At 45.8% G+C, this 72,089-nt stretch overlaps 1 protein-coding gene across 2 annotated transcripts; it reads right to left on the bottom strand.

The window, feature by feature from the left end:
• Positions 1–23,476: 23,476 nt before the first annotated feature.
• Positions 23,477–50,104, bottom strand: ISL1 (ISL LIM homeobox 1). 2 transcript variants are annotated; one of them, XM_066617273.1, is made up of 6 exons: positions 50,077–50,104; positions 48,433–48,622; positions 43,037–43,296; positions 37,379–37,665; positions 33,106–33,273; positions 23,477–23,593 (listed from the first exon to the last, which is right to left on the bottom strand). In XM_066617273.1, exons 1-6 carry the CDS (start codon positions 50,102–50,104, stop codon positions 23,477–23,479), a joined length of 1,050 nt encoding a protein of 349 aa, XP_066473370.1. The 2 variants fall into 2 exon arrangements, with proteins under 2 accessions (XP_066473370.1, XP_066473371.1); XM_066617274.1 differs by having other exon boundaries at positions 37,379–37,662.
• Positions 50,105–72,089: the final 21,985 nt, after the last annotated feature.

The raw sequence follows: 72,089 nt of genomic DNA, 5'->3' as shown, positions 1-72,089 counted from the left end.
CAAAACAACCCCGCATGACATGACTGCATCCAGGAAAACTTTAAATGGCTAATTCCTCCAGCCCTAATACCCAAAATGATGATTAAGTTCTATATTAAGAAAGAAGTCAGAAATGTGGTGTAGTCTGTTAGTGGTGTAACTTATTAATTGCTGTTGGAAAGGTCATCATTTCTTATAGACATCTTTTTTTAAACTGAAATCAATGCCCAGGCTTTGTTCAGAACTGGGCCTTACTATTCCCAAACGATATAGACACAACTTGGAGATGTATCTCACCCACAAATGATTAAATTTTCTGCGTAACACTGTTTCTAAAAGTCATCTTGCTGGATGCATCCAATTGGCCCCAATCCATTTTACCATGGCTTACTTGGTTGTTTTCTTATCTACATACTGAAGGACTAATGAGATGCCCATTAAATGGTGGGGATGTTTATGGAGATATGGCCATCAAGGTAGACTGCTGGCAGGCCATGAATTAGTACTAGCTCTAGTCTTGACTTGCTGATCTGAACTGACATTGTCAGAAGGTTGAGTTGTGGGAAGGGAGACAGCAGAAGATAAGGATTGATCTACTGGTGGCTGATGTCATACAACAGTCTTTAACTCCACAATGAGAATGAAAAAGTTTTTCCATTGTTCTTGGGGAATGGAGCTTTGGGAAGTGTCTCTTGCAATCACAGACTCTCCAGAAACTTGTCTTTCTTCCCCCATCAGCTTTCTGACAGAACCTTCCTTTGCACAGCACATGCCTGATCGTGTCTGATCTTGGAAGCTAAGCAGGGTCAGGCCTGGTTAGTACTTGGATGGGAGACCAGCTGGGAATACCGGGTGCTGTAGGCTTATACCATAGTCTTTCGAGACTGAAGGTAGCCAACCATTTATTAAAATATGGGGAGATTCAAGGGGGAGGGGGTCCTCAGGCAAAATGCACTTGATGAGGTCTCCTCCTCATTCACTATCATTGCTTTGCCACAATTGGTCACTCATCCAGCAAGCCAGTAGGCCCAGATGTATGCAGGTGATGGCAAGAAGGGGAGGCAGGCACCATGTCTGCCTTGTTCACTGTACAGCACAAGACTGAATCCAGCAGGCCTAATCCTCATCATGGCCTAATCCTCGACATGATTTACAAGGGTTGGATGTATGTGCGTGTGTGTGAGAGGGTGAAAAAACAAGAAAAATGTGTCCAGATTTATAGACTTGTATCCCCCTAATGCTGGGGTGTGTTAAATTTTGTGATGTTGCCCAAATGAAATTGTTAGTAAATCCTTTCCCAAACCATTGTAGGACATTTTCAAACTTTCTGCCGAAGAAAGGAAGACTCTTGTAACAAGACAGACCAAGCGTCCCTGTGGCTGGTACCAAATTCCTGGTACTCCCTTTGTGTGAAGTTGCAGCATTAAAGGCAAGGCTATTTTAAAAAGAGGAGATGCCATGCATATAGAACATCTGTCCTTGGGAGGCTTGCCAAGCCCCCATGCCCCATTGTAGGTGTACTGAAATCTTCTCTTTCTCATAGACATGGCAAGCCCAGAGACAGCTGACCTTGTCAGGAAATGAACCAGGCAGTAGATTCCAGAAGGGGGTGCCTTTTTCCTTCCTACCACCTCCTTTTTCTGTTTCTAAAAAAGACTAGGGATGGAGGACCATTTTGATCTTGTGGTTTGAAAATGCCTACAGGATAGATTCTAGAAGAGGAACCAAGTGTAGCCTGTTGCAACAAAATCAACCAAGGCTGCCAATCTTATCCACACTTACTTGGGAGTAAGACCTATTGATGATCCTGGGACTTACTTCTGAGTAGACACACATAGGACTGGGCTCCAAGTGTCTTCTGATACCTTAAAAAGAGTGTCCCTTCTACATGAGCTTTCCTAGGTAACAGCCAATTCAATTGATGCATCAGGTGAAGATGATTAGCACACAAGTTCAAGGATTTGAGCGGATAATTCTTATGTGAGTGGTTTTTCTTTTTAATGTCAGTAAACAACTACGTATCATACACAGGTTGGACATTTTTGCCTGTTGACCCAATTCTTTGCTCCTTTATGGCACAAACTGAAGATCTCAATGGACAGCATGCATTGAAAGTATCTGTTTTCACAAATTTCTATTAGATTCTTCCAACTGAACAGCCATATTTCTTGAGACTCAAATATTTAAAATGGCTGCTTCCTACATGTTAGATCCACATCTCTGCATCAGATTCTAGATACCTGGCCACAGGCCTTGGTCAGATGATACTTAGGGGCGCAATCTTATGGCCACCCTGCTCTGCCAGAACTCCAGTGCAAGGCAATGCAGGGCATTCTCTAGTAGTGCAAAGCTGGGCAGCAGACACATGCTTCCAGGCTACTATCATAAATAGTGAATGCTGCCCTGGGACGGAAAGCAGAGAGATAGCTGGGGCTGGGACGTTGTCTGGCTTTGCCCCAATTGCAATGTCACTCCTCACAGCACCCGTCTGCATGTGATTTTAAATAGGGAAAAAAAAAAACTTCAATTTTGGAAGAAAGCCAATGAAAGATTTCTATCTCTTTGAAATAGTGCACCAGGGAGGGGATAAGGAGGAGCAAAGCTGCAGAGAGAGCAAAGCCCTAAAGCACCAACCCCCATCCCTGCTGCAGTTCTGCTCCCTTTTGTGATCCTCAGGTTGCTATTTAAGAAACCCACATTCCCCCCCACACTGCTCCCCCCACATCACATTGCCTGCTTGGAGGTGTGACTGACCAGGCCCTAAGCACTGTAAATGAGGACCCCTTGCATGCTGCGATGAGGCTCCCTGCAAAACTTGGTGCTTTGCATCCCCTCTAGCTATGCCACTGCACCCAGAATACCAATGCAGCACACAGTGATATTGTCTGCATGCAATACAAGCCTTCTGTGCACACCCTACCCATCCTAATAACAGGCATTTTGCTACTTCGCTATATTCATCAGTCTAAAAAAAATGCATGCGAAGCAGAAAGTTGTTCTTTGCATCAATCGTGAAAGTGCCCACAAGACTGGCCCATAAATTGACTTTAATCCAAGTACTTCAACTTGAATTGTTTTTTTGGACTGGGCTGACCCTGAAATTTAAATTAAAGTGCCCAGGCGCCCATGGTGTTTGATCAGAGTCTCTTTGTTTATTTAACTTAAGAATGATTTTCAACTTCCCTCTAAATCAGTATGCAGGCAACTTGCATAAACGGCACTGATTTATAAGTTGCTTGTGGTGTGCCAATTTATGCAATTGCCTCTGTTGGGAGAGTTACAAACCAGAAGGCCAGTGGTTGTTTTGTTCCTCAGCACTTCGATCCTTTGGCAGATTGGCTCATGTTTCTAATTACTTTCCCCAAACAAATTGCCCTTTAGTAATGCAGTGATTGGCTGACAAGGTTTGATGACATGCAATGTTTATCTACAGGCGGTATAAACTTGGCATACATTTTTATGCAAATTTAAGGGAACAAATTTGTCTAAGAGGATCAAGAAGCCTGTTTTGCAACCTAATAGCAGGATCTGGGACAGAACAAAAGCCAGGGTTTATTAATTTGTTCACTGATTTACTTACACATCTAGCCCAGCCTGCCCAAGTGACTCACAATGGGTTGAAATAAAAGGTAGATAGGTAGATTAAGTATGTACATAGGCTTTCAAATACTGCCTTCACACATATTAATGTGCAATGAAAGTTTAAGCATATTTATTCAGAAGTAAATCCCACTGAGTTCAACGGGACTTACTCCCAGATAAGTGGGCATAGGATTAAGACTTTATATCCTGGGCATAGGATTTGGAGATAAGCAATTACTATACTGCTGGAGCCAAGTATGTTCTCATACAGAGGGAAGCTGGGTCAGGCTACTTGCTCACGGTCATCTAGCTATGTATAAGGGCTTTGTAGAAACAGGACATGGGAGCATTGGTGGAGAATTAATAAGTCTACTTTCTGTAAGATACTTCAAGATAATTCTGGAGTAGTCTTTTGCTTCTCCACCATGCACAAGATTGAAACTTCTATCATTGTAGATATGCTTTCGGAATACTGTGAATGGATCCATCACTCTGGTTAGACAAAAGAACATTAATGTCTCTTTAGGGCTGTAGATGCTTCCTGGAAGGGCAAGCAGAGTTGGGTTATAGTGCTTGGCAGATGGCATGTAAAGAGACAGAGGTACAGAAGGCCAGACAGAACCAGAAACAAAGTTTTGGGTCTGCTGGTGCTGCAGGTTCTCTCTCTCTCTCTCTCTCTCTCTCTCTCTCTCTCTCTCTCTCTCTTTGGGCACCTGATGCAGTGAATCTACAGTTTACTGCATGCAGTGAACATACAGTTGCATACAGTGAATGCATACACTGCATACAGTTCACCTGATGCAGTGAATCTACAGTGAATGCAGTGAATCTACAGTTTCGTAGCCATGACTACTGTTTGCCTCCACAGAACTGCTACTGGTGTCTTTGTAAAAACAAGTACACGTGCTTAGTCTCCAGTGCTCTCTCATCTGCTGGAAAGCAAGTCCCTGGTAGTGCTTTCATAATTACTTCTTACTATTTAGGAAAGAAGAGAATACACAATAAAAGATACAGATGGAGATGCAGATGTACCCTTTCTTTTACTTGCAAGTAAAAACTGTGAGTACATTTTTTACCCACCTTGGTTAAAACGTAGCTGCGTGTAAGTGCTTTAGGGGGCTGGATCTGACCAGTGTGCTGCCATATTGGGATGCCTGAATGATTCCTATTTCCAACAACCTGAATGTTCCAACCATGTTAGCCTGAAATAACAGTTGGAGTTCTGGAAGCACAGAGAGATTGGCTTATCTGAACCAAGCTGAGATTTGAACTGAGGATCTCCAGGTCATTGCTCACCCTCTTAACCACAAGCAACAGATGCCCAGATTAGAGGTAAGAAAGCCGAGAGAGGAAAAAAGGACTGCTAAAAACAATGAGAGTTGCTTAAAAAAAAGACTTAACCTCACCCAAACCAATATGAATATTCAGCAATGACACATGGTAAATCCCACGTCACCTTAGATATGTAAACCTGTATACATGGGTTCATCAATTTGAGTTCTTCCCCACCCCACAAGTGGAAAGCTAGCAACTCATGAAAACAGCTCAGCTAGAAGACTTTTTCCCAACATTCTAACTTTGCACATTCTAACATTCTAAAGCGGTATATAAATACTGTTGATTGATTGATTGATTGTTTGCACATGCTGCCCCAAAACCATACCACAAGCATACATAAATAACTGCATCAATCTATTCTAACCCAATAAAACAGAAAGACGTTCAGGCAATAACCAGTCTCCAGAAAAGGCCACTTCCTTAGAAGTAGGCAGCCACCAAAAATGTGTGCCTGCAAAAATCACATGGCAAAAATGTGTATGAGAACATCAAAGGACACAATGGAGAAAGCAGTCTGTTAATCTAAGCAGTTTGTATAAATCTAAACCTAGCTTTGGGTGATGGCTATGCTCAGTTTAGTGTAGGTCTGCGCTGAGCTGTTCAGTTCTTTCTAAGTAAAAAAATAAAGTGTTGAATTGAACCAAGAGTACAATAGGAAGCATATCTACTCAGTACTATTTTGTTCAATGAAGCTTAGGAAAGTGTGTATAGAATCAGTAGCATTCTCCAAGCTCTCTTTCAGCTGGTCTTCTTGCTGAGGTCCTTTCTCCAAAGAATCCAGAGTTGCCCTAAGTATTTAAAAACTACTGGCATGTCACATTTAACATTTTGCAATAGCAAGCATGCAATTTTAACATTAAATAGTATTGACAGTAGACATGTAATGGAACTTTTTAAAATCTTACATGGCTTGATCAATAATATGCAGCGATAAACAGAGGTTGACAGCTTATGCAATTTCATAGTCAAACTTGTCCAAATCAAAAGATGCCAATAAAGCATTCTAACGCATTCCAGTTTTGACTAAAAATTTTCACATTCAGCCTGCAAATTCAAGTTTGGCTTTGAAGTTCCCTGTTCAAAATATTAAACAGTGAAAACAAAACACATACCAAATTTCCAACTTCTGTTTCAATGCTACTACTAAAGCATGAATGATGGTCACCAGGTCAGGTTCTGCTAAACAAGCTATCAGTGTTAGCACCTGGTGGAACAAGTGGAACAATTTATGGCCATAAATTGGATTTCAATGACTGGCTGCAAACTTCAGTTACCAAAGGAGATAGTAGCACTGGCCAGTGATGCCCATTGGTTGTATCTCTTCCCCCAAGTCTGAAGGCTTGCTGGTCATCATTATTTCAATCTAGGCTGGTTTCAGTTTCAGTTGAACCAACTGTAGTCAGCTGAACTAGGTGATAAGCAGATAATCAATCTAGGCATCAGAGAAAAGCTTCGAATAGGGGAGAGGGGCACAATTTGCTTCAGATAAGTGGCATTTAACTCTTCTCCTACCCACTACTTGCCCACTTCAACATTACCCTCCTCCCCAACAGCTTTCTCTCAAAGGGGATTCTGGTTGCATACTTGCCACACTGTAGGGGAAATAATGTTTGAGAGGCGGAGGTTGCAGGTACGTGGTGCATGGAAATCTTGCACTAACTCTTGGGTTGGTACTTTGTTCCTGAGCTAGCATAAGATGTTTTGGTGCCCTAGGCAGGAAAAGATGGTAGTGGTATGTAGAAAGGTAAATCGCATCCCTGCGCAAACTGGGTCTGTGCTTCCAGGATCATCTCTATATTGGGCATTTTAGAGCACAATCCAATCTACCCCCCTCCCCGCTACACTGATGCAGTGGTGCCAAAATAGGTACCACTGCATCCTGTGGGGGGAGGGAGGCAGTTGTGGAACAATTGTTCCCTTGCTGGGGTGTAAGCATCCACAGCGTGGAGAATCTACTCAACCCTGCACTAGCTAAATAGCTGGTGTAGGTCCATATGGATCCACACTGAGGGATAGGATTTGGGAAGGGGTTTAGAATTTGGCGGCTGCCATGACTGCCGCAGCTGCCAAACTCACCCCCTTCCTGGACCTGATTTGTCATCCTCTGTCCCCATCACTTGACCCATCACAGCTCCATCACCATGTGATTTCTCCCTCCCCTGCCCCTTTTTCACCAGCCCCACCCCTCCCACCTCCCCATCACCTTACCTTTGGTGGAGGGTGGCTCTGGTTCTGCAAGTGCTAGAAGAAAGTCTCCAACCTCTTCACCAATATTCCTGGCAACATGCTTAGTAGCGTACTGCTGGAGCTCCTTTTACAATAGGCACTGACTATTTTATGGCAGTCAACACTAGTGGAAGAGGCACAGTGATGACAGCTAGCCCAGGTAGAATTGGGCCATTAGTTTTTAAGAAGAAAGAGGTTATATAAATCCTTCAAATAAGTAATGTAAGCAATGGCGGAGCTAGAGGGGGTGCAAAGCACTCAGTTTTGCTGAGTCTCACTGCAGTGTGCATGGGTTCTCTCCCCTTCCCCTTTGGAACCATTCTGTGCAGTGGGAGTGAAACAGAGGTGTACACCTTTAGCTATGCCATTAAATATAAGAAAAGAATTATGGGCTCCTCAGTTCACCAAGAGAAGAGACATTCATATTGTCTTTGGTATGGCAATCACCCCTTGAATTGGGACATCTTAGGTTGCTGCCGATATGGTCTGATGGTATGGGCCAGTCATTCTCAAAGTCATCCAAATAAGTCAGTGAATGCCTTGAAATTATTTGTACAGCAACATCCACCCTCTGTGAGAATGGGTAGTCCTGTTTGAGTTTCAGATTGAAACATTTCAAATCAATGTTTGGCCTCCAAATATGGGTTTATTTTTAAAGTGTCATCTTAATTATAAACTGCATCCTCTATTTACAGTGTCTTTAACTGATGGGCTACAGACGAGAAGAAGAGGGGGGAACTCCATAGTTTCAGGTTAATTCCCACCATATCTTACTCTTTATCGTGCCCAATGACCCGTCTCACATTATCTGTATGGGCCTGCTAAGTTTAACACTTTTCAAACAACACCTAGTATTTGTGACAAATCAAAATAAACAGCAAGTTTTACCCATGAGAAAAAGGGAAAAAAAGTGGGACTGGAGGTACTGTTAAAGCAACTTTATTTGGGGAAAGGAAAAGAAAAGGGGGGAAAAAAGATACTCTCTGTCTCCTTAAATCCCTCGGAAAATTTGAAGGAGAAAGGATTTTGTCTCTTTAGGTTTTAAAAGTATTTCATTTTACAGTGGCTATAAAGAAAAGCTCCAAATTGTAACCAGAATTGCTATAAATACTGTATATTGTATAAAAGAAAAGATGACATCAGGCAATACACACAGTACTGCAGAATCTAGAGGAACCAGGCCATAATCTCACATAGAATTCATTCTTTCATGTTAGCAAGAGTAAAGAAGTAGTTGGAATTGACTGGGAATACTCAGCAGCAAATGTAGCATGAATTTATGTATGCCTCACTTTTAAAGCTTCAATTCCTTGTTTTGCCATATAGCTACATATTTTGGAGGGGGGTGTCTCGCACACACAGATCTACCTACAGATCTCCCTACCTGTTCCAAATTTATTTATGTCCAGTGTCCAAGATGTGGGGGGAGAATCTCATTGTAATTATTCAGCACTCAGTGGAGAAAGACACCCTGCCCATGCTCAAAAATACTATCCTATCTTCCAGGAATTAGCATTAAAAATATGCTGAAAGGTTAGGTTATGTGCTGAAATTAGGTGCTGAAATTAAACCTCCTAAATTGGGAAAAAATAATGTCTGGTGTTCAAATGTCTCTCTCTCTCTCTCTCTCTCTCTCTCTCTCTCTCTCTCTATGCTCGCATGTGCACATCCATGCGTGCATTACAGGCAGTTAAGAAGTACATAAATTTCAAAAGATAAACGAAAAAGATGTCCTCCTTCTCTGATAGCCTCTCCTTGCTCAACCCTGCATGGTTGTGTACTAATTCTGGGTCCCATTGGTAGAATGCCATCAAACAGAAACTGGCCACCTGATGTCCAATCCAATTAAGCTCAAGCCCATGAGACCAGGTGTGCCATTTCTGATTTCAGAGAGGAGAGCAGGATTTCAGGTGGACAAGGTTTGCAGTTTGGAAATATGCAAATTGCAGACAGAAAAAGTACCCAGTAGCCACTGGCACTTTAAAAAAAATGGCCCTGACATCTAATTGCAGGGCAACTACAGAGGTTACCAAAAAAATCTCACTGGTTCCTAGTTATGCAACACTTTTGCCAAAAGTCACAAGGAGAGAGTTGGTCATATGTGTGTGTCACTCATATGTAACACACACCTGATAAAGGAGATAAGATCTTCAGAATATAAGGACCATAAGTAGAATTCTGATGAATGAAACCAGAAGTCTGTCTGGGCCAATCTTTGGGAAAATCATCCACAAAGAGATCCCGGCTAAGATCATCTTTGAGGAAGAGAAGGTGGGCAGGCAGAGGTGGCCTGGACTGTGCAGAAGGGCAATGAATGCACCTTATATTCACTTCAGAATGAGTCCTGCAGACCTGAACTAAAGGTTCATGCAGGCCACCTTTCTAGTCTTATCAGCAGTCAGCCAAGTTTCTTTGGAAAGCCCCAAATAGGTGTCAGCACTCCTTTGTTTCTTGCTCTGTACCTTCTGGCACTCTGAGATATACTGTGCTTGAACCTGGAGGCTCTATTTAGTTATCAAGGTAATTTCTAAAAGCTATGTTAAGGTGGAGTGGAACATTCTAGATGCTCTACATAGAAAGTGGCACATGGCATGCTGCAGGTTGGCCACCTCAGCACTTCTACTGATGTCATTGTTGCTGCTTTAACCTTTGCTGTGTGTTGCTTTAACTCCATCAGTTTTCATGTTGCTTTACATTGACTTTTGTGGGCTGCCTTGAGGAATTTTTACCTGGTAAGGCAGGCTAGAAGCAGATGAAGGTTACAACTCTTATGCACACTTTCCTGAGAGTAAGCCCCACTGAAGATAATGGTACTTACTTCTGAGTAGACATGGATAGATTTTGCTTTAAATGATCAAAGGCCTGACCATTTTCAACCATACAGGGTAGCAGGGGTGAGCCAAATATTTTGGTACCTGAAGTGGAGAAAATGGAGACCCTCCCCCAATACACCACCAAGAGATGGTAAATACTTTGCAGTTGCCACCCTTCCAAATACCATTGTGTGGTACCCAAACCTTGCCCCTCCCTTCCAGAAACAGAGCTTCCTATACTTGCCCCCTTACAAACAGGCAACTGAAGGTTGGATAACCTTATACCTCTTTTCTATTTGTCAAAAGGCTGTGCTGCAACTGAAATAAGGGGGGAAAATGTGTTTGAGGGTAAATACAACCAAAAAAATGTTGTTATCGATCTCCTGTGCCTTCAGCCCACTCAGCAGCCTGCCGTCTCCTCCAGCTCAGGATAAAGAGGTTCATCGAGAGAAAGGCCATTTCCAGTTACCAGACAAGATCTTTCCTGGTCTACCCGGACTTCCTCTCTCTTAATTGAATTGTTTCGATCGCCACTCCAAATGATGCCAGCGGAGGCTCTGGCGTTCCTTGCCCTCAGCAAAAACTTGAAGCGAATCAACCACCGAGGACAGACCAGACGGGAGAGATAAAAGGCCCGGAGTCTGCCTTGGATGAGAGAGGAAGCAGGATCAGTTCTTGTCCACTTCCTCCCGGACGAATTGAAATGAAATCAGGAGCAAAGCGGACCCAGGAATCGTCATAATGACGTCTATCATCATCAACAGCAACTATTACTACTAGTAGTACTATTGTCGTCGTCGTCAACAATTATCATCATCATCATCATCACCCAAACAACAACATCACCAAACGTCTTAGAGCCCAATCCTATGCATGTCTGCTCAGAAGAATATCCCATTATAGTCAGTGGGGACTTACTCCCAGGAAAGTATGGGTAGGATTGCAGTTTCAGGTAGATCTATCATGATGGTGATATTTTCGCAGTCAGGTAGATGTTATTGAGTGGTTGGTCTATCATCATCATCATCATCATCATCATCACTCAAACAGTGCGATCCACAAACAACTTAGGCAGATCTATGGTGATGATGATGATGATGATATTTTCGCGCAGTCAGGTAGACGGTATTGACCAGTTTGTCTATTATTATTATGATTGACCTGTACTGTTTGGGTGATCACCTCTGCCTTCCTGGACGCCTCCCCTCACCCTCCGATCTGGCGGAGGACAGGGGGAGGCAGAGAGAAGCCTTCCACAACAGGGGGAGGGGAGCAAGACAAGGGAGGAGGCGGAGGCACTGCTTTGAAACTCCCCTCCCCCTCGACCGGCCTTCAAGCCTCCAGGTGGTGGCTTGTTGTCCTGTCTGCGAGGTGTGGCGGCGGCTCCTTGGCCTGGGAGATCCGAGAGCTGCTGGGTGGGGGGGCTGGGAAGAAAGTCTCTCGCAGAGCCGATCCCAGGGAGAGATAAGGAGCCGCCCAGCCACCGGCTCTGTCTAGACTGCGGACCTCACACAAGTCAAACCGGAGCTGTTTAGATTAGCCTCGAGATCCACCAACCTGAGCCTGCCCCTCCCATGGCCTCTTCTTCCTCGGGCATCCCCAGGTCTAGGGCAGTGAGCGCCTGGCTTGGAAACCCCCCGCCCTGGCCTGCGCCCTTCGGGATAGGCTGAGCACCTTCGCATTGAAATGGCCCATCTTGGCAGCGCGGGCGGGAAGAAAACCCTGACACTGACACGCGAGAAGGGATCGGCTGGCCTGGTTCTGCAGTGGGATATGGTGGGGGTGATGGCTTGAACGAGTGGGTCTTGCCGGAGGGAGAAAGGAAGACCCGGAGACGACAGACAGCCCAACCCCACCCACACTTTCCTGGGAGTAAGCCCCATTGACTCTAATGGGACTTACTTCTGAGTAGATATGCATATGATTGGACTGAGAATCGCTTCTGCGAGGACCGCCTCCCAAGCGGGGATGGTCTTCCAAAATACTCAGTGTGTCGGGGGGGGGGGGGCTAAGCGTTTGTGTTCAGAACTGAAAACTTCCATACAGTGTCAGGATTTGGAGTGATCGTTTTATTAATAGAATAAAATATCTCTAGCTTTAATGTGGGAGGAGAAAGTTGAAAAAAATTAAGTGTTCAGATTCCCCCCCCCCCCCCAATTCTAACTACGTGGAGGACAAGCATAGGACTGTGATTTTCGATGAGGCGAATGTGGAAGACTCCAGTCATATGCTGGAAACTTACAGCCCACTCCTATGCATGTCTACTCAGAAGTAAGTCCCATTAGAGTCAATGGGGCTTACTCCCAGGAAAGTGTGGATAGGATTGGGCTGTCACGGCCCCATCCTGTGCATGTCTACTCAGAAGTAAGTCGCATTGTGTTCCGTGGGGCTTACTCCCAAGAAAAGAGTGTATAGGATTGTGGCCTTACAACCTCTTCGGAAGTCTAAAGGCAGACAACTCCAGGCCCAGCTAGTCTCTCCTTCGCCTGCGAGGTGGGCTGCGGGGGTGACTTCCAAACCCAGATTCCGGGGGTCTCAATCCCAGGAGCCGCTTGTAAACCCCAAACCACTGAGAACCCCAGTCATAAAACGTGAATGCGTGTCCAGCTGCAGAACGTCCACACGAATCCTCATCCCTGCAAAACGAAGGGACCTAAAGCAGCACACATGTTCGAATTGTGATGGGGGAGGGGGAGGGAGAAGGGTCTTCTTTCAAACCGAACGAGGCTTGCACAAAACAGAACACGTGTCTTCTCTTTCGCATTCACCGAGATCATCTCCGTGAAACTGACCAAGCAGCAGGGGGATCATCTTGATTCCTTTTATTGCCCTATTTTCTTTCTCTCTCTCTCTCTCTCTCTCCCCCCCCCCCCCCGTCTCCTGTGAGCCTCCTTGTGTCTGCACTCCTCAAATCCCTGGAAGAAGGTGAAGAGAGAGATCCTCCATCAGCGACTGGGACATCGAGAAGGTTGAGGCTGATGCTTGTGGCGCCTGAACTCAAACACCCCATTCAGGGGCTGGCTTTGTGTTATCAAGAAGACAACAAGCAAGCAAACAACACAATCGCTAAACCAGATCTCCTTCTAGCACCCCTAAGTTGGAGCCCAGCCCCAGAACACACCCAACAGACCGGGGGGGGGGGCGCTTCACAGTATCACTCCAGGCTTAAAAGTACGTGACTTCCCACGGTGATTGACCCAGGCACGCATTTTGATCCGCTGACGGCTGCACTTGTCAAAAGGAAGTAAGACCCATTGAATTCTATGGGGCTTCCTTCCGAGTAAACACGCTGGGACTCACGTTACTGCCGATCGCGTTTCCAGCCCTACTTTTCTGCTCTTGCAAAGTCTGTGAAGCCTGAAAAATAATAATCCTTGTTCCCATATGAAAGCAAAGAAGATCAGACACCATCGTTGTTTCCGAGATCTTCATCCAAACCGATGCTCACAAGAAGCCACCAGAGCAAGCACTTATTTTGAGACACTGAACTTGCTTGATGCTTGTAACCAACAACACCTCCAAATACATCTGAGTTTCTTGCCAAAATAGCCCTTGTTTTGTTTAGGAGTAAGAAATCCGAGTCTACTCTACCAGCGTAGTGGAAGTACAACACGCGTTTGAACCAGTGGCGTAGCTAGAGGGGGTGCCAAGCACTCAGTTTTTGCAGGGAGCCTCACCGCAGCGTGCGAGGGGCCCCTCCACCCTTCCCTTCGGAGCCCTTCCAGGCGTGGGGAGCAAAACCGGGGAGGGGGCCCCTCGCACGCTGCGGTGAGGCTCCCTGCAAAAACTGAGTGCTTGGCACCCCCTCTAGCTACGCCACTGGTTTGAACCTGATCACGCCTTACGACACAGGGCACGACCTAGCCAGAGTTAAGCTCCAGTCAAGCACTCTCCAAAAAGGAACTCCGGTCTTTCCCAGGTACAATAGAAAACGTGGGTCGTTAAGTAAAGACCAAAATACAAATAGATATAAGAGGCAAAAATGAACTAAAGGGGGGGCGCTTTCTCAGCAGAATTCATGCCTACCCTGTTAAGGCACCTGAGTTTTGACTCGATTTGTGCGGTGTTTATAGATACTTCCAGAGAATATCAGTGGAGAAAGGAGTCAAATTATAGCACAATCCTACACATATTTACTCAGGAGTAAGTCCCACTGTACTCAGTGGGGCTTACTCACGTGTGATTGCAGCCCGGGTGACTTACAGCCCAATCTTATACGTGTCTACTCAGAAGTAAGTCAATGGGGCTTGCTTCCAGGAAAGCATGGATAGGACTGCAGACTTACAAGGGTAGGGGGAGCCCCACTAATGTCCTATGGAATCCCCCCGGGGGGGGGGGAATAAAAAAATCTAAACTCGTAAGAAAGAAACTGACAAATCCCAAGCACCTTGGCGTACATTTGATGATGAATCCATGAACATATGAGGCTGCTTTACACCGATGTAAGCCGGTGGCTCATCTTAACTCAGCCTTATGTTGCCTGACCGGTAGCAGCTCTCAATAGCCCACCCCCCACCCTTGGGCTGCAACCCTTTGTCCAGTTAACAAAATGCAACTTGCTTCCGAGTAAACGTCTTTAGGGTCACACGGTTGAACTGGAGATGCTGGCTGTCGAACGGGAGAACTTTTTGTTCGCAGAACCCGAGTTTTCCCACTGACCTGTAGGGCAGCGTTGTCATTCTGACGATCCTTGAATACGGATTTGCAAACGCGATCTGACCTCTCCTTTGCAAAGGAAGGACCGAACCCTCATCTTATTCCCAAGGAGTCGCCTTGGACCTTGGTCGCCTGGGCTTCCCACCCAGATCAAATGATATCTTCGGAGCCCCCTCCCCCCCCAATACTAGCGAGGAGGTAGTGCCCAGGTGGCCCTGGACAAATCAAGAATGCAATTCTGATTGAACCTTTTTCGGGTTTGATTCTTAACACGTCTACTCGGGAGTAAATGGCTTCGAGCCCAGTCTTTCTCGAAAAAAGCCAGGTGTGGGATAAAGAAAGAGCGAGAGAAAAATGAAGAGCGAGGTAAGAACATATATACAAATAATCCAATCGGATTCGGATTAATTACCCCGGGATTGCCACGGATTGATTCACGGAGACGGTTCACCCCACCCAGAAAACCAGTCCTGTGCTACATTTCAGCTACCTCGCAGTGGCGTAGCTAGTGGGGGTGCAAAGCACTAAGTTTTGCAGGGAGCCTCACCGCAGTTTGCAAGGGGCCCCTTCCCCTTCGGAGCCATTCTAGGCGGGGGGGGGAGCAGTTCGACTCGGTTTTGCTCTCCCCCACTTGGAGGGGCCCCTTTCAGGCTCCCTGCAAAACTTAGTGCTTTGCACTCCCACTAGCTACGCCACTTGATTCTACCTTGATTCTGAATTAACAAAAGATGGTTTAAGCTTTAATAAGGAGCAATTAATTTGCAGACTAGCTACGATCCGAGGTCTACTGTCTGTGTGGAGTAGGTCCCATTGAACCCCGTCGCATGAACGGTCACAGTAACGATGGGGGAGGTGGAACTTTAAATAACTTCAGGATCATGGCCAGTCTAATAAGACTGATGATCTGTTTTCTGGGAAAGTATCAGCAGAAAACGGAGGACAAGAAGGACCATCACGAGCTGAATGATTCACAGGCTTTAGAGTAAATCAATTACCTCTTAACGAGTCTCTGCTGAGTCCCAGGAAACTGACAAGAAAGTAATTTTCTTTTTTTTCAATTCAGGCTTAAAAATTCCGTGATAAAGTCAGATTAATTTTGGAGACGGGACACTGAATAATCCTTGTCAGAACTGAATGAAACTCTTTGGAAAGGAAATGGAAATTCAAGCGTCCCTAGAAGGGCGTCTCAGGGAGTCTTCAAGGTGACCAACTTCCTACACAGTCAAGACAAGCTTCCTTTGGGGATCCCTCCAGAGAAGTGATGACCTGATCTCATGGCTGTTTCGACGCCAAACGAGATCATACCTCCCAAGATTTAAAAACAAAAAAAATCAGTTATTAACAAGGAATTGCTTTACAAACAGAAAGTTTACAAGAAAAACTGAGCGATTAATTTGAATGTGGAGTTGGGGGGGGGGCGTGTTGACTCGTCTCCTAACATCTATGAAATGGGTGATATCCCTGAGGTCATAAGAAAAGAGCGACTAGGAAACATTTATACTGGGCACTACTAGTCCAGTCTGAAACCGTTTTCAAACCGGATTCACTTCTGGGAAACCTGGAGATTGTAATGTCTTCGCCTGTAAGCGAAGATTCCTTCCGCAGCGCTATTCTAAGTATGTTTACAGTCCAATCCTAGCCATATCTACTCAGAAGTAAATCCCTTTATCGTCAGTAGAGCTTACTGCAAAGTCAGTGTGGATAAGATTGTAGCCTTAGGCTTCCTGGGAAAGCCTGAGCGTCAAATCCTGTGCATGTCTACTCAGAAGTAAGTCTTACCGAGTCCAGTGGGACTTACACCTAGGTCAGTGCGCATATCCACAATTTCTTGGGAGTAAGTCCCATTCACTATAATTAGATTTACTTACTTACTTACTTGAAGTAAGTCCAATTATAGTCAATTGGACTTACTCCCAGGAAAGTGTGAATATGCACACTGACCTAGGTGTAAGTCCCACTGGACTCGGTAAGACTTACTTCTGAGTAGACATGCATAGGACTGGGTTGTTGCTCTGAAGTCGGTACCACGGCAGTCTTTTTTTGCTTAGCAAGGCTACAATCCTGTCCAAGCTGACCTGAAAGTAAGCCCCACTGACTTCAATGGGGTTTACTTCCGAGTAGACACACATAGGCTTGTGCCCTAAGTGAACTTGAATTTTCGACCTCGCAGCCCGATCCTATGCATTTTGGTTCACAATTAAACTTCCCTCCCCCCCCCCCCATTGGGTTCAATGGGTCTTCTTCGAACCGTTTCCCGAAATGGTCGTTCGGCGTCTGACAGATCCCTGAACATCTTTCTCACGAGTAGGGACGTGATTTCAACCACATTCTAGGGGAAAAGTAGTTGGGGAGAGCGGATTGGAGGGCTGGGAAGACCCCTCCGCCTCCACTCTTCAGTCCAAATATTCCGGCTTAACTGGTCTGAGGATCGAGGTGCTGTGCAAAGTGGAGTTCTGATGGACTGGAATGCGGTCCACTGTAAGGTTAAGGGGGGAAAAGTTTCAGTTAGGTGAGGGCTAAGCCGGATTTTGTGCACTACACCGGAGTTGCACGACAGTATTATTGAGAGTTTGAATGGGAAATGAAGCCGGCTACTCTAACGTCAGCCAGGGATCCTGCCAGCCCAGTAACCAGTGGCGTAGCTAGAGGGGGCAAAGCCCTAGCCGCTTGCTCTCTGGGGTGAGGCTCCCTGCAAAACTTAGTTCTTTGCACCCCCTCTAGCTACGCCGCAGGGGGGTTGATTTTCCATTGTCGAGGAACTCGACTGAGCCGAGTGACTCCCTGCTGGCCAACTTTCCTCGCAAGTAACAAGGAAAGACATTGGTCCCTGCAGATTCACAGCAACGTAAATGCGTTGCATGGACATCTACGGGGCCCGATCCTGGACCTCTTTGCTCAGAGAGTCGAGAATTAAATTCTATGGTCGCATTTCTGGCGAGAACGTGGCCAGGATCGGGACCAAATGGAGCCCTTTCAACAAGCACACGCAGGATCGCAGCCTTTTTTCCACCATGGGCCAAGATCAAGCCCATGGTGAGGCTGCGATCCCATGCACAAGTCTACCCTGAGAGTAGAGCCCCCAATGATTTGAGTGGGACTTACTTCCGAGTAAGGATATAGGCGCGTCCTATTCCGGAGCAAAAAGGTGTTCTCTCGTGATTGATGCTGCACTCCTAGCCACACTTACCTGGGAGCAAGTCCATTGAACCCAGTGGGGCTTACTTCTGAGTAGACGTGTATAGGATTGTGCTGTAATTTTCCACATATATCGAAAGGACGTGGAGCCCGAGCCTAGTCATGCTTCTTTTGGATCCTCCCCAACATAACTGTACACCGGTTTGCACTTTTAAAACGGCTTAACTTGGGCGGGATGGATCGTGCCCGCTGTTAACTTGGGAGCTACACAGTCCACAGGCTTTGGGAGCGAAAGGAAACAGCAGTAAAACAGTTCAGGGTCCCTGATACCTGCGATGCTGATGACTTGCACAGATATTTATTTTAGATACTACTCATCCCTCCTCCCGTCACACACACGAAAACATACACACACACACCATGCTACTAGTCTTAGGAACGGGCACCGATATGGAAAGATAAGCGTGAGGCTGGCAACACCCTTTTTTAATGTCGAGTTTCATGTTTATTAAATCACTTTTCCAAAGAATACACTTGGCCATACAAAAAAGGGGACCCACCTCCTATGCAGAGGGAGAGCAGATACTCCGAGAATGACTGGCCTTGTGCGGCGTAATTCTAGCCATGGTTACTCGGGAGTAAATCCCGCTATGTTCAATGGGACTTACTCCCAGTTGCAGGTTTGCCACCTTAATCTTGATTACTTTTTTTTCTTTTTAACCCTCGTTCTGTGCATGATTACTTTAAAGCCACTGAGGTCCAAGGAGACTTACTCCCAGGTAAACGTGAGTAGGGACGATTCCAAACCTCTTGTCAAGACGGGACTTCTTCCTAACTTGCTTGGGTGGGAGGGAGGGAGACCTCTGGGGAGGTGCAGGGGCTGCCTGAGAGGAACTGTCAAGAAAATCTCCTCTTAGTTAGGATGATCTATTTTTACCCCTTCTCACCCCGCCTCCAGGGGGGGAACCTTGCAGTGCGATCCATAATTCACTTGCATTGGAAGATCTACACTGACAAGCCGGCGAGCCGCCCCCCCCATCCCGAAGGAGACGGTGGGACAATCACAAATACTGTGGACCCTCGGCTCCATTTAAAGTGACTTTAGACAGAAGTAAGAAGCTCTCTTCAAACTACATCATCGTGCTTCAGAATTCTTCCTCCCCCCTTTCGGATGATGATGAAGATGATGACGATAGCATATACGATCATTATCAGCTACGTTGTCATTTTGATGTTAATAATAATAATCAGATGATCATCATTAGATGATTAGAATGATCATCATTAGATGATATCATTATCATATAACAACAACACAGGCCTAACAAAATTGAGGTTCAGAAAAGTTTTCCCCAAACTTTATGGTGGTTGGATATGAATTTTGGGTGCTGATTCCAAAAATGGCATCTGTTTTGCCCTATCGCGTCTAGTTTGGAGATATAGGATAGCCTCATTAGTGAATGGTTCAAGCAGCTTCCTCATGAGGAAGCCATGGTGTAGGCTTCCTCATGAGGAAGCTGCTTGAACCAGTCACTAAAGAGGCTATGCTGTGTCTCCAAAACTAGACGTGACAGGGCAAAACGGATGCCATTTTTGGAATCAGTACCCCAAATATACCCAGGAATTGGTGAAGCAAAATGTGTGTTGGCCTGTGTAATTTGTGTTCCTCCCTGGGCAGCCTGGACAGACCCGACCCACACCCTACTTAGGAAGGACAGGAAAGGCCCCATAGAAGAGACTAAGAGCTCCTCCATCCCATTTTAAAATGAAGAAAGCAGAGAGAGAACAAGCAAGGTCGACGTGAATCAATCTTGCATCAATCTTCTCTGTAGTTTCTTCTTCCTGCTTTTGGGGGGGGGGGCAGGGGCGATCTTGAGAGCATAGAGGTCTCAGTGGTGTAGCTAGAGGGGGGGAAACACTAAGTCTTGCAGGTAATGCTTCAGTCTCTCCCCCGCCGGGAAGGGGAGGGGGAAAGACCTCTTGCACGCTGCGGGGAGGCTCCCTGCGAGTGCTTTGCACCCCCCTCTAGCTACGCCACTGAGAGATCTAGAGACTTCCCACGTGCTAGGGAGATAAGCACCTGTGAAGATGCATCATCATCATCATCATCCCTATTACATTAATTTCACAAAACAACCGTTTTAAGATCCAATATTTGGGTTTCAAACGCCTTGGCCTCACCGGCTCCTTTCTGAATGCCCAAGAGTTCGGGACGACTGGGAGACAGCCGAGAGACTCGCAGAACTCTTCCCTGCTGGTTTACTTCGAAGTAAGTCCCACTGTGCTAAGCGGGCTTTACTCCCAGGAAAGTGCCCGGGATTCAGCCTGAAGCAGCCGAGTGGGACTGACTGGCTCCATAAGTACCCAGTACTCAGCGATCGCTTCGCCCAAAGCGGCGAGGAGAGCTGTGGCTTAACTGCCTTGAGGATCCCAGCGCCGGGCCCATCCGCGGAGCCCACTCTGGGAGTCCCAAGGACGGGTTTCCAACTTCAGGACCCTTGCACTGAATTTTGGTGCTCTTTTTATCATTAGGTGCACCTCGCCTGAACCGTGGCCCGAGGTTAAGTACTTCGGTTGAAAAAGGCATGAATCGGGTCCTCGCCCCCGGTGGTCGGTCGGTCGGGCGCGATCCTAAGCGCGTTTACCAGGAGGAAAGTCTCCTTCCAAGTAAGCGGGCGCACTACAGCTCAGAAACCACCAGAGCAACCAGCCAGCCGAGGAGGACTCCACCTTAAACGGTATGTGGATCAGTGGCGTAGCTAGGGGGGGCAAAGCACTAAGTTTTGCTGGGAGCCAGTGTGGGGGCCTCTCCCTTTCGGAACCATTCCCCTTCGTACGCATCCCATTTTGCTCCCCCCACTCGGAATGGCTCCGAAGGAGAGAGGCCCCCCACACTGAGCAAATTTCCCAGCAAAACTTAGTGCTTTGCCCCCCTCTAGCTATGCCACTATCTGGATTGCACCTTTGTTCTCCTGATGCGGCTATTTCCCCCCTCCCGCTCCCCCCCTCCTTTCCAGCTTTCACCACTGCCTGGCATCCTCCCCCCTCCCTCTCCAAAAACCTCCAGGAAAACGGAAGTCGCAAGAAAAACAACAAACACGGATCTGAGAAATCCCCTCCGGCCTGATCTCCCCCTGCAGCATTTTGACAACAGACACTGATGAATAACAGTCACCCTTCACTTGCGAAGCAAAATTCAGCCCCCTTTTTCTTCCTTTCCCCCTCCCCACCAAATGAAAACAGAGATCACTTAAAACAACCAGAGCGATAAGACTTTGGTATATAGCAGAGAGAGAGAGAGAGAGAGAAAGAAAATTGGAGATATATATATATATATATATATATATATATATATATATATATATATATAATTTTTAAAACTTCAACATTCTTTCGGAGTTCGTTGGGTGAGGGGACATATTGACTCGGATCCTCAACACATTTCCGGGGGGGGGGGCATTTCACACGTTATGCGATAGGAAACCTGGGTTTGCCACCTAGTATACGCCGGCCCTCTGTTTGCCATATTCACATTCGGGGGGGGGGGGGGGGGCGAACGTCTATATATAACGTACAATGTAAAGCGGTTCAAGGAGGCTGAAATTTCCCAGGCAACTTGCTTCTGGAAATTCGGAACACTTACTCGGAAGTAAGCCCCGTAGGAACGAGTTGCTTTCCAAGCAAATGTGTCCACTTAGTCGGAGCCACCAGTATTTTTAAGGGGAAGGGGCGGATCAGAAGATTATCAGTGGAAACCTCGAAGATGGGCATTTACAAGCCGGTCTCTACTAGGTGGAGTAAAATACCACACCTTTACTCCACCAAGGTGAGCTTGATAATCACGTCATATTTCATTTCAAGTACTCAGCAGGTAACTTGTAAATATGCCTGGAATATATAGTTACGTATGTATGTATGTATACATATATATATATAAATAATATTTCTCTATATATTATATTATATATATAAAAGAGGGCGCTTTCATCATTCTTAATTATTTTATTGGTTCTCTATACCAAACGTTTATTTCTTGAAATAGTTCTGAAGGTATAATCGTTTTCTACATACGGCGCTTTCATTTCACATAATACTTAAGGAAAAGGAAAAAAAAAATAAATAGACCGATCAAAAAAATAATAATAAAAAAAATAATAAAAGCCCCACATAGAGTCCGACATAAAAAATTTCAATGGTCACAATCCTTCTCCACCGCCCTTCTTCATTCTTTCTTTCTCTGTGGCTCAACCCACCGAGAAGTTCTCCTGCGCAGCAAAATAAAAAATGAATTTTAGAAGGGGGGTGGGTGGCTTGCGCAGGAGAAGGTCCCGAGGAGGATCGGGCCCTGTCATCGTCATCGTTATTATTCTTTTCAAACAAAACAAAACAAAAAATAAAAATAAAGAACCTTCGGCAAAGGAAAATGAAAACACAACTTAAAACCAAGTAACGACAACAGCAAGGACGACAACAAAAGAGAAACCAGGGCATGAAAAAGTGGCAAGTCTTCGGATAATAAATAATAAATTACTTTTTATAATTTTTGCAAGGCGAGAGCAAACAAAAAGGATCTCCTCCTCTTTATTTCCAGAGAGAGAGAGAGAGAGAGAGAGAGAGAGAGAGAGAGAGAGAGAGCCCAGTCCATGAAAAGGGGGGGGGGTGTAAGAAATTAAATCCAGAACTATACACATCTTTGGGGGAAGGAGCGGGAGTGTTATTGACCTGACCCCCCCCCCCAAGTCCAGAACACAACCCCGAGAGACGCGGTTGAGTGGCCCACAAGAGAGGTATACCTTGTTGCAAATTTTAAATTGGGATATTTTTTTTTTAAAAAAAGGAAAGCCCATATCCTCCTTGAAAAGAAAGGAAAAAAAAAAAAAAAGCCCCCTCCCCTCCAGAGTCACTGGAGACTTCAGGAGAAAAGATGGACCTCAGCCAAACCCCAAACAACCACCCCCCCACCCAAAAAAAAAAAAAAGGAAGGGGGGGAAGAAGCTACAGTACATGCGATTGGAGAGGGGACCCAGGTCATGGAACCACAGCCTTTGGAAGAGTCAACCGAGAAAGAGAAATGGCCAACCAGCTCGCAGGTCCTCCTTCTTGCCAGGGCTCCTTCTGGGTCTCCAAGGGGGCGAGAGATTGTCCTTCCTTGCTCTGGGCATCGCGGCCCATCCCCACTTCCTTCTCTGTCCAGGGCTCTCACGATTGTTATTTTATCTGGAATTTTCTCTCTTTTTTTGCAAGAGGGAGAGGCCAGTGTAGGAAGAGCACCATTCGGGTGGAGGATGGAGGCGAGCTGATTTCTCTCCTGCTGCAGTCACTGAAGGATGGACAAGGTGGGAAATCCTCGGGTCCAAAACGATCCTCTGCGTTCCGCCAACGTCTTTGTCTGGATTCTCCTGCGATCCTTTTGCTCGTTCTGCCCGTGTTTTCGTTGGGGGGAAAAAAGCGTTTTCATTGGCTCTCCATGAGCAATTCGTTCATATAAGATCCCATGATTGTCTTCACAGTGTTGCTACCTTATCATTGCGAAAGAAAACAAACAAACAAACAAAGCGAGAAGTTCCCCAGGCAGTTCATGGAGTTTTCTTTGCTTAGGTTCATGGACAAGGTTGTGTTAAATACTTTTTTCTTTCTTTCTTTGCTCAACATTTCTCTCCAGTCCCCCAAAAGTGACAGCTTTCCCACTCTCTCCAGCAGGGGGCGAAAAGATTCAAGGACCACCACATCGGAGTAGGGAATGTTCCTCATGCCTCAATAGGACTGGCTACCATGCTGTTAGGTGTGTCCGGGAGTTGAGAGGACATAGATGCTACCTCACTTCCGGTGGAATTGGAACCTGGGCCTCCTTCTGAAAAATTAACCTGCCAAACATTTTTTTATTAAAAAAGAGAGAGAGAGAGAGAAACGTTGACAAGAAAGAAGAGGCTTTCCAGAGTTAATTGCATTCATTGTAAGCTCCTGTGGGCAGAGACCAAAGCCCCATGATGGCACCATGAGAACAGTACTCATACAAATTCAAATTCTACCTGTCTTGCCAGTAATAAGTGATCCTCCATTACTTTGACATTCTGCCTATTGAGATATTCCTCTTTTATTGCACCACATTGCGGTAGTGGTGTAGCTATAGGGGGTGCAAAGCACTATGTTTTGCAGAGAGCCTCACTACAGCCTACAAGGGGCCTTCAGAGCCAGGCGTACACCTCCATTTTGCTCCCACCACCTGGAATGGTGGGGGAAGGAGGCCTTGCATGCTGCAGTGAGTCTCCCTGAAAAACTTAGTGCTTTGCACCCCCTCTAGCTATGCCACTGCATTGTGAAATTATGAAATTGAAGCAAGTATGCATGCATTGAAGTAGGGCTTTGTCATTTTTTTTTTTACATCTTTTTGTGAATACTATCTATCTGTCTATCTCTCTGTCTATCTCTGAGTAGGTTTGTGAACATTCAAAATACTCGTAGGATGTTATTCATTGGGGGAAAGACACATAGCCAATAAATTAATCCTTTGTGGGGGTGGAGATTCCAAGTCTCATGGACACTGTGTCCACAAAATCAAGAACTTAAGTGAGTTCTCAAAACAACCTTGGGATTTGATTAAATGTTCAATCATCAGAACTATCAATCAGCATTCCGTGTACTTCACATTCATTATCTCAGCAAACCTGTAAACACCTTGTAAAGTAGGCCCATATTACTATATGCCCATTTTTCAAATAGGGACTGAGGCAGAAAGAATAAGATCCTGGGAGAAAAGACCACTGATTTGGAACCATTGAACTCAATGACTAAGGTTTGGTTTTGGAAGGGTAAATATTGCAGGGCAGTCTTTCTCTGTAATTGTTCCAGTTCAGGTTTGAAGCTTACAATTGTATTTGGCTAGTCCTGGAATGTAGGCTTAGGTCACAATGAAGAAGCCAGTCATTTGAAAGTAATCCCCTTGGAAGGCATTCACCCTAATCCAATGAGAATGATTCATGCACAGAAGCAGATTTCTCCATTAAGAAACACTTGCCTTGAAAAAATCCAGCCCAATCCAGTAAGAGGCCTGTGTTTTCATAATAAAACAGATGAGGGGGAAGAGTTGGCAAACTCCCCATTTCATCAATGATATGTATAATCATAAAAGCTTCCTTATTCACATACCTGGAATTAAAAATTAAAGGATCTCAGGCAGCATGGCATGGAAGGATCTTATGCCTGAGATCTTGGGGAGTGACGGCTGGATGGACTGGTCAGTATGGGTGATACCAACCAAATGCTTGTCTTAGTAAAAGGGAACTTCATATTCATATGTTCAGTGCCATAAGGGATCTCTGAATGAAGCTGTTGGCAACAGCGCTGATCATTAATCAGAGCAATTGCAGAGGGTGCTTGAGGGTGTCACTCCGCAAATAGATCGCCATTGTGATCAGAAGGTCACCTCATAACACTAATCTAATATGGGGAAGAGAACCATCAGACTAGGCCCACATTTACTCTTATGCCTGCTCAAACTCTTACTAGGAGATGACTAGAGGTAAGAAACTCCAGAACAGTGATTGGTCTTCTGATCCACCAGCAGTAAGCATCCTGCACTCGCTGTTCTCTACACCCAACTGAGGGACAGTGAAAATTGCCCAAAGACCACAAACAATTGCAATACAACCTGGAGTATAGGAACCGAACTGAACTGGAATATAGGAGACCCCAGGCCTGACCAAAGGTGCCTGAGGGGGGACATGATTGAGACATACAAAATTATGCATGGGAAGGATAATGTGGATAGAGAGATGCCCTTTACACTCTAACATAACACCAAAACCAGGGGACATCCACTAAAATTGAGTATTGGGAGAGTTAGGACAGACAAAAGAAAGTATTTCTTTACTCAGCGTGTGGTTGGTCTGTGGAACTCATTGCCTCAGGATGTGGTGATAGCATCTGGCCTGGATGCCTTTAAAAGGGGATTGGACAAATTTCTGGAGGAAAAATTCATTACGGGTTACAAGCATGATGTGTATGTGCAACCTCCTGATTTTAGAAATGGGCTATGTCAGAATGCCAGATGCAAGGGAGGGCACTAGAATGAGGTCTCTTGTTAGCTGGTGTGCTCCCTGGGGCATTTGGTGGGCCGCTATGAGATACAGGAAGCTGGACTAGATGGGCCTATGGCCTGATCCAGTGGAGCTGTTCTTATGCCTGGGATAACTCAATTCTGCTGCCAGTTGTGCATTGCTTGCTGCCTCCTCCTCCTCCTCATTGGTTGTGGGCAAGGATGACATAATGGAGCAATCAGGAAACTTGTAGCTGTGGCACCTGGAGCTCCAGCACCACCTCATTGCTCAACCCCCATCCAGTTTCAAGTAATTCAGATGTGCTGAGTATGGTGGGAACCTCTAGGTTGAGCATGAAGCTCCATGTAATGGACCTGGGTTCCACATCACTGGCACCTTCCCCTCTTTGCTTTTCCAAAGCAGTTGGCTGTGGATGAAGAGGTGGTGGACCTTTGGCCCTTTTTCCTCCAGTGGTGGTGGAAGAAGAGGTGGGCTGCCACTAACCTGAATCTTTTCCCGCTCACTCTCAACAAGTGGGAAGAGATTGGAGAGTCAACTAAAGAGACTCATGGGTGGTAAGCTGGAGGGGGGTAGCAGGCTGATGAAGGTGCCCCTCACTGGTTTGTCACTCCCCACCACAACTCAGAGCTCAATGTATTTGAATCAGTGTCATTGATGAGCCCTTAGAAGTGGACCTTGGTGATAAACCATGCATATACTTTGCATATAAAAGGTTCCAGGTTCAATCCCTGGTATCTCCAGTGAAAAAAGGAATTGAGGAAGCAAGTTCAAGGAAAGAACCTTTCGATACCAGAGAGATGCTACCAGATAGAGGAGACCATTTCTGAGCGGGACCAATGGGCTGATTCAATGCAAGGCCTTGGCCTTCCTTCTGAGTAAACATGATGAGCACCGGTTGCCTGGCTGTTTTTACAAGAACGTTTGTTAATCTGGAATGTGTCACTTGATGATGCTGTTGACAGCATGCGGAAGCTGACTGTTTTTCAATCAAATGTATGTTCTACACACTGTGTGCCTTTTCTAAATGCCTTTCCTTGAACTCCATGAAGAAGGGCAGAATACAAGGATAACAAATATATCCAAGAAGTCATAAATCAAGGACCACTTCATGGGTCCTGGTTTTTCTGCATAGAATTTGCTTCTGTGCAGGAAAAGTATATATACATAATTTTCATGTACCTTTGGTAGAAAGGGAAGCTATAGCATGTCTTATCATTCCAGCACACACAGCAAATTACATGAATGTAGAATTGTTACGTGGGATGATGCAGTGTGAACACTGAACTGTAAACCAGGAATTTCCCAATTTCAAGTATGGTTTCTGATATGAACCCACAGAGGCTGCAATCCTAACTACACTTTCCTGAGAGTAAACCCCATTGAACAAAATAGGACTTCTGAGCAGACCTGGTTCGGCTTGTGCCCTAAATCGCCTTAAGACTCACCCTGAGCCTATCATTTTAAAAAAATGGGAGTAATAATACTGACCTACCTCACTGAGTTGCTATAAGGATTACTGAGATAATGTATGCAAAGTGCTTTGAACACTGTGAACAGTAATACGGAAATGCTCAATGTTATTACAGGCACCACCTATTTTCTAACACAAAACTTATTTTTGGAAAGGAAAATCACAGCATGTGAACTGATCCTACAGGGAGATTGTCATGACCTGTTCTGTTCTTGTACCCAAGTACAAAACAGCAGGTGACGCACCAGACGGATAAAGGGCACGTGTGTCCTAGGCACTGTTTGTGGCATTAAAATACATGGAAGACATAACTTGGAAAGGACCAGCTTCATCACAACCTGTGCTGGAATGGTTATATTCTGCAATTCAGGACCTAGCCAAAGGCCCGAGAGTCACGGAGATATTGCAGTTATATTTTCACAAGTATATCATGATTACATCAAGCATAATAGCAATGACAACAAGATGATGATGATGATGATGATGATGATGATGATGAATATTGATAACTGACTCAAGAGTTGTGCATATTATATTCTGGCATTTGCACTCAGAGAAATATCAAGTAAGAAACCAACAGCCTACACATACTTTATTAAATGAGTAAGAATAAATTGGAAATGGAGTGCCATTTGGATCAATAGAATTTCGTATTTCTGAGTCAGCAGTGCTGGATCAGCCTGTATGTCTCCTTGCTTTCACCTCGACTTTTCTTAATGCCCTGATCCTAAATGCATTGTTTGAATTCAATTCTATTGCCATCAGTTACATTTACTACCAAGCAGCACAATTTAAAATGGTAGATAATGATTGTAATCCTATGCATTCTTATCTTGGAGAATGCCCCATTAGACTCCATGACTACCTGTTCGCTAACTAGATAGAGCAGTGGTTCTCAAACTTTTAGTGTTGGGACCCACTTTTCAGAATGAGAATCTGTCAGGACCCACTGGAAGTGATGCCATGACCAGAAGTGACATCATCAAGGAGGAAAATTTTTAGCAATCCTAGGCTGGAATTCTACCCATACTCAACCAGGAGTAAGTCCCATTGACTATCATTGTTAAAAGCATATACATAGTAGCCTGTTAAAATTACAGATCTGTAACATTTCCCCAAAAGCCGTCACATACCAGTCTAATATATTAAAAATAAAATATTGAAATGAATGGGGACCCACCTGAAATTGGCTCACAGCCCACTTAGTGGGTCCCGACCCACAGTTTGAGAAACACTAGGATAGAGGATGGGACTTAGCTGGACTGTTAATGATCAGAGAATTATAAATCTTCTATGATTTACAACTTGCCTCAAATTGAAAGTCATCTGGAACCACTAAAATCAATCTGAGCTTTGCCATAGGCTTCCGGAATATTCCTTAATATTCAATTGGAGTTTTCCTAACCATTTCTAGTGCGGTGCAGATGATTTCAGATAACTTTTCATATGGATGGTAAGCACATTCTTTGGATGTAAATCCAGTGGTTAAAAATTGATTCACTTTCACATAATTCTCCTGATCCAGTGTAAGGTCCACTCAGGCCAAATTCCTGTTTGAATGGGCTTCAATGGAAGACAATGTTCCATTCATCCTCCCCTTGTATATGTCTAAGTATCCTGTCTATTTAATTATACTGAATGATTCTTATAGATGAAGGAGCTCTGTGTGGCTAATTCTATAGCCAGGGAGAATTCTTGGTCATGGGACAATAGATCAATGGTTCTGAAGACAGTTTAAAGTGACTGGAGAGAAAGATCCAGTATCCAGTGTGGGATACCTAAGCATATTCATTTGGATCCATCATTAACCTAGGTCAAGTAAAGCAAAAACCTGTTCATGAAAGGCAGGATGAGGACGAGTTTACACTTTCAATCTGCCTTCAGCTCTCATGAAAAAAAGCTATAATCTATTGCCAAACAAAATTAGGCAGGCCCATGTTCCCATGGGAATTAAGGTGACTGTGTTTCAATGGGACTCGTGTATCATGGTCAACTGATGGTATTTCCCTAATCTAAGCAGCTGCATCATGAGATCTAAAAGGTGTATTTTCCCCCTAGAACCCCTGCTGATCACTTCATGACCCCCATACTACAACCTGATAGGCTAGTTTTCTGACAACATGTGTGTTTAGGACCTCTAATAATATTATTGCCCCAGCAACTTCTTGGACAGCCTAATTTGGTTTGCTTACAGCCAGATCGTATACACACTTAAAAACAGACCAATTGTGTTCAACGGGGCACAAGACTGAAGCCTACATTTTCTTTTTAAAATGCTCAAAATGGATAAGCCTCTCTGGATATAGACCCTCTGCCTGAGGCCCAGCACAGGGACACCAAATGCCTATTGACTTTAGTTCAATGAACTTTCCTTAGCAGAAGGCCACCATGACTGCTTCCAAATAAATCTTCCCATCCTAGCCTTTCACCCATCTTTCCAATGCTGACGTACATCATTCACACCATATCATGTCCCCTCTTCCATTATATCTCCCCAGACTCATCTCCTCCCACAAAGTCTATCCATCTTATCATTAAAAGCTGCATGAAAAGGCCACAAGTATGATGATTTGGAGTACATGCAGCACATGGAATAAAAATAGGAAAGCAAAAGAGCTCCATACAGGGCCTGGCCTATCATGAGACAAGATGAGGCAGATAGTAGATTATGGCAGTGGCATAGCTAATGAACGCGTAGCCTGGCGCCAAGCTCAAAATTATGCCTCAGAAGTGTTGTCAAGCCCGAGTTTTTATAAAAGTGAAAATGGGCAAAAATCTGCCTCCTCCCCCCCCCCCACCCCGTAGCTTGCCAACTGCTTGCTCTGGCACCTCCCCCCTAGCTCCCCCACCATATTTACCTTATCGGTTCCCTGCAGTATCATAATAACACCTAATTGACTCTCTGAACAATCAGTCTCATTGGTCAGTTTTCAGTTAAGAAAATCCCATTTTTGTTAAATAATACAGTTGTGTTTTTATATTCTAGTTATTTGGCTATAATTTTTTATTGAGTAGAGATATTTTTATGTGGTTTGTTTCATTGCATTCTGCCTTAAATTCTGCATCAAATGGTACATAACATGATGGTATTACTCAAAAATACCAAGGTATTCACAATTTTGGCCACTAGTGTCAAGCTCAGTTTGTTGCCCCAATAAAGCTTCTTGCCTGGTGCAATTGCTACCCCCTGTAACCCCTTAGCTACATCACTGGATTATGGTAGATTTTGGATCACAATTTCAGGACTGCAATATCTATTCTTGAGTTTATTATACTTTGACTACCATGGAGGGTGCCAGCTGAATTTCTGCTTCAGGCAGCAAAACATTGACATTTGTCTAAAATCCATTTACTCAGAAATACACTTTTTCAATGGGAATTTACTTGCACTATTTTTCCCATCAAAATAAAATCTCTCTCCTACAGTTCTAGAAACATTTATCCACCCAATCATGAGATAATCTGTCATTACTATTATGAATTTTAATAACTAAAAAACCATTCATAACATACCTTAATATTTTTAAGATCTGGTTTTAACACACTTAGGCCAGGAAATTGAGTTAAGCTTGAACTTCTGTCCTTAAATCACCTGGTTGGGCCTAAGTATTGCAGATGATATGGTCCAATATGAGCTGCCAAATGATGTAGGCATAAGGAAGTGAGTTAAGAACAGAATTGGTTGGTAAAATCTTGCCAGCTTTTTGGTCAAAGCCAGACTATTAATATTATGCCATTGTTTCATTGTTCTCTTACTACAATTTTTTCTTTTCTTTAAAAAAAAGCAACAATCTAGCATTAGAAATATATGATTAAAAGGTACATAAGAACAAAGATGAAGCAACTCATCTGCGCTAGACCACTGGTTCCCAACCTGTGGTCCATGGAGACCACAGGTGGTTCATGAGATCCTGAGAAGTGGTCCGCAAGGTCTCAGGGGAAAAAAAATAAAACAACCCTTGATCACTTCCAGTGTCTCACTGAGCAAACAATCTCCTATGGACCACCAAATAGGTCAGAGAACAGACCAGCCATGGCCGCAGTCACTGACATGTCAGCTGTGGCTGTGGCAGTTCTCTCTGACAGTCTGTGGGGGAGTGCTTGGGAGATGGACCACCAGAGAGGGTGGAGACCAGACCCCTCCCCACAGTCGCATGTGGTCCACAACGATTCCAATTTTTGCCTCAGTGGTCAGTGGGCTTTTGAAGTTTGGGAACCACTGTGCTAGACAATTGAACAAACCATGCTAAAGGCTAACATTACAATATACCAGAATAATCTATATTTAAGAAATACATTAACAGGATGCAAAATAGAAGGTGAACTTTGTGTTGAAAGTATATTGTGTATTTAAGGATGCACTTTTTTAACATAATTTTTTCTTTCTTTCTGAACAGATACCAATATTATTTTTAAATCTCACCAGCATGTGAACTTCGTTGTATGGACCAGATTCACAACTTGGGCTGTGCAAGCCACATGCCATTATTAGTACATTGTCAGAACAAAGTAGTCTTTGTGTTGTGTTGAAAACTAAGCCAACTAAACCTGTCTCTCACAGTTGCTGAAGAGACAAAAGTTGGATCAACCTTACAGAAACACTTTGTAGCTAGTAAGAAAAGAAAGGGACTGCAATCCTCCACACAGCTAGGCTCCTAACATCCCCTTGACTTCAGTGGAACAGAAGCAGCTCAGCTGGGTACAGGATGGCAGCCAAGAACAATAAGGAACTTTAACCTCTGACCAAACTGTACTAACAAGAATAACAAGGGCTGTAACCCTGTCCAAGAAATCTTAAGCATTTAATTATATAAGTATCCTCAGAATCAATCATCGGCCTAAACACGTGTATGAATAAAACAATATTTTTAAAGAAAGAAAAATACTGTTCTTTTAAGGCCCAAATCCTAACCGACTTTCCAGCACTGACATAGCTGTGCCAATGGGGTATGTACTGAATCCTGTACTTGGATGGCAGACACAGAGGCCTCCTCAAGGTAAGGAAATCTTTGTTCTCTTACCTCGGAGCTTCACTGCCCTTTTCTCGGTGCTGGAAAGTTGGTTAGGATTGCGCCCTAAATGTCACATCCTGCACCATCCAAAAAGAGGTATTCTCTCCTATAAGAGAGGCAGAAGGGGAAGTTCCTCTTCTGTGATGCCTGCCACCAGCAATTTCTGTAAATACTTTCATTAAAATTATTCTTTCAGTCTTGTACTCAATAAATTGGAGAAACCTTTTTGCATATTTTTAATTATTCTAATCAACCGAATATTGTAGTTGCAGCCAATATTGGACATTGTACCCCCCCCCCAAATAATACATAAAATATTGCACCAGTTTCTGCTCCCAATGGACTAAATCGAGACTAGATGGTGGGAACTTACAGCCCAATCTTATCTACACTTTCCTGGGAGTAAGCCCCATTAATGGGGCGCTAATGGGACTTACTTCCGAGTAGACATGCACAGGACTGGGCTGTTAAATAGGTAGGCACACCAGATCCCTACATGGAAATCCACTCTGTGTGAAACTGACTCTGAAACTGACCTGCAGTTTGCCACCCTAGGGCAGCCCTACAGAGTTGCAAGGGTTTGCTTGTGCTTCCCACTGTGCTTCCGGGAGGGGGCACTCACAGGGGTGCGCAAGATCTTTCACAGGCGGCCCTCTGCGGGCATGTAGCTGTGTTCGTTCCAACACAGAAGCAGAAGTGGATTTCCACTGGTTGGAGAGATCTGGGTGCTTCGCAAGGTCAGCCTTGCAAAGAGGTTTCTGCAGTGACAGAGGGGAGCCAGGCTGGCCTTTGGAGTCAGGCTGGCCCGTGCACTGTGGCCAGGAACTGACACTTACCAGTTGCTGAAAGGCCGGTTGATCTATGTCACTCTGCAAGGCGAAGTCGCTGAGGACTTTCCAAGGCGGCTGGTAACTCTGCACCTCCACCGGGTTCGCCTGCAAGCCCCCGTCGTGTCTCTCCGGACTCGCCGCCACCATCGGAGTGCCAGTCATGCCCTGGATGTTCTGCAAACAAACCGGCGCAGGCTGTGAATGGCCTCGTTCGCTCGCAGAAACCGCGATTGTCTCGGAGTCAATAAACTCCTTTGCTGGGCTTATCAAGCGCCTGACTTTATTGACTCTGTTAATCTGCTGCCTTTCGTGGAACGGTGGGTGACTTTTCCCTTTGACTCCCTCTGTGGGACTGGGAGGGAATCCCACACACACATTCCCCGCCTGATGAGACTGAGCACATTGACTTCAATGGCAACTCCCCTAGACCTCAGTGGGGATCACTTCTGAGCAGGGCTGTAGCTGGGGGGGGGGGCAGCAGTTTGCCCACCCTCGCATTTATGGATCTTTGATGTTTCTCCATGCTTTCATTTTGCACACCAGTATATGTACCCAACATAGGGCACAATCCTAACCAGGTCTACTCAGAAGCAAGTCCTATTTTGTTCAATGGGGCTTTCTCTCAGGAAAGTGTGGTTAGGATTGCAGCCATAATTGCCCACCCTGAAAAAAGAGTCACCCACCCACCTCTAGAATTCTGACTATGGGCCTGATTCTGAGTAACGCTACTTATGTTTGGGACAGTCTTGTCCGTGCTGTCGACCCCAGTTTCAATGAGCTCAGTACCATACCGACGCGGAGCAATCCACGCTGAACTCAGCGTGACTTACAGCCCAATCCTATGCATACCTACTCAGATGTAAGTCCCATTGTGTTCAACTGGGCTTACTCTCAGGGAAGTGTGCATCGGATCGCAGCCTTAGAACCCAATTCGATGCCTTGGAAGTAAGTCCCATGATAGTCAATGGAGCTTACTCCCAGAAAAGCGTGGACAGGATTGCAGCCTTACTTGGGAGTAAATGTGCTTCCTATCGCACCCTTGTTGTCTGCTAGGAAACCAGTCGGGCTGAACTCAGTGGGGCTATCACGGCTAAGCGTCTCTGCGCACTTACTCGGGAGTAAGCCATATTGTACTCAATTGGACTTACTTCTGCGTAAACAGAGCTCGACTCTGGCTACAGATTCCAGCTATCAGAATTCGCCATCATGCACACATCGAGCCTCAAGGCCAGTTCAGACAAGCGCTTGAACCGAAGCGAATCCAGTTCGTTCCATTGGCTGCCCTGCGTGCACCCGGTTTACGCATTTCACCGGATTGGGGCTAGTCTAGATGGCTGTGTCAGGCTCATTCCCCGCTTCCCCCCCTCCTCATATCCCTGACATCTCTGGGATTCCCGTCCACCCAGTGGATTGCAACTGGAAGTGGAGCCCGCTGGTATCAATGGAATTCACTGCCAAGCTATGTGTTTGGCGATTGGATGTCAATCCAAGAAATCCCAGCCTTTCCCCTGAACTGAACGGTGGATGGACGGTGTGGTCTCCACTGTTTCCTGGGCAACCATCTCTCTCTACTTCCCAAGGAGAGGCTTCAAAAAAACAACCCACAAACCCGGCAGATATTTTCAGTGGGGTTTGTGACCAAAATAACTCCTAAATCTGCGCCAAGGATGCACTTCAAATGAGGGTTTATGACCCTCCACAGTGTGGAACTAAAACAAGTCCTTAAATTCTACTTAACCCGGTAGGCAGCCCTAAAGCATTGTCCAATCGAGTCTCTCCTTTCCCTTCTCGTTGAGATTTACGAACTAAGAGCCCAACCCTATGCATGTCTACTCATAAGTAAGCTCCACTATAGTCAGGATTGGGCTCTAACAGCCCAGTTCTATCCACACTTTCCTGGGAGTAAGCCCCATTGACTCTAATGGAACTTACTTCTGAGTAGACAGGCATAGGCTAAGGCAGTATAAGCCTCCTCTCTTGCTATTTCTTCCTGAAGGAGGAGGAAAGCAACGACCTGCCCTGACACCGCTCATTTGGACTAGATACGTTAGGGTACCCCTCGACGTCAGTGGCGTAGCTAGAGGGGGGCAAAGCACTAAGCTTTGTAGGGAGCCTCTCCACAGTGTGCAAGCGGCCCCTCCCCTTCGGACCCATTCCATGTGTGGGAGCAAAACCGGAAGCATACGCGAATGGCTCCGAAGGGGAGGGGGAGGGTCCGCTTGCACGCTGCGGTGAAGCTCCCTGCGAAACTTAGTGCTTTGCCCCTCCCTACCCACCCACTGGGTGAGACGCGGTAGCTCTCCGGTCGCCTGGAATTCAGAACCGATGGGGGGTCATGAAACAGATCAGCAGCCCAAGCCTAGGCATGTCTACTCAGGAGTAAGACCCATTATAGACAATGTGGCTTACTCCCAGGTAAGACGGGATAGGATTGCACCCCAAGTCCGATCCCGAGCATATCTACTCCTAAGTAAGCCCCACTTTGCTCGGTGTCAGTTACTCCCAAGTAAGCTGCAGTCCCCCCTGGGTTCTGTTCCGTTGAAATCAGTGAGGGGTTGAAATGAATAGGAGTAAGGGCTCCTGAGTGTATAGGATCGGGTTGCTTGAAAGTACAGTAGGGTCCAAGAACACCAACTTTCTCCCTAGTGGCCATGTATATAGAATCAAGCTGCGCCACTCAGTGCTCCGAGCGGAAGACCCCAGTTCCTGTAGGATCACTAGATCACGACACCCCCCAAGTGCATTGGGATATGATCGAGAGAGCACCAGTTGGCCTCCTCTATTCTGTTCAAAGTAACAGGATTTCGTCCCCAACCTACTTCTTAAATCGAATTACGTTCGGCTACTCCGGTTGAACCGGAGTGTCCATTCAAGAGAGGGAAATTTTAACAAGGGATCCTTCTCTCTTCTCTCCCCCCTCCCCACCATTAAAGATCATAGAAATAAATGAGCTGCAACCCACCCACCCACCCCCGAAAGCGCCTTAGAACCCGACCCTGTGCACGTCTACTCAGAAGTAAGTCCCATTACAGTCAATGGGACTTACTCCCAGGAATGTGGGCAGGATTGTAGCCTCAGTCAGTGGCGTAGCTAGAGGGGTTGCAAAGCGCTAAGTTTCACAGCAGCGTGCAAGAGCCCCCACCCCGCCCAGGTATTCGGGGCAGGGAAGCAAAACAGAAGCATTCGCCTCCGTTTTGCTCCCCCAACCCGGAATGGCTACGAGAGGGAGGGGTCGCTTGCACGCTGCGATGAGGGTCCCTGCAAAACTTAGTACTTTGCACCCCCTCTTGCTATGACGCTCGCCTTAGTTTTATCTTCTTCTGTGGAAGGACTATGGAAGGGGGGGGGAGTATACCGCAGTCCAAAACAGTTAAAATTGCACTCTGTTTCGAGCTGTCTTATAAGTTTCTCTTGAAACAAAAGTTTCTCTTGTTGCAGCTCTTAGGGGATTCACTTTCTCCTATAAATAGGCCAATTGGGGGGGGGGGAGAGATTTAAAATTCTACTTCCATTGTACACAACCTTCCCCCACAAACTAATCCACCCTCCTCCCCAACCTAGAAACATCCATCCCCCATCATTTCCTTAAATGAGAACAGCCACGTTATTTTCCAGACCAGTCTGCTTTACTTTTAACAGCACACATTCAACAGGTGAAGCTCTCACGCTTGCAACTGTTAAAAGCTGGAGGGGGGAGCAACCGCTCTCTCTCTCTCTCTCTCTCTCTCTCTCTCTCTCAACTGGGCTGATAATAACTCAGTTCCTCCACGCTGTAGACATTGGGCCCAGACTTTTTAGCACCAGGACCCACTTTTAAAAACACTATATCAGGACCCACCTAGGTTTACCAGTCTTTTAAAAAATGAGATCTACACATAAATTTGTATTTATTTATAAGTAATAATAACCAGAAAAAAGACAAACATTTATCTCCCTATATTGACACATGCCTGCAAACCGTAGGAGCTCAGCTCCTCGCAGGGCAGTAAGCTGCTGCCTTGCAAACTGCAGGAGCTGAGCTCTTTGCAGGGTAATTAGCAGTTACAGTATCTGATTTTTGAACAGTCTCAGGACTTGAGGCAATTAGCTATCTGATCATTTCATCGACCCACCAAAAATCAGGTCACAACCCACCAGTGGGTCCCGACCCACAGTTTGGGAATCAATGCATTGAGCTCTTGTACTCTGAAAGGGCCAAGGCAAGAGAGCGACAAGGGAAAAGGAAGGAGTGCCGGCGGGCGCCCCTAGGGGTCAAGAGAACGCGTGGGTCGCGACTCACCGTCTTGTCGTTGGGCTGCTGCTGCTGAAGCTGCTTCATCATGATGCTCCGTTTCTTGTCCTTGCAGCGCTTGTTTTGAAACCAGACCCTGATGACCCGGGGGCTGAGGCCCGTCATCTCCACCAGCTGTTCCTTCATGAGGGCGTCAGGCCGGGGGTTGGCCGCGTAGCAGGTCCTCAAGGTGTGGAGCTGCTTCTCGTTGAGCACCGTCCGGACGCGGGTGGTCTTCTCCGGCTGCTTGTGGACGTGGGGCCTGAGCGCGGGCTGCCTGGCAGAGATAGGTTCTGCTGTAAGGGAAGGGGAGGGGGAGGAAGGAACAGGAGCCCTGTCAGTGGCGGGGGAGGGCGGGAAGCCAACCCAGCAACCAGCCCCGCAGCACGTCTCCTCGGCCACTAATCCCACTGAAATCAAGGGGAAATCTCTGCAGCCATCACTCACGCGGCGGCGTAGCTAAAGGGGGTGCAGCGTTCGGGCCCCTGCAACACTTAGTGAGCTGCACCCCCCTCTAGCTACGCCACTGTTTGGTCCCTTTCAGCTTCACTCCCAATTGCAACAAAACCTGGTGGTGTCATTTTTCCACGTCCCTCTCTTCCTCCTCCTCCTCTCTGTTGCCCCCCCCACTGCCCATTTAAGAGAGTGACAACCCAATCCTATGCATGTCTACTCAGAAGTAAATCCCATTAGAGTTTTTGGGGCTTACTCCCAGGAAAGTGTGAATAGGATTGGGCTGTAAGCTCCCCGGGGGCAGAGACCTCTTGCTATTCCCCTATACACTCTGCAAGACAACATGACAACTGATGGAGGTAGAGCGATCATGATGCGGACATTTAGGCTCATGGATCGCAAAAGACCCCTCGGGTTTGGGGGTGATGATGAAATGAACCAAACGCATTTTTGCTAGGCGGGGGGGGGGGGGAGATAGTCCACCACCATGCTAGTGAGTGGTAGTTTTTCCCAACCCAGCCCAACCTCCTGCGCGTTCCCTCGAAGAATGTCCCTCCCCAGGCATTCACTACCTAAGTATGCGATCCTTAACACGCTTACTTTGGACAGTAGGTTCAACTGAAAACCAGTCGGACCGATTTCCACGCAAATGTGTCAGGATTGTGGGAGACACGGTACAAACTGAAGCTTTGGCTCAGATCAGTTGAGGAGGAGGAGACGGCTGCTAGCCCCCCTTCCTTCCACAAAGAGGGCCAGCGCCCAGGCATCCTACAGCTGTAATCACATGGTGGCAATCTAGTTCCTCATCTTCCCTGGGCCACCTACCCTTCACAGCTGGGTCAAGTTGTAGACAATGAGGGCCCAAGTGGACCACAAGCAATACGACCCTCTTGTGGAAGCCCTCTCCAACCTTGCTTATCCACAACTGTATCTCCTTCGTGCCCCTTGCGAGAGTCTCTCTGCTTTTCACTGAGACTCTGCCTTTACTTCCCTCCCAACGCACACACCTGCTGCTTCTGGAGAAGAAAGTCCCATTTGGGTCTTGGGGGGAGACACTGAGGGTGCAATTTGAAAATATGCCAGTGATATTGAAACGGATTGATCCTACCCCTAAGTAGATACATTTACAAAGAGGTGGTGGGTTTGTATCTTAAATATTAACCTGAAGGGAGGCAGAATGGCCTCCAGACACCTATGTGCTCCAAATGTTACTCCTTCCTCTTACACCCACACAGACTCATTTATCACCAAACTAGCTACAGTAATCTATTAGGTCTGAATGAGAAAGAAGATCCACAAGTGTCCGGTATTGTACAGCCCCAAGTTCTAAGCAGGTCTGCTAGGAAGGAAGTCCCCACTGAGTTCAATAGGAATGACTGCCCAATCCTATCCACACTTTCCTTGGAGTAAGCCCCATTGATTCTAATAGGATTTTCTTCTGAGTAGGCATGACTAGGACTGGGCTCTTACACAGCACAATCGTAGGCACGTCTACTCAGAAGTAAGCCCCATTGTTTTCAAAGGGATAACTTCCACACAGGTAAGTATGTACAGGATTGCAGCCTTACTTGCAGGCCTGAGAAAACATCTTGATGCCCTATTCATTCTCCTGTGTGTTTCTTGGAAGGAAATCTATAATTAATTGGAGTTCAGAGTAAACATACTTAGGAGTTCACTGTTTATGGCAAGTAAAGGCTATCCCAGATTAGGTGGCTTGAGGGTCCTAGTCCTATATTATTGTGCCCCCCTCCCCCCAGTAAGGCAGATAGAGGAGGGCAAAATGGCAGACATTCAGAGGAGTTACAGGCCCTTGACTCCTGAATTCTCCCAGCCAGCATTGTTTTGTTTACCCTCTGGGGGTAGGAAAATAAATAAGCCCCTTTCACTAAAGTCAAAAGAGGGAGGGCGGAGGCAGTCTTGGGGGTAGGCCAGCTCATATGTTTCCTCTAAAGTTGTCACCTGAAATGCTCCTCCAATTCTCAAAAATGTTTTTTGAGAATCCCTTTGAAGGCCAGTTACTGAAGATGAGCTTGTTGACAGTTTTAAATTACAGCCTGAAGTGTTTGCCTGTAGTTATTAGTCTTTCTCTCTTTTCCAAAACTGGCTGCTCCTTGCTGCTTCATTCAAAATAGGCCAGGTTAGGAAGAACATACAGAGAATTGGTGGCATGCAGGCATGGCCTCCGCAGGAGAGGAAAACACCCCCCCCCCCCCCGTTTTCCACTCTGAGTACACTGAGAAAACAGCCTAGGGAGACAGTGAGGCCCTGATCATGTTTGTTTAGAACAAAGCCTGTGTCCAAGTGAATGTAAAGACTGCACTCTTTAAAAATACTTCCATTGTGATTATGTAAATAATATACATATGTATACATTCAAATGTATACATATGTATATGTAGCACTAATATATATTCTACATACATGCAATACAAATAACTGATTTCTCCCTCTCTCTCTCATGTATTGGTGTGTGTGTGCGTGCTCCTTTCTTCTCTGCATTTGATGTGTTAGACAGAAACATGTACATGATGATCCTGCACCATGCACTCCACATCACTAGATATATAGCAATAGCTATATACACACATAAGCATAAATGTGTCTGCTTATATTTAAACCTGGGGAGTTTAATAACCTGTAATTTTTTTCTTCTCCTGCAATTCATACATAACATGTACCTTTACTTCCATATGCCCTTTCAACTATGCTAAATTCCTAACCAATTTCAATCATTTGTTTTTTTCCATTGACTTCAACAGGAAAATTGAACCCCAAATATATCACATACATATGCCAATTCACTTCCCCCCCCCAAAAAAAAAAAAGCCTGGTCCATATTGCAGTTAATGCCATTTAAATCTAAGCATCTGTACTCAGAAGTAGCTTCCACAGAAATATGGGACTTCTTTTTAAGAAGGTGTTTAGGGCCACAGCCTTGGAGTCACCAGCCAAATGCTATGGTTTATATCACCTGCACCTATCATATTGGAGCTAAATACCTAAATTCAATTGCTTTCAGCAGAACTATTACTAAATTTGCAATCCTAATACATCTACTTGGATCCAAGTTCTACTGACTGTGGGATTTTCTTTTAACCCATCTCTGCCCAGTCCACAGGTATACACATTTGATCCATGTTGTGTATCTGCAATACTGGGCAGAAATAGCTGAAGTGAATGTGGATAGAACTGCTGGTAAGGATTTAGAAGGTGTAAGAGTATTTCACCAATTCACCAAAATCCTTTAGATCAGTGTTTCTCAACCAGTAGTATGGGTACCACCAGTGGTACTTGAGGTGGTGTCTGGTGGTAGTAACTGGATCTCTGGACACCTGCCCATCTGGCAGCAAGACCAGGAATGAAACACAACAAACAGCAGTAGGAGGCTTGGCTTGGTGGGCAGAGCTCCAAAGCATGCTCTGCCACAGAGCAAAAAGCTCTCCTTTCTACCCTGTGCCTCTTACTGGTGCTTTTCACATTGCATCTGGCCTCCTAACCCAGAAGTAACTGACAATGATGTCATTGCCAGTTACTTCTACTGGTACTTCAAATAGGTGGACCACATGAAGTGGTAAGGTGGAGGACAAATGTTGACAAACACTAGATTCAGCTGAGTTAGAGACTACAACCAAGCTAAAGTTGATGATGTTTAAAAGTAGTCTAATTCTAATATAATTTGAGACTAAGGGCCCAGTCCTAACCAACTTTCCAGCTCTTATGCAGCTGTGTCAATGGGGAGTGCACTGCATCTTCATGGAGGCCTCCTTAAGGTAGGGGAATGTTTGATCCCTTATGTCTGGGCTCCATTGCCATTGCTGCACCAGTGTTGGAAAGTTGGATAGAATTGGGCCCTAATCCCCCTTGAACTATGTGGAGTTTCCTTTCAAATCAGCATACAAAGGATCAGGTCAAGTCTCATGGATTTCATTGCAAAGTAGAGTTATTGCTCAATCCTATATACATATGTTGAGTCAGAAGGAAGCCCCATTGTGTTAAGCAGGGCTTCCTTCCAAGGCATCCATAGAATTACAGAAGGAGGCATGTATGTCCTTCAGTAGATATACATCTTGGCCACAGCTAAGGATAGCTTTAGGCATCTCCTCTAACCCAGGGGCTCCAATCCAATCAGTCTAGCACTTTCCTATCATCTGGATTTCAGCAGAAGTATGATTTCATATTTTCCTATGCTACCCAAAGGACAGAAACATGCCCCTTTCATCCTACTCAAAAGTTCAGTGTGATTTATTCCAAAGTAAGGATTTAAACACAGTGATTTTCAACCTTTTCATTTCACATTGGCAAGGCACACCATTGGCTTTTTGACCATTGACAAGACACACTGCACTGTCGGCCAAGGGCTCATATCTCCCAATGGCCCTACTAATATATGACCCTCCACCAAACTGGGGGGGGGGGGGAGACACACCTGCAGACCATTCAGGTTCTGAGAGAGATAAGGTTTAATGATAGTAGTCATAATAATAAAATATGCATTTTTGTGTGTATTTTTATGTTTCCCACCTATCATCTTGCCATGATAATCATCTAGCAGCCTTGGGTGCTCTTTGAGGAGAAAGGCGGATTACAAATCAAATCAATCAATAAGATCAGATATCTCCTCTTTCACTCCTTGTTTTCTCTATAGAAGTGGTTCTCAAACTTTTAGCACCAAGACTCACTTTTTAGGATGAAAATCTGTCAGGACCCACCAGAAGTGATGTCATGACTGGAAGTGACATCATCAAGCAGGAAAAATTTTAACAATCTTAGGCTGCAATCCTACCTACACTTACCCAGGCTGCAATCCTACCCACACTTAAGCCCCATTGGCTATCATTGTTAACAGCACATACAGAGTAAGCCTTTTAAAAATATAGATCTGTAACATTTCCCCAAATGCAGTGACATAGTAGCGTCAAGTTTAATATCTGAAAATATTGAAATGAGTGGGGACCCACCTGAAATTGTCCTGACCCACAGTTTGAGAAAAGTGCTCTCCGGCACTCCAGCTTCTGCATGAAAAGCTGAAGGGCGGGGGAGGGGTGTTCTGAGAAGGTATACAGCCTCAGGAACAGGTAGAAGTAGCCCTGGGATCCAGGAAGCGGGGGAGGAAGATCTTGGGGTGGGAAGCGAGTGAGGCAGCTGTGAGAGTGGGACACCGACATGCGGGAAGAGCCCTCCTGAGTGTCCACTACTCTGGGGGCCTGGAAGTACCTGCCATCTGCAACGGCCTGGCGGGGTGCAGGGGGCTGAGGGGGTCCCCGGCGCCTAGGCTGGCCCTCTCCACCACGTCGTGGTCGGCCCTGCAGAAGAGGCCGTCCTCTCGCAAGGCGAACTCGTCCCCGGGGATAAGCTGGCGGCTGCAGGCCACGCAGCGGAAGCACTCGATGTGGTACACCTTGGAGCGGGCGCGCATCACGAAGTCGTTCTTGCTGAAGCCGATGTTGCACTTGGCGCACTTGATGCCGTACAGCCTGGCCGGCCCGGGGGGGGGGCAACGGGGGGGAGAGGGACAGGTGGGGGGAAGAAGAGAGAAGAGATGTCACTTCGGACGCCCCTTCCAATGAAGTCATCCAGCAGTCGGCCCGGCTCAGCCCCACTGGGCCCCACTGCCAGCCCGCCAGCCCCACTGCTAGGCATTCCTTCCAGCCCCCCCCCCCACTGCCAGCCCACCAACCCCACTGCTAGGCATTCCTTCCAGCCCCCTCCCTCACTGCCAGCCCTCCAGCCCCACTGCTAGGCATTCCTTCCAGCCCCCTCCCCCCCATTCTCTCCAGCGCCCGGTTTAGTTAAACAGCCCCTTCGACCAACGGAAGCTGAAAGAAGGAGAAGAACCGACGGGGACTCTCCTTGGGTCGGAAAGAGACACCGGGGGGCGGGGAGGTGGAACGACAGCAAGCTAAATCAGGCAGGAGAACCTGGGGGGGGGGTTTTCTTTCACCTGGGTTTATTTCGGTGTAGGAGGGGAGGAATGGAAGCAGGGAAAAGGAGCAGGGGAGAGAGAATCCGCCCTACAGACTGGATTATTCAGACCCTCCCCTGTCCTCCAAGATCGGTTGTTACACGCTTCAGAAAATGAAAACATAAAAATATATGGACAGGAAAAACTGCTTAGGATGGGAAAGAATGACAAACTGCAAGAAGGTTTTGTTTTATTATATACACATATATGTTTATGTGTGTTTATGCATATATATATATATATATATATATATATATATATATATATATATATATATATATATACACACACACACACACACACACATATACGTATATATATATATACACACACACACACACACACATATACGTGTATATATATATATATATATATATACACACACACACACATACACATATACATATATATACATATATATATACACATATACATATATATATACATATATATATATACACACACAATCATACATGTATGTATATACATTATATATAATAAAAGTATATAATTACATGCATATGTACATTTACAAAAATGTATGTCTAAATGTATACACATACATTTACATGCATAAATACAGATACATTTTTGTTGTATACATCACACATAGTATAGTTAAAAAATTCGGATGCTACACCGTCAATCCCACTGAATTTAAGGGGACCCCCTTCCTTGGCAGCAGGCTTAAATGGGCAGCCCAGCGCTTCACAAACCGGCTTTAAGAGATGGGCAACTTTTCTTCCAAAGGATCCTGACACACTGGAGGGCTTACTCCAAGGGCGTTCCTTTGTTTTATTGGGACACGATTGCTGGCTCACACCCACCTCAAGACCCCCAACCTGCCTCTTTGTTTCATACCCTCAAGCTTGCCCGAAAGAGCCCCAGGCTCAAAGCCCAATCTATGCATGTCTACTCAGATGTAAGTCCCGTTATAGTCTATGGGGCTTACTCCCAGGAAATTGTGGATAGGCTTGCATTCTCACAAGGCTTGCTCCTCATGAGTAACCCAATGGAAACACTGAGCTGGGGTACGTGATCCATGGATCGTGCCCCCCCAACATCTCTATAATCCCAGACAAAACATTGTGGCTTCTCTAGGTCTCCATCGCTTTCAAGTCAATGGAACAGACTCGCAAAGAAGCGTGTGGATGGGATTTCTGCTTCAGATCAGGGTGAAAATTCTCTTGGGGGAAGACACGTTAATTGTCCACTCATTAATTGCAATCTGAATCGCTTTATCTGTATTCTTCGAGGGTTGTATTGACCTTTCTCCACCCCTACTTTCCGCTCTAATTTTAGCCGCTACCTACACCCTAATTGCTCTCGAGTAGTCCTATTGAAACCAAGGGAGTGGCTCCCGGCTCGAATACACGAATCGCCAACCTCAAGGCTTCCTCTCGAGAACATGGGCCCGTTTCTCGAAGCCTAATTCTGAATGGGCAAGAATCGCATCGCTTTGCTAGAATCCTCCAGAAAGTTGTATCAACCACGGAAAAGTTTAGGCGGATCTAGAAGGGGCACAGTCTGGGTCTCCCACCCGCATGGAACAGTTCCTATACACAACCTCCCACTGCGATGAGAAGAGTACTGCTTTCCTACGGTCCTTTAAGTGAACCCACGCTACATCTATCCCATATGTAAAACACTTGAATATATCCGTGCTGTTTTTGCGTGATCGCCCCTTAAAAAAGAGGAAGAAAAATAAACAGGGGTGACAGAATAGATCATTTTAAGGCCAAATCTACCCGCGTTTCTACTACAACCTTACGCCAAATAACCAAGTAACCATAGAAACTCTTCGGTTCTCAGCTAAATAAAAGTGAGATACAACCAATACACCGATCCTGGTTACATTCAATAAATTATCCAAATTCAATATTTCATTTACTGATTGTCAAAGAAGGCAAAAATCCTAGATACATTTACCTGGGAGTAAATGCCCTTTAATCCAGTGGAACTCACTTCTGAATAAACATGCGTCGGCATAGTTGTAACAGCCCACTCCTAGGCCTGTCTACTCAGAAGTAAGTCCCACTGTATTCAGTGGAGCTTACTCCCAGGCCAGTGTGCATAGAATTGCAGGCTAAATTCCACTGAAACCAGAGCCCGTCTCAGCGCAGGGCTGCGATCCCAAGCACGCTGATTTACACGGAAGCAAGCTTGACTTCAAATCCACGGGCTTTACTTTCAAGGAAATGATTTTTTGTGTTTTGTTTTGTTTTTTATCCGGGTGGGCAGCTGGGGTCTCGAGCTGCCATCCTCCGCCGCAAATTTACTCGGACGTAAACCCCACGGAGGCCGATGGGATTAAGGTCTGAGTAAACCAGGTTTACTCGGCGGCAGCAGCAGAAGCGCCTGAGATCAACAAACAAATGAATTAGCCGATTCCCAGACCGTCTCCCAAAACTCGCCCTGAGGATATTTGGAAACAAAGGGGAGAAATTCCCAAGCCTCTCCCCCCCCCCCAAGCGATCTTTCCCGATAGGGATCACTGGGGCTCCCTTCGAAGGCAGCCTTCGACGGAAGCGATCTCAAGGATCTCCTGGACAAAGGCCGGCGAGAACTACTAAGAAACAGCTTCTCGCCTCGCCTCCTGACTTTCCGAGGGCCTTTTTTTGGAGAAGGGCCTGTTTCTGGAATAAAAACAACCAGCCCTGCCACCCTGCTCCCTCCACATGCAGCCTCCTGTGAGTTCAAGGGAATTAAGCCCCAACGAGTACATTTTGCTGGGGGGTGGGAGGCCCTTGGAGTGATCCACAAGGAACGAGGTGAGAATCCCAATTATGTGATAAGAAGAAGGGAAAAAAAGTTTGGGAAGGATCTGATGGGAAGTTCTCCTGCTATTTGTTGCCACTGAGTTCTGCAGGAGAATCTCCTCCTGGATCGAGCCCTCGGTTCACCCACCTCTCCAGCTTACCCCACCTTTTGCCTTCTCTGCAAAGATCAAATCCAAGCAGGACACCCAGTCGCTTCTGGCCACCCTCTCTCAATCAGCCACTAACCCCAGCTCAATAATAATAAAAAAAAAGGTAGAAAAGAAAAGCGCCTCTTTCTCCTTCCCCTACATTTTTCCAAACAAGGTTTCTCGGCCAGAATGCCAGGAGTGGCCGCGGCTGGGCCATTTTTATCAGCTCCCCAGATTTCCAGGGGAGGAAGGAAGCCGTCCCATTATCTAAATGGACCGATTGTTTCGCCCACAGATGACGGGCAATTTGATCTCCTCTGTCCAATTCATCAAGGCTGATAAGATAAGAGAGGAAAGCCCTCCGAGGACGCTCAAAGGGTTAATATTTAAAAAGATTACAACTCAGGCTTTTCTAAATGGGACATTTTAGGGGCATCTCACTCCAGAAAACAGAGCACAATAATAATAATAATAATAATAATAATAATAATAATAATAATAATAATAATAATAATAATATTACTTGCCTTGCCTGCAAATAACTCAAGAAGGGGGCTCCTTCCCAGGCTCTCTAATTTATTTCTGAGAAGGTGGAAAGGGCCTGTTTTAATGGGACCAGTTTTGCTTTGTACACTGATGGTGGAAAAATAGGACAACCTTCTAAAAGATCTGTTTTACACAGTCACATGGGTAAAGCCAACCAGCCCCCAGGGCCAGCAGCCCACTTTAATTCAGTGGGGCTGGGGGGGGCATCAAAAAGGGCAACAAATTCTAGCAGACTCGCCTTCCCGAAATTCTCTATAGGATCCTATGTAGGATATAATTCTATCTCTACATTTCTGCCTGTAACTAGATCCTTCAAATACATTTACTATTAAGAAAGTGCGCTGAAACCCAACAGGCCTCACTGCCCAGCAAAACCTGAGATTCTAAGGTTTGTAACTTGGAAGTAAGACCCCCCCCCCCTCAATTGCAATTTTCTCCCCAGTCCTTCCATTGAGGCCTGGGGTGGCGCAAATCCCAGACGAGCATCTCCATAGTTCCCTGATCCTGTCTGGTTTTTCTTGGATGAAGCCAGCCTCGCTGTAATCAATGGGGTTGATTAACCCATTGTCATCAATGGGATACACATTCAATTCCTTCAAGGCTTCTCAGAATCGCACCCCAAGCGACGATGACAACCCCATTTGATTAGATGTGACAACCGGGTCCCACACATATTTCTTCAGGAGGAAGTTTCCTTGTTGCAGTTCAGTTGGGCAAAGGAAGGGGGTGGGGGAGGGTGGGGAAAGGGAGATTTACTTCCCAATTAATTACACCTGTTTAGAACGGAGGTGTAAATCTCACAGGTCTTAATAGGACTTTTATCCCAGTAAGGCTACAGTCCCATTCCTAGGAACGACTGGATTTGGTGGGACTGATTTGGGACTGAGAAACATGCATAGGTCGGAGCTGTGGAAGTGCTGCTGATTCGGGGTTAGGAGGCGAATACAGATAAATTAAAAGAGGATTTTGCTAGGAACCTCAAACCCTTCACACACATTCTTGGGACTGTCTAGGGGAGAACTTGCTTCCAGGTAAAGCTTTTATTCTGGGAAAAAACGAGGTCTTTTCCCCCCAGAACGACAAACCGTAAACATCAACAAGCCCCTACAAGGCTGGTTCTCCCAGCATCACTGCCCCTAAAGGGCTGATGCGATGGAACAGGGAACTAATGCAGGGGAAGGCAAAGCCGCCTACCTGATGTAGTCTCTCTTGCAGTAGGTCTTCCCATCCCGCACGAAGCACGTACAGGTCTCGTCCAAGTACTGGTTACACTCCGCGCATTTTAAGCACGCCGCGTGCCACTCCAGGTCCGGGGAGACCCGCAGGATGTACTGATCGTGGATCTGATTCCCGCAGCCCACGCACAGGGAGATCAAGCGCTTCTCTGCAAGGCAAACCATCACAGACATGATCGACTGGACCACTCGCTCTCCCACAGCGAGGAACACGCTCTGTGAGTGGGGATCACCCGCCTGGGGCGACTACTCTTGGCTGCTGCTGTTGTTGATTTTGCATTATATTGGGGGGGGGGGGGGGAGAAGGAGAGAGAGAGAGAGAGAGAGACGTGTGTAGGAGAGAGGAGCATTTTAGGGTGCTCATCGGAGTGTGCCATCAAAGGCTTCCCTCGCTTAGAAAGCAGGCGGGACGCCAATTCAAGCTCAGGTTGGCACAACCGGGGACTTGCGCCTTGCAGACACTTTCCATGCAATCCAAACACCCCCTCTAAGTATTTCTTTTGGGGGGGGGCGGCGACGCGAGTGCCCCTGCCTTTGCCATTAATTTGGTCACCCAGACTGTGGCACGAGAAACCACGCTTTCGATGAAGCAGAACCTCCACTAGCAGGGTGTCTACTTGTCAATTTCATTCATTTTTGTCCATTTCATTTCCTCGCGCCTAAAAGGCTCGTTCGCCTCCGCCTTTCTGCACACACCAAACGGGAGCTGGAAAGAGTCATCTCAGTCCTTACTAGCTTCACGTAGAAGGGAATTTCACTGAGTTCCATGGGTGGGATTGCTCCCTCCCAATAGGTATGTGGCAAATACACATCCCAGGGAAGTCAATGCCCTGGGTCTGAAGCACCAGGACTCCCCCCCTCCAATATTGCCCTCCTCGATCCATTCACGGGCAACTCAGGCTGCAGTCCTATCCACACTTACCTGGGAATTATTGACTATAATGGGACTTGCTGCTGAGTAGACAGGCATAGGGTTGGGCTCCTAGGCTGCAATTCTATCCACAATTACCTGGGATTATAATGGGACTTGCTTCGGAGTAGACAGGCATAGGATGGAGCTCCTAGGCTGCTGTCCTACCCACTCTTACCTGGGAGTAAGTTCCATTGACTATAAGGGGGTTTGCTTCTGGATAGACAGGCATGGGATGGGGCTCTGAGGCTGCAAGCCTGTCCACTCTTTCCTGGGAGTAAGCCCCCTTGACTATAATTGACCTTGCTTCTGGGTAGACAGGCATAGGATGGGGCTCTCAGTCCCATATATCACCGGGACTCACCTCCAGCCAATGTATTCAGGGTTTTGAGGCGTAGATCTCTCTCCCTGGGAGGCGGCTGTCCTTCGATTCTGATGCCCAGTCCCAGTCCATCCTCTCGCCTTTCCCTGCACGGCTTTGAATCCGGGAAGCCCTTCTCCAAAGCCACCGAGAACGCCACGGGCTGCTCGGGCATCAGAGAAGCCCCACAAAAGGCTCCCTTCTCCATCTCTGGTAGCCAAGATCTAGTTTTCATTGTGTTTTTGTTTGTTTAAAGGACAGTTTATGAGTACAACACTAAGTAACAACAACAACAATAACAGTGATAATAATAATAATAATGTCTCTCTTACTTTTCGGTGGGTCTCCCATATCTCCCATCTCTGTAAACGGGTATAAGGTCCACAGTGAAATGGTGCACGCTTGTGATGGAGCTTCCCCCAAAGGAAAAAAAAAGGAAGGAGCGGCTGCCGGTCCCGGCAGGGTGGGAGGTGCTGATCGGCTGTCACTGGTGGGGTGAGGTGCGCCTTGATCTGAGGGTCGGCCCGAGCAGGTGGGATTATATTATTCCCTGATCACACTGACGGTGGCGATGACGATTAATGGGACACGGAGGGGGTGGGCGAGAGCTCCCAGGCGCTGGGCACGGGCGAGTCCGGCGAGGCGGGCGAGTGGCGGAGGCGCCGCGCTCGGTGTGGCTCTCGGCGCGGCGCGGCCCCAGCCTCTTCCTTATCTCTTACTCAAACTTCTCTGCTCCAACTCAGCCCGCTCTCCATTGGCCCGCGTAAGCCTCGGGGACGTCAAGCCTGCTCGCCTCCCATTGGGCGGCCAGAACACAGAAGCAGCTGTTCTGATTATCATATTTCAGGGGCTGGAGGGAGCCCTTGCCTGGCTCGGGGGGGGAGGAGGAGGAGGAGGAGGAGGGCTGGACGGTCCTGCGGTAGAGCCTGAGCGAAGGGAGGGGGGCCATCAAAAACCAGAGGCAACTTTTTCACTCCTCATTTGATTTCCTTTTTCTTCCTCCCGCCTCCTCTCCCCAACCTTAATTGTTGCCACTCTATTTTTTTTTTTTTTGCCCCTACCCCTTATATCTTTTTGCGTCGTGCTTCAACACTCCTCCCCCTTGATTGGATTATAGAGCTGGCAGCTGTCGTTTACAATCTCTCTCTCTCTCTCTCTCTCTCTCTGCCTCTGCTCTTTCAAGATGTAGATTTTTCCTAACTGCTTCTTCCTCTAAAAAAAATAAAAACTCCCCTCCCCACGACCAAGAGAAATTGATCAGGCGACTCTAAACATGGGAAGGGAGGGGGGAAAGATGAGGGAGGAGCGGTGGAAGGGATTAAAAGCAATACAATCCGTATTATGCCACGAAAAGGGGGCAATAAAGGCTTAGCTGCTGATAGATTTACCCGCTGTACTTTTTCTTTCCTGTCCCCCCCCCCCGCCAATTTAAGATGAAAAAAATAAAACGCCATGGCAAGGCTTCGGTGGACCAAGGGCAGTGACTTCAGATTGTTCCTGCCTTTAATACTGTTATTTTTCCCAGATTCCTCCAAAGAAATGGGTTATTCCAGATTATGAGATAAACGTCCAGGAAACTAGGAATTGTAGTCACAACAGTTGCAACTGACAACAGACCATCATTCCGATCCTAAAAGCATCTGTCTGAAAGCAAGTCCCACTGAATTAACTAGGACTAATTTCCGAGGAAGAGTTTTAGGATTGCAAGTGTCCTGTGAAAGTTTGCCTTCCTCTTTAACACAAGAAGGGGGTGAGCAAAAAAAAAAAAAAAATCTCAAGATCTACTACTACTACTACTACTACTACTACTACTACTACTACTACTACTACTATTAGTTGTTGTTGTAGTGGTCGTCGTGGTCGTAGTAGTACCACCACTACCACCCTGAGACCCTTGGAGGGAGAGTTGGGGGGAAAATTTAATTATTGCTACCAATACCACCGTAAATCGAAAAGCAGTTTCCAAAGCTCTTTGTGTGGATTTCTGCTGCTCTTTCAGCCACGCATTATAAAGGGCATTGTAAGGCCTCTCAAGTGCTTGGGTCTAACCTCCTTTACGTTCACATACGGATTCTACCAGCACTTTACTCACGAGTAAATCGAATAGATTTCATCGTAGGAAATCCTGATTTCAATCTCCAAAAAGTGATGTGCTCTGTGGTCCAGACTGCTAGACAATCTAGTGATTTCGTGGGACAAACACTCGGGAGTCATTAGTAACCCGGAGTAGTAACAATCGGAATGACTTAAACTCTTCCCCCCCCCCAACAGTTTGAATCTGAATCCAATTCGAAGTGGATTCGATGCTGCTCTAATCCCTGTGCAAAACTGACTTCAGCACGGGCTGCTCGAGTTGAAAGAGGTCATTGCTCCATGGCGTTCAATGGTGCTACCATGCCTTCCCAGGGTTTTACTAATCTGTATATTTATTTGGGCACGACCAGGCAGCGAGCAGTGTCTAGACAGGACAGTTCACCGAAATCTAGAGCGACGTTCTCCTGCACAGGCTTCCTCAACTTCCATTCATTCCAGAGGGAGGTGTTCAGGAAAATTGACAGCTAGGTCGTGCCTCTTAGATTATAGATGCAAACCGCTCCATAACGCCAGGATTATTCCATGTCAGGATTCCAATCTGATGGGGGTGGGGAGAGAGAGGAAGGGGCGATTTGATGGATGGAAGGGGCGATTAGGATTTGGATTATTTATTTTGGTTTGAAGAAAAAGAAAGAAAGAAAGAAAGAAAGAAAGAAAGAAAGAAAGAAAGAAAGAAAGAAACTTCGCCGACTGCATGGAAAATGGCCCTCAGATAAGGTCAGAAGGCACTCTGGATGCTGTAAACAAACCTGGCTGCTCTATATCGCGTTTCAGATGGGGCTACATATAATTTTGATGTTCGTGGGATGGAATCAAAGGCTAGAAGGAGAGCCCCCTCCCTTCGCTGCTCTGTTTAGCTCTGTAAACCAATAAGCAATTACCAGCAATAATTGCTGATGATAGCAATCCCAGCTCGAGCCAGGCTGGCATGCCACCGGGAAAGAGGGAGGGGGAGGAGGGGGCTCGCGTCTTTTTTTTTTTCCGACATACAATTTGACTGGCATAGACGACTCCAGCAAGAAGCCTCCGCGCCCAGCGAGTGGAGAGACTCCGATTCCTTCTCGCCCCTGACCAGAAGGATGCACGGAGGAGGCATTCCAAAACCACCCAGGTTGGTCCAGCTCCTCCATGCGTGGAACCACCACGGAAAGAGACGGAGGAGGACTCTGGCTTTCTTGGGGTTTTGCCTCGATCCTGCCATCCCACTGTGGAGATGTCAGCAGGGCAAGACACCACTGGTTTGAATCTTGCATAGCTTTCCTGGCAGTAAATGCTCCTCTCCCCTTAATCATGTGAATGCAACTGTCTCCATTTTTTCTAAGATTCTAAGATTCCCCCCCATCAAGGCATCCATTTCTAGAACTTGTGATCGCCTTCTTTCTGTCCTCTCTTTCCATCAGTCATATCCATCCATCCATGCACACCTACATCCACAGAAGAGTTATACATTAAAAGAGGGTGCATTGGTATAAGACGATGTGCCCTTGAAGCAACTAGTAAGGATCACCTGCTGTTAAGGTCTCTGCATTGCACCCTTAAGTATGGCAGTTTCCCAGTCGAGACATCTGCACTACTATATATTATAGTAGTAATATATATATATATCGATATACATCTATCAATGCTTTTTTTCAGATTCATGCAGCCGCGGATGAAGAGGGCAGGCGACGGCGACGCGATCTCAACAGTGACCCCTGGTGTCTGAAAGTGGAACACACCTCATGTCAGAGAGCCCACTACCAGCCTGAATTCTGGTGACTTTTTTTTTAAAATTATTTTCAATTCCTACGCCTATAATTAAGCGTCCTCGACTAATGAGGTTCCCTCGTGGGCCACATGAATGGGAGGCTTTAATGGGTAGCAAAGAAAGAGGGAAACTCGTATAAACTTTTATAAGACGCCCGATCATAATATAAAAATCAGCGGGGGTTAAAGCGATTTGAATAGATGGGCGACTTTTCTGCAAGTCCCTTGTGATCTTGATTTTTATTTTTTTTGCCCCCAAATGTCTGCATTCTTTCTGGTTTTCCCAACCTCGATGGGAATTATAGAACCAGGAGAAGATTGCTGGTTTTTCCAGCCTATCCCCGTTGATAGAAAATTACCCTTTCTGCTTTTAATTTGTCTCCCCCCCTTTTTTCCCCCTTTGCGTTTAAATACTCTTGGAAAAGGGAGTCCATTTCGAGCCTCATCTGAAATGAGGTGCAAGAACCTGTCTCCGCCCCGCCGATCGAGGCGAGAAAGTCAAAGGAGGTCTCGATCAAGGGTGGGTTTTTACGCCCCCCACACATCCCGGGGCTACTGAATTGTCGGTTTGCCAGAAGGTGCGGTGAAAAGGAGTTTTACAAGGGATTGAGAAGAGACTAGGGCTGCTTTGAAGGAGGAAGGTAAAAATCATTTCAGAGCATATGGAAAGATCTCTTGTTTGTGCAGGAAAATTCTGGCGATAACACCATGCAATTCTTTCTTTCTTTCTTTCTTTCTTTCTTTCTTTCTTTCTTTCTTTCTTTCTTTCTTTCTTTCTTTCTTTCTTTCTTTCTTTCTGAGGTCGGCACACATTTCCAGAGTCGAGTACATTTCCATTTACTCCAAAGTAGTCCCACCGCAGTCCACTTGAGTACTCCGGAGTAGAGAAAGAGAAACCACGATCACAGCGTTGCACCGTTTTCGAAAACAAGAAATCACAGTCCTGGTTGTGTTTGTGTGCTGGGGGGGGGGGGGGTTTGCTTGGTTTGATTCTCTGCGTTTGGGAGCGAGGAAAGCTGAGGTTAACCCTTTACGCCCCACAAAGCATCTTTTTTTTTTAGAGAGGTCCGCAGTTTGTAGATGCGTCTTTGATAACGGTTAAATCTAAAAGGAAGATGACTGTACTGCGGGTTCTGAAAAACAGATTTGAAAAAAAGTGGGACCTTGAAGGTGAGTGCCTGGCACAGGAATCCAAAGAAATGGACGCAATTTTTTTTTAAAAAAAGAGAGAGAAAAAAGGAATATATATATATATATATATAAAAACACAGGAATGCATTTAATTCCAGAAACTTACATATAATGTATGTTAGTCACAGACCAGAAGGAGTTCAAACTCGCCCAACTAATGCAGAGTTGTTTTTAAATCAAGCTTGACAGTTAACTCACCTTTTTTTTGGGGGGGGGGGGGGAAGGACTTAAAACCAACGGGACTTATTTTCACAGCCATGCATTTTGAACCGGGTTGAAAATAATGTCGTGTTATTCGTAATATACTATTAGTATTACTAATAATAATTATAACTATATTGTTACTAATTAGTAACGCTAATGTAGTAGTAGTAGTAGTAGTTGCTGTTGTCGCTGCTGCTGCTGCTGTTGTGTTATCTACATACATCTTTTCGGTGTGCAAATTCTCTCTCTCGATTAACTTTCCAGCCAGCGATGGTGTTATTTGTCCAATCCGTTCAGAACACCCGGAAGCGGATCGAGGAGCCTTTTACCCCCCCTCCGGACACGGACTTGTCCCTTGCCACACAGCGGGTCTAGCGAAGGCTTCGGAGCCTCTCCCTAGAAGCTTTCAATCTCTTTCCAGGTTGGCATCGCGGCAAGCATGGAAATTAGGTCTTGGCTAGGGGGTGAGGGAGGCGGGGGGGGGGGAGTACAGAAAAGAGGGGGGAGGAGGAGGGCGATCTTGAAATTATGTCTAATTTCAGATTACAAATCAATCAGGGAATGTATCAGATCCTTTGCTCAGGGCTGGATTCTCTCCATAGAAACGTGAGTGGGTGCAGTGGGATCCTCGAGCAGTTAGGAGTCGACGAGATCGGTGCTAAATCTCTTGCAGAGCAAGCCTGAGAGTCAGTCTGTGTGTGTGTGTGTGTGTCGACAAAATTGTTCCATGCAGTCCCGGGGCTGAAATGTCCTCTTGCCCAGAGAGCTGTAGCAAGTCTAGTTTCCATGGGGTGGGGGGAATAATCGGGGAATCCATACGGAAAGACCACCCGAGTGGAAAAAGAACCGTTTCCCACTCGGAAACCTGCAGGTGAAATCCACATCCTGCTAAAGTGGGGGATAAACTGCCCATCGAGCAGTGGTGCAAAGCACTACTAAGTCACAGTGCTTCACAACACACCTGTAAGGTTGACCATCATCTCCAAACTGCAGGGATGGGCAAAGGCTGGGAGATAGTAACTTCCCCTAGAACATTTAATGATACAAATGGAAGATTTGAACCCAGCTCCAAGCGTAACTCTGTACCAGCTGGCGCCGTGCAAGCGACCCCTCTCCCTCTACCCCGTTTTGCTCCCCACCGCCCGGAATGGCTCCGAAGGGGAGGAGAAAGGGCCGCTTGCACGAGGCGCCTTCAGGCGCCTGCAAAACTTAGTGCTTTGCACCCCCTCTGGCGATGCCACTGCCGTCGAGTGAAACCTCGCGAGAATGCACCTTACGTCTGTTTAGACCCCCCAGATCCATTTGCACGCTTGTTCCCACCCTACGATGACCAGCCTCTTCGAATGAGCATCTTTCTCAACTCCTAACTAATTACTGGGGAAGGGGTTCTATTTAAGACTGAAGGGGGTTATAGTGTGGGGGAAGAAGGTCTTCACACTCTTGTACGTTCCTTCCCAGCAGTGGTAGTCTTTCAACACGTGTGAATGCGGTCACACTGCCCCTCTCTCTTATACAAGCCTTCATTCCTTCTGTGTACCCCTCTCTGGGTTTTCCTTCCATGCCTGTTCCAGAAAGCAGTTGCACGTCAAAGTGAGATGGTTATCGCCAACTGGTACAGAGTTACACTTGTGAGCAGTGGCGTAGCTAAAGGGATTCAGGGGGTAGCAGTTGCACCGGGCATCAAGCTTTAGGGGTGCTACAAGCTGAGCTTGACACTAGTGACCAAAATTGTGAAAATCTTGGTATTTATGAACAATACCATCATGTTATATATCATTGGAAAGGTAATTTAATGCAGAATGCAATGAAACAAACTGCATTAGAATATCTGTATTCTGTCAAAATTTATGGCCAATTAACCAGAAAATGAAAACACAACTGCCTTGTGGAACAAAAAGTGGATTTGCTTAACTCAAAACTGACCTATGAGACTGATTGTTCTGAGTGCCAATGACATGTTATTATGTTATTGACATATTGCAATGACATGTTATCATGATCCAGCATGAAACCAATAAGGTCTTAATATGAGTCAGCTCTCATTTCCATGTATCATAATACAGTTACCCCTACTAACTGGGTAAAAAGGCACTTTTTCAAGTGGTGCCCCTCTTATATTTAGCAGGGGGAGAATAACCATCCCTCTTTACCCCAGCACAGTGTCTCAAACCAATCCAGGGCACACTTTTTATTTATTTACTTAATTAAATTTGATTTTGTTGGGGGGGGGGGCTACAAATCTTCTTCGACCCCAGGTTGTAGATAGATGCCTTAGCTATGCCACTGACTGGGGGGAGGCAGCAGAGCAAGTGGGTGGTGAGCTGCTGGGGGGAGGAGGTGGCATCCTCCCAATTTTCACTTTTTTAAAAACCAGGCAAGATGTCACTTCTGGTTGTGACATCACTTCTGCAGCAACATTTTGAGCTTGACACCGGCCTACATGATCATTAGCTATGCCACAGCTTGTGAGCCAGGTTCACATCTTCCATTCATCTCGCTAACTGTTCTAGGGGAAGCTGCTATCTCCCAGCCTTTGCCCACGCCGTCCCTCTGCAGTCTGGAGATGATGATGATGATGACGACAAAGATGATGATGGTCAACCTTACAGGGTTGTTGTGAGGATTACTTAGCTACTGTAAGTGAAGCACTTTGATCCCCTCAAAAGCACTGTATAAATGCTAAGTCTTAATGTAGTTGAACTGCACTGTTGTACTACTCACAACAGGAGAGCTTAAGTAATTGCCCCCCCCCCAGCAATGCATGCTGTCCATCAGTACATTGCATGCTGATGGACAGAAGGAGATCAGAGAAGGGGATGTGAACCAAACTCTGAAAGCTGCACTGAACCAATGATCCTGGAGGATGTGCAGGAGAGATGCGTAGATGAGATAAAACCAGAACGGAAATTGCTACTGGGGTGCCCTCCTCATCACCCTCTGTCTGTGTTTAGGCTCTGATCTTTCATTTCATCTTTTCTTTCTCTCTAGCCCTGTCTACACATGTAATAGACTGAGGGGCAGAGTCCTAAGGAAGGGGGGAAGGAGTGGACTGTGCCACTTTCAGGTTGAAGGTTAGGAATCACACTTTTAAAAATGCTACCCTGCTGAACATTGCCCTAACGGTGGAAAACTAACACAGCAGGGAGCAAGCTAGGGCACTTATCCCTGATGTGTTAGTTTTTAGCAGTGAAGGGATATTAAGAAAAAATAGTAGTAGCGTTTTGACAGTAGCGTTCAAAAGTGGGATCCCCTATTTGGTCTGAAATGGTACAGTCCACTTCAGGATCATAGTACCTTATTCATTCTATTTTTTCTTTCTCTGTATATATGCACATACCCATAGCTGCCTGAACACATCTATCTATCTATCTATCTATCTATCTATCTATCTATCTATCTATCTATCTATCTATCTATCTATCTATCTATCTATCTATCTATCTATCTATCTATCTATCTATCTATCTATCTATCTATCTATCTATCTATCTATCTATCTGTGGGAAGGGGTGGGCATGTGTGGGTATAAACACATACATTTTACAGTAAGACTCATTTCACAAATTCATTATATAGTTTGATATCTGTTTACAAGAAACCTGGCAGCTGATGGTGCGCACTAGCTTCGTTGGAAAGATTTCAGGCAATCCAAATGATCTGTGTTGTCATAGTTGTGATGACACATTCATCACAGGTTGCTACAGCTAGCAAGTGATGAAGGTGTCTGTAGAACTGCTCTCTCTGTTTTTCTTTGCTATTTTACATAATTGGTATATAGTATATTCTTTTTATTCACCATGATACTTCTGTATACAGACTCCTCTGTCTTCAACCTCCAGGGCTTAATCTGGGCCAGAAGTTACCAGTGCTGAAACTTAAAAAACATGCTTTCAATGTTGATCCTGGCTCATGTGTACCAGTAATATAAAGGTGAATGCTTCAGCTTGTCCAGAGTTCTTCTCTTCATCAAGGACAAATAGCCACAACCAGCCTTCAGTCAGAAATTGTAGATTAAGGCGGGCTCTCAGGGAAAGGGACACCAATTCCAGACAAACTTGTACCCCAACAGCCAGCCTTGTTGCAGAAATGAAACAATGATTTCTCTCCCCCACCTCTTCCAGTGGTTTAGCATGCACCCAAATTGCCATACTAAAGGAGATTTCCCTGCACATAGCTCCTAACGTTAGGACTGGAGAGACAGACGAGAAATGGGGACTCTTAAACCAGGCTGCTTTGTGACAACAGTGTTTACATGCAAATAATTGATCAGACACAAGAGGTTCATCTACTCTGTGTCCATCTGAAATTAGGCCTGTAGCCCAAACAAGGAGTGAAAGACAGATTTGATTGGTAGGTTTATAGCTTCTGACTTTCCTCCAAAAAGATGACTTTTTGTCGTCTTCTTCTAAGTAAAAAATTCAGAGTAAATAAAATACAGTAGATGTAAGGTGACAGTCAAGGCATTCCTATAGAATGGCATCTTCCTGTACTTCCCTCCTTCTGCTAGAGTCAACAGGAATTTGGCTATGAAATGTAAAGAGATACCTATGGATGCTCCTACTGAGGGTAGGTTTATTGTATTATTATGCATATATACATGTCTGCATGTATTTCATTTGTATGTCCACTGATCTTCCTGGGGTGCATCTGGAATCGCCCCCCCCCCCATTTTACCTTCACAACAACCCTGCAATTTAGCTTATGTTAAAAGAGAGTAGTTCGCTTAAGATCTTCTGATGAAGTTCATGGCAGAGTAGGAATTTGGTCTCAGAGTTTCCCAAGTCCAATGCTCTATCCATGAAAATCAATTTCCTAGAATACCCATCAGTATTTTGAATATAGTTTAAAACTATGATACACTCTTTTAAAACAAAGGACCAAGGGACATTTTGGACTGTTAGGCAGCTGATAAGCAGAAGGTACCAAAAGAAAGGTTTCAGTGATCTTTTGCACATTCATTTTCTTTTCATTTTCTTTCTAGCAGAAGAAGATTTTCTTTGAAATGTCCAGGCTATCTATTTTCCTATTATTCATTCCTTGCAGCAGTAAATGTGAGCGAATGGTTCGGTCCACAATTCAATTCAGCCCAAGAACTTCAATTCAAACCCATGGAAGCACCAGGAGAGTGATGGCCGAATCCTATTCACAGGATAAAACAGCAGATCTTGCAATCCATCATCATATCCTGTGGGCTGCTGGCCGCAGCAGGCACCCCTCAGAGCTGCTACCAGTAGAAAGGCCAGGAGGCCATGTGCAAGTGACAGTGGCCCTCAGAACCTCTGTCACTGGTAAGTGGGCTGTGGGGGCAGATTGAGGTGGGGATCAGGTCAGGCCAGGGCAGTTCAGGGGTGAGAGGGGGTGGAACTAAGTGGTAGTTGCACACATTGGATCTTATACCCCCTACCTGACACACTCCAGCTCCCAGAGGCTCTTCAGACTCACACCAGCACAAGACCTGTCATATGTTTGAGGAGACCCATTCGGTACCGGGCAACTTACACAGAGGTAAGTAAAATTTTCCTTAACTTACCTCTCCTGGTCTGCCTGGTCCTTCTTGTTGTGTGTGTTCCCCTTATATTTCCCAGCCTGGGTGGCTTTGCATTTTACAGGGAATGCCAACAAACCGGCCTCCTCCAGGGAGATGGATAATCTGTACCAGTATCTGAGTAAGTACATCTGCTGAGGAGGGAGACATAGGACTCTCTCTGTTCAGGTTATCTGGGCAAAAAAGGACATCATATGAAACACCTTTCCGTTTCTAAGTAGATCTGCTGAATGATTGGATATTTTGGTTGCTCAGTCTTCTTCCTTCTGACCAGTTCATTGATTTATTAAGCAATTCTAGATAGAAACATATAGAAAGCCAGCATGGTACAGTACAGAGCTTGTGTCCTGAGTACACTTCTGTACTGCAGCGAGTCATGGACTCTTCGCTCACAACAGGAGAGGAAACCGAACGCTTTCCACATGCGCTGCCTCTCGGCATCACCTGGCAGGACAAAGTTCCAAACAACACAGTCCTGGAACCCCTAGCATGTATGCACTGCTGAAACAGAGACGCCTGCGTCGGCTCAGTCATGTTGTGAGAATGGATGATGGGCGGATCCCAAAGGATCTCCTCTATGGAGAACTCATGCAAGGAAAGCGCCCTACAGGTAGACCACAGCTGTGATACAAGGACATCTGCAAGAGGGATCTGAAGGCCTTAGGAGTGGACCTCAACAAGTGGGAAACCCTGGCCTCTGAGCGGCCTGCTTAGAGGCAGGCTGTGCAGCATGGCCTTTCCCAGTTTGAAGAGACACTTGGCCAACAGTCTGAGGCTAAGAGGCAAAGAAGGAAGGCCCATAGCCAGGGAGACAGACCAGGGACAGACTGCACTTGCTCCCGGTGTGGAAGGGATTGTCACTCCCGAATTGGCATTTTCAGCCACACTAGACGCTGTGCCAGAACCACCTTTCAGAGCGCGATACCATATTCTCTCGAGACTGAAGGTTGCCAACATGATGATGATAGTAAATAAGCCACTTAGCTTGCTGAGATGAGCTGCACAGTGAGGGCTGTATCCAAATCCAAAGCGCATACAATCCAAAGCGCAAGCACTCTTCATGATGCCTCCATAACTTTGCCCAACAGCCAAGCCAAGTCCCCATCTCCATGCCCTCTGATTGTAAGCATGGTGTGATCACCCACAATTCCAGTTATGGGGACTTTTTGTAGATTTGTATTCACATCTGGGGATTTTATACAATGCCAAAAAGACACACACACAAAACAAGGTTGAAGGGAGAGGGGAGATATGGGGAAAATGGGACTTTCTCCACCCAGTTTCTCTTTCTTTCGCTCTCTCTCTCACCCCATCTTCTGCCTGGTTCCTTACTTGCTGGTTGCACCATCACCTGGCCTGTTCCCTCTCTTTTCCATTCTCTCCGCCTTTGGAAAACTGAGGGCCAGTGGAAGGGCAGAACTATGGCTGCAACCCTTGACACACTTATGTGGGAGTAAGGCTCCAATCCTATCCATGCTTTCCTGGGAATAAGCCCCATTGAACATAATGGGACTTACTTCTGAGCAGGCATGCATAGAATTGCACCATGAACTCCATTAAAGTTATTTCTGAACAGACGTATAGAATTGTGTTGTGCTGTGAATCACCCACCACTTTGGTCTCTGCTGTTTCTTCTCCAAAAAAATCTAATTTTTCCATCCCATTCTAAACTCTGCCTTTTCAAAATATAGGAAATGTGGGAAGGAAGGAAAGCCTCCTTTGGTTTTTTTTTTTTTTAATTCTTCCCTAGCTGGCATGTCTACTGCAATAATTGAGTTGAAAAATGGAATTTAGCTCAGGTTTTTCAAAGCTCATTTACAAATCCAGACCTTGTCATATTCCCAGTGATGGAATTGAGGTCCCTCACACCCCTTCAAGCTGATAAACATGGAACATTGCTGTTACCTGGAACTAAGTAGTACCAAATGTACATAGTGCCAGTGGAAGGGCAGTAGGTGGGTTCTCCAAAGCACAGGTGACTGTGCACTTCAGGCAGTTTGAACAGAACCCAGGCTCCTTGTCTACTCATTGCTGTATAAATACTTGTGGCAAACATTCACTTTTAACACAGTTCAGCCCTCCACATTTATCCACTGCAGAAATAGAACATTTGGTATGTCTAAAAATAATCATTTTTTAAAAAATAATGATCCATTTGCACTGGAACAGCATAATACTTTGCCAAAGATCTTGAATAACTGAACAGTAATAAAAGTCCAACCACAGGGTCTCCACTTGCCCTATGATTGCAGAGCTATCAGTTGAGGCTGGAGTGGACATTACATTCCCATTTCTCATTGATAGGCAAGCCCTCAAGCAGCGCAATCCTACCTAAACCCGTGTGTGGCGATGCAGCCATGTGGCATGGCCTCCACAGCATCCCATAGTGTTTTGGCTGCTGGAGGTCTCTTCCACGTAAGGAGACATTTGTCCCCTTTCCCCTGGGTAAGCCCCCAGCAGTGACTGTGTCATGGATTTTGCTGGCTCAAGTCCACATTGACTGTGCAAGCAGATCAGGCCTAGAAAGGGGATTGGATCTGGCAGGTGCCACTGGTGAATCCGCCCCCTTCCCAGGCCTGATCCACCCACCCCCATTCCATCTCCTCCTGTTCTGCCTTCCCCCTACCCCATACCACCCCTCCCTGCCATCCCCCACCCTGATCCACCCCTGTGCTGGGCTTTCCTGCTTAGGCAGGCCTCCTTAGGCCCATCGGTGCATGCGGGAAGGCTCCGACTTTACTGCTGGCATGCTGGCTGCTTGCACTGCCACAGAGTTGCTTTGCAGCCACCTATGCTGGTGGGACATACATTCTGCCAGTTCTACTGTTTGTATAGGACTGAGTCCTGTTTATCATAGGAAGAACTCTATCATATATCACACATGTTGTGTGTGTGTGTGTGTGTGTGTGTGTGTGTGTGTGTGTGATTGTAGCTAAGATCCGTTTTCAGCAAGTGTTTTTGAACTTATGAAACTTGTAGACTAGCAAGAATTTGGCTGAGTCAAACTGATGAAGCCAGCAGCCTGAGACACAAAAATCCCTTTTAGCTTGTGCACCATTCCAGGAAGATGCCAACACATTCTTTTGTACGAATAAATAAAGCTGCAGAAAACTGTAACACTACACTATTTTAGAGCTGTTTATGAAATTCACTGCTACAGGATGTGAAGATGCCCACTAACTTAGATGGCATTAAAAGGTGATTAGACAATGCCCTGAGTACAAGTCAATTCAAGGCTACTTGTCATGAGGACTGCGACATCTCTAGGACTACTGACTTCCACATATTATGGTCTGACCCCTGAAGCCATGGGGGGACATCCCACGGGTGTTGCCAATCTCAGAGGTTTCACTGGTGGCTACAAGAGCCCTCTCTACAGTGCTGCCTCAATTATGGAACATCTTGTGGAATTAAGAATGGAATCCTCCCAATTAGCCTTCAGGTGGGGGCATTGGTAGGACCTTTTTATTTCCAGTTGATTTAGCTCTTTAAAACATTGTTATAATTTGGTTTGTTATTTTGCTGTTTACTTTATATTGGTGGTATGGTTTTATTTTTCTTATTTTAAAGTTGGTGTCGATAGCCACTTGGGAGCCCAGTCCTGGGCTTGGTGCACCAGCTCACACTGCCGGGCAAGCACTGGTGGTACCCCAGTGTTGGCAGGGGCCGGGCTACTGTCAGGTGGGCGCGCGACCTCTGCTGCTCAGCGGTTGCGCAAACTGCGGAGAAGTGGAGAGATAAGCGGGGGCATAGGAGGAGACGAGAAAGAGACATTCTGGGGAGGGGAGAGGTAGGTGGAGGGTGGGGAGAGGGTGGGGGGGAGGTGTGCCGGGGGGGAGCAGAGAGGGAGGGAGGTGGGACCGGTGAAGTGATGCTTCACCAGATCCAGAGCCTCCGTATCGGGCTTGCTGCCTTACACAGAGACTCTTGATTCACTGCCGACCTTTTGGTTGGTGGTGAATTGAGTAGGCCCATTGCAGGGCTACTCACCTTACCCAGGGGAAGGGGACAAAAGTCCTGAAGCTTGCAGGATGCGGCAGCAACCATTTTAGGTGCTGCCGCAGCTGCGCACCCCAGGCACTCAGGATTGGGCTGTTAGTTATTTATGTTTTGAGAAAGGTGAGGCGCATTAAGATAAATAATGGCCATGTGATAACTCCAGGGCCAGCACAGCCATGAGGTTGACTGAAGCAATACTTTAAGTGGCGAGCTGGAGGCCGCAAACCAGGAAGAGGTGCCTTGCAACCTGTGCCTGCCCAACACCACCTCCAGCCTGCCACCCAGAGGCATAACTAGGTTGGAGCCTGAGGAGCACCAACCCTGGGTGCTCTGCCAAGTGGGGGCACATGACTGACCCTGAGACTCAATCCTAGTTACAGAGAAGGCACTGGTGACTTTGTGCTACTTGTTCCTTCTCCTGTGGAAGTGACATCATGTGACACAACGTCATTGTGTCATTCCCCTGGGCGCTGGGGCAGTGCATTTTGCCTCTGTCGCCACCCACCTAGTTATTCCATCTGGCACTCTGGTCCTTTTCTCACTTGCTGAGAGTGGGTAGGAGGGGGACCAGGGCAGTGGCAACTCACCTCTTCCTTCAAAGCTGCTGCAATAAGAGCAGCAGTTCTTAGATAGAATCAGATGGTGCCACAGCAATCCTGACCCTTCCCTTCGAGTAATCCAAAGAGTATCCATCCATTGGGAAGGCCAGACAGGCAACAAAGATGCAGAGTGTGCCCCTCATCTTTACCTGACCTACTACCTCCCACTTATTCTCACCTGGCTGCCCTGAAACAAGGAGGTCTCCACTCCCAGCATACTTCACTCAGCCTTCTTGTTTGAAGGTGGCTGAGCAGGAACAAGTGGAAGGTGGCAGATGGAAAGGTAAGATGGGGGAGGTGGGACGAGCTCAGGAATAACCCCATGGTCCTCCATTTTGCTCCCTTTTTCTGCGGGCGCAATCCTAACCCCTTATGCCAGCACTTTCCAGCACCAACATAAAGGCAATGCAGCACCGAGGTAAGGGAACAAACATTCCCTTATTCTGAGGAGGCCTCCATGAGTGACACCCAACTGCAGGATGCAGCACATGTCCCATTGGCACCGCTATGCCAGTGCTGGAAAATACTGACATAAGGGGTTAGGATTGCACCCTAAACTGTTGGGAAGGGGAGGAGGGAGTGACTGTGGCAGCTATAGCTGCAGTGAAAGGGTGCAAATGCATATGAGAGCAAGAAATAAAATGGCATAAAGGAATTACTGGGAGGGAGGGAATGCTGGCAGATGTGGGAGATCTGTGCTGTTTTAGGGAGCAGATCTGCTTGGACTGCCCCACCACTTGAGGTTCAGAAGTTAGGAAGAAGTCCTGTACAAAAATAAGAGAAAAAAAAATAACCTGTTACTTTTGTACATATTATGGTCTTACACCCCAAATCTTCAAACTCTGGGAAGCTTCAGGGGTGCAGACTTATCTGGATTCTGGCTTCCTTCGGAAAATAGATTCCTGGAGGCGTATGTTGTAAAAGTTCTATTTAAAAATATATGCAAGTTGAGCGTTGGAATGGTGGTAGCTAGCAGCTCACTCCTGTAAGCAATAACAGGCTTTCGTACTGGGTGCAGGTTGTTTTAGCTTACTGTCTCTTCCAGGAACTGACCGCACACTCTGCCTTTGTTCTTCCACTGACCGTGCAACAGAGGGAGGGGGGAAAGAATCACCTTACACCTCAGCCTCTCCCTTTCAGATGCTGCACATGCAATTCATCAACTTCACAATGGAGCCTTTCCCATTCAAAGCAGTATCTTTGTGCTTCCCAGATGATCAGACAGTGAACTGTTTTAAGAACGAAGAATAATCAGCTGGATTCTTAGCTTAACACAAAGAGCTGCCAGAGATCTGGCCAGTGTGGATTCCTGACTACTAACCTGGTACACGATTCATAAAATCACCTGTATCATATAGGCAGGAGCTGAACCAATTTAAGCCACAATTTTATTTTTTATACAGGTGACTCAGGGATAAAGTCGATGTGATACAGCTTGTCATCATGTGCTCACTCCTGTGCACTGATGTCACTAGGGTTTGTGTCACCTGGTACGGGAGGCCAGCATGTCACCCCCAAGATGGACCTCCTTCCATGTAGTAGGCGGGACAATGCCCTGGACAGTGGGCATGTTGACACACTGTTGCCCTGCCCCACTGGTTTTTTGGATATAACATTTGATAGAATAGAGATATTTCAAGATAGTTTGTTTCATTATGTTATGCACAAAATGATGCATTGAATGTTATAAAACATGATGGTATTATTCAAAATTACCAACATTTCAAAAATTTTTTGGCCAGTTGTGGTGTCACCTCCTATGCGCGTCACCCAGTCTGGCCCGCACCCTCTGAGCGACACCACTGCTCCTGTGTGCCTAGATAAAGTGTTGGTGTGTCTGTCTTTATCTGTAAAATGAGCATGTGCGAGAGAGGTTGAATGCTCATAAGCCATGTGACCGTCTAGAGCAGTGGTTCTCACACATTTGGCACTGGGAGACGCTTTTAAGAATGAGAATCTGTCAGGACCCACCGGAAGTGATGTCATGACCAGAAGTGACATAATCAAGCAGGAACATTTTTAACAATCCAAGGCTGCTATCCTACCCAAACTTACCCAGGAGTAAGTCCCATTGACTATCTTTGTTAAAAGAATATACATAGTAGCTTGTTAAAAGTACAGGTCTGTAATGTTTCCCCAGCTGCAGTCACATCCCACGGTAGCATCAAGTCTAATATATTAAAAATAAAACATTGAAATGAATGGGGACCCACCTGAAATTAGCTCACAACCCACCTAGTGGGTCCCGATCCACAGTTTGAGAAACACCGGTCTAGAGAAGATCACAAAGGCTTTTTTTGGTTACGTTTCAAAGTAGACAAAGACAAACAAATGAGTCATCTTGAAGAAGGGCGAAAGACGCTTGGTCAGTAGAGACTGATCACTACTTTCCAGGGAAGTACTTTTAGAGCAGGGGTCAGCAGCTTAGAACCTGCAGGCTGGATCTGACCCACCGACCGAAGTCATCTAGCCCATGCAGAGTTCAGCTTGGGAGGTGAAACCTCCTGCCCAAGTTGCCACATGCCGTATGGGGAATGGTGGAACCCAGGCTCACAGGGTCTTTATCAGGTGATATGACATTCAGTCACTGAGACTTTTCTTTTCACAGACGTGGTGTAACACTCTTGTAGTGTTCATGGTTTCAGCATAGGGCCAACATTAGGGACACTAGGCACAGTGCCTAGGGTCCATTATTATTGTAGGGGCTCATACCTCTTATCTCCTTCATCTACTCTTTTCTAAGTCCCTGCCTTACGTTTTCCACTTCCTCTATCCTAAACCTTCTGCTTCCTTTAACTTACTGTTTGAACTTTTAAGGTCAAAGAAATTGTTTTAATTTTTTTAATGTTTTGCTCACATAAAAAACTGGAAAAAATGAAACCATGAAAATCTATTAAATTTTGCCTAAAACAGAAAAAATGTTGAAGTATTTCAAGTTATATAAAAAGTAATTCTTAACATTGATATTTTTATGGCAGGAGGGGCCCATGAAGGCAAAAGTGCCTAGGGTCCATCAAAGTCATAATGCAGCCCTGCTCCAACGCCACAATGTTCAATTGATTAGACCAGTGGTTCTTAAACTGTGGGTCGTGACCCACCTGTAGGTTGCAACCTGATTTTGGTGGGTCATGGGCTGGTATCAGCTATGGGGCAGCAAGGCATTCTACCTGGATGCTGCAAGGCAGTCTGGGGCATTATGTGGCCAATAAACTAGGTTGTGCACTGGTGCTACCCAAATGGCGCAAGGTATTTGGGGGCACAATAAGGCTGCCACAGTCAAAAAAGTGGGTCACAGTGGTAAAAGGATTGATATGCACCGGATAAGCCTGATTACATTAGCAGATTTTTTTTTTTTTAAATAAAGCACAACCTGCCTGCTGATGTATCAGCAGAAACAGACTCTCTGGCATTTGCTTTGCAAATGTCAGTGTGACAATCATAGCTATGAAGAGTGCCTGGTCTGTAGTGCCAGTTTCAGATACAAGCCATTATTTACTGGAGCAGTCATCAAGTAATGAACATGCACATGTGAATTTGCCCTAAGACAATCAGGTAGAGAGAATTTTTTCACTTCCACCAGTGGTGTAGCTAGAAGGGGTGCAAAGCACTAAATTTTGCAGGGAGTCTCACTGCAGTGTGCAAGTGGCCCCTCCTCCTCCCCTTCGGAGCAATTGGAAGGATACACAGAACTCAGTACTTTGCACCCCTCTAGCGATACCACTGTCTTCTATCTGTCACACTCCTTTTACAGCATCTCCACATTCCAAAGCATTACACTGTCACTGGTACATCCTTCTAACGTCTTCAAACTGTGTCTTTTTCAAAATTTGTAATTTAAAAAAGAATGCTGTCTGTAAGCCAGGATTGATCAAATGATTACAGAAATCAATTCCCCTTAAGGGGAAAAAAATAATGTGACTGATTCAGGTGCATCAATATTCTTTAGAAAATGCAAATGCATGAGCTTAAAATATTTCGTAAATGTGAATTACAGTTCTGTGTAATGTCAGACCCATTCAAGCTGTTATAGCTAAAAATAAGCTAAAAATAGAGTAACAATGAGAAGAGCCCTGAAAGAATAGAAGGAAAAAAAGAAGTAACGAGCTGTACATGGGTTAGAGTGCTTTGTTCTGAAGTTTTGATAGAGAAGGATTAGCATTGGGCTAATTGGGGCATGTTATATAACTGTTCTTGCAGTTATATGCAAGAATCATATTCAACTATCATCTGCTGTGGACAGGGATGTATTAAGGACAGGGATATACATTGTGATTGCAATGTGTATGTAGTTATTAGAGGTGTTTGTTTCTGGTGAGTAAAGTAGGACTGCAAGTAAGTCTTACTGAACACAATGGGCTTCCTTTGAGTAAAATAAATAACACCATTTTCAAACACCTCTACTAGTTATATGTTTACCAAATTTACCAAATATAATACCAAATTTAATGATACCAAGGGTTTCTGTAAGGGTGTTTTTAGGACACTTGCAGCACAATCCTAAGCATATCAACTCAGAAGTAAGCCCCATTGAGTTCAATGTAAGATTGTAGGATTGCGGTCTTACTGTATCAAAACCATTTATATCACATGTCCAATTAAGGCTGCAATCCTAACCACACTTTCCTGAGAGTAAGCCCCATTGAACAAAATAGGACTTACTTCTGAGTAGACCTGGTTAGGCTTGTGCTCTAAGTCATAGATGATGTAGATTTGCTGGAAAAAAATAACAATTTTTTCCAATCTGTTAAAAAAAAAAATCACCAGAATCTGAAAAAAAGGATAACGCTTAATTAAAGACTGTAGGGCATCTGGCTACTGCCATTCAAGTTGCGAGCTTTTTGATTGGTTGAGTTGCTGTGATGTCAATGAACACAGTGGAAGAACTGGAAAGCAGAGACAGATAAGCAGGCTGCAACAAGAATTACAGGAGAGATAGGAGAGCACTGAAGAATTCCCAACCCTAGCATCAAGGCATTCTGCCCGCTGTTCTCATGATTACAACACATGTTTGGTGAAACAAATGCTGTCTCTGGGAAGGGATCTTCCCTATGATTGGGGACCCTGGGCATCCAGTGTGGATGCTGTTCATGGCTACAGTTCATTTGAACCAGGGCTATAGTGACCTGCATACAGTGAACTTCATCACTGAGCAGTGGTCAGAGCCTACAGTAGGTTTTCCACATTCAGGCTGGACACTGTAACCACTATACCACTCCAGTTTCCATACAAGGAAGAGCTATGAAACAAATAGTTAGTAAAAGGAAGAAGGTTTAGGAGGGAGGAAGTGGGGAAAGTAAGGCAGGGACTTAGAAAAGGATAGATGGAGGAGGTAAGGAATATGAGATTAGTGGAAGAGGCAGTTGGAGGAAGGAGTAGAGGCAGTGTGACCAAGAATGCTGTCTGATGCTATTGTGGGTCTGAAGGCTCTGCGCTACACACACACACCTCTTACCATGCTCCTCATACGCTGGGTTTGATGGCAGTGCACAAGAAACATAGTAAGAGGGGAATGAACTACTTCTTGCTCAAGCATCCAGGATGCAGATAATTGCAGCTTGCATTGGCAGTGGTGGGGAGAGTGATTGTGGCAGCAGAGTAAAAGGCACTCTGAATCTTACATCCCATTGGACCTCTCGCAATGTGCCTCTGATGCAGCCCACATCAAGTGGCCTCATAGATGGGCTGGTCGTGGGAAGGAGCCTTAGAATGTTGTGGAGAACACTTCACATGTAGAAAGTATGGTGGGTGGAAAGGAGTGTGGAAGAGCCCAGCTGAACATCTTTTCTGTTTGAACCAGGCATGTGTTTGGCATTAACAGGGCACTTCTGGTGAGGGCACATCTTTGACAGAAGTCAAAGGGCATAAGGAAGAAGGAACGCTGAGCACAAGTTTCTTTTTAGAGCAAGTGCAGCCCAGTGAACTGTGTCTGGAAGATTATCAAAAGCTGCTGGTTCAACAGGCTCACATCAATTCATTATATCTTCCAGAGAGATTGCTGCACACCAGTCAAAACTTTGGAATAATTCTCAGTTATTCTGTACATCATCATCATCATCATCATCATCATTAACAACAGTATTTATATACCGCTTTTCAACAAAAGTTCACTAAGCGGTTTACAGAGAAAAATCAAATAACCAATGGCTCCTTGTCCCAAAAGGGCTCACAATCTGAAATATGCAAAACACCAGCAGACCGCCACTAGAAAAGACACTGCTGGGGTAAGGAGAGCCAGTTGCAGGTTCAAGGGTGTGAAGGCAGAAATGATGATTGGTAGGAAAAAGAGTTTGTAGTCTTATCAGGGGGAAGGAATGGAGAAAAAGTGTTCCTTCTTACTGCTGCTGTCTGGAATTTCATTTGGAGTCCAAGAATAACCCAAGGTTGCAAGCCAGAATGACTGGGTGAGGTCCCCGCTAATGGCATCAGTACATTGGTCATAGTGGCTTAATCCAAGTGCTTCAACATAACTCTTTTGTTAGTTGGGATTGCCATTTGGTAAATGGACATCTTGTTACAATCCTCTTGAGTGCAAGGATCTTTTTAAAAACTAAGGATAATAGCTCAATTGGAAAAATTTCCAATGTTCATGCTTCTTCTTCTTGCTGGGATGTCCTTGTAGGTCCAGCAGCCTTGTAGGTCCTGGGACCTACAGCCCGGGATGCACCAAGAGGAAGCTAATCTACATTATACCCCAATGCAGAACATTACACAATATTGTATATTGTGAGTTTTGTATAATGATGCTGCATTTTGCCATACGATTAAATAAATTTGAAAAATGAATAAACATAGCTGTTTAAGGCTGCAATTCCTAGGTATATTCACCTGGGAGTAAGACCCCTTGAATTCAGTGGATCTTGCTTCAAAGTACCTATACTCAGAAGCATTGCTCTGTACCTGTACTGACTAATGAGTGAATCTAAGGTACTAACGTCAGCCAATACACACATTACTGCTTCAGTGTACA

Source organism: Tiliqua scincoides, chromosome 2 (assembly GCF_035046505.1).
Source record: "Tiliqua scincoides isolate rTilSci1 chromosome 2, rTilSci1.hap2, whole genome shotgun sequence".
Lineage (NCBI taxonomy): Eukaryota > Metazoa > Chordata > Lepidosauria > Squamata > Scincidae > Tiliqua > Tiliqua scincoides.
This window is presented reverse-complemented; position numbering and strand designations above follow the sequence as displayed.

Coding starts and splice junctions, on each gene's coding strand:
- ISL1 (XM_066617273.1), bottom strand. CDS start 50,104: ATGGGAGATATGGGAGACCCACCGAAAA. Junction 48,623..50,076: donor TATGGGAGACCCACCGAAAA/GTAAGAGAGACA, acceptor TTTGCCTTGCAG/AGAAGCGCTTGATCTCCCTG. Junction 33,274..37,378: donor AGCAGCCCAACGACAAGACG/GTGAGTCGCGAC, acceptor GTTTGTTTGCAG/AACATCCAGGGCATGACTGG.